Genomic DNA, 59,085 nt, shown 5'->3' with positions numbered 1-59,085 from the left:
TTTATTAAGATCGAAATTTGAGAAACTATCTCTGGTTTACCTAGCGAGTCACGTAAACTGAGTAAATAACACTTCCAGACGACATTCCGAAAGTGTACCAGTATCCGGATAATACATTTTGGATAAATGCATATCTTTTTATAGACTGTTACAGCACTTTTCTGTTAATGAAATATTGACGAAAGACATAATCAATACAACATATGTTTTGATGAATATTAGTTTACAGTAACCTAGCTAAAACAAACGTTTTATTATGTTGTAACACGATCTTGGCTTTAAGCCCAAACACATACAGTCCTCCATTATATTATATTCAAATGAATAAGTTGACATCCTTGTTGAATTGTTTTGAGAAAGGCTACAATGGTATGACCAAAAATATAAAGAAGTGTAAAAAAAACCTTTGTAAACTCTGTTACTGGGTTTTGGGAAAATATCTTTTACCACTTTATTCGCAATACTCATAAATGGAATGAATACATAACTATAAACATCTAGAAATCAGCTACTGCTACAGTAACTTTGCAGTTTAAAGCAGCACCCTGTCCCTTTCAGGCAGCGCTCTGCTCTTTTGTAGCTCTAGAAATAACACTATAATCACAGTATAAATTATAAACAATAACAAATGTTGAATATGAAGCAAATAATGCATAATTTGTATCAGTACAACACAATTTACAGAGGCATGTAAAGAAAAATACATTTATATATACATTTGAGACACACACTATGATAATAGTGCCATTGTGTCTTCAATAGCACTATCCCATAAAGCACACAAAGGAAATGACTACATCTAGCCGCGCAACCAGGACAGAATACCAACTAGTCAATCATGACCCACAGCAGTCTTTTCACAGCCTTACTCTGGCTGGACTGCGCACCGCCGCTAGACATAGAGAACAAGCATAGACAGGAGTTGGAAGTACCTTGACAAATGGATAGTTTTTAAGACAACTATTTTAAAATATTGGTATTTTTTGTACTCAAATTTGCATTTTAAACTACATTAGAACGTGCCAATGAGTCATTTAAACCAATGGCTAAAGGTCCGGTAATCAATATGAATACTGAGTATGGTATTTGATGATAGGAGATAATAATTCATCTATAAATAACAGGAGATGATTTAAAAAATGCTCTCGTTTTTTCGTGGTTCTAAATATATTGCAAATGAAAGGAAACAGAACTGATTATAATCCCGAGAAAAACACGATCGTGAATTCAATAAATTATTAAAAGTAATTAGCACTTTGTTTGTTGTAATGGGAGCTTTAATAATACATTAAATTCGTGTTTTTCTCGGGATTGAACAATCGAGATTATGTTTTTCTTCAATGCTCAAATGTTGTTAAATTCGTTTTTACTGCATGAATAAATAACGGTGACTAATGGACATTGCTGTTAAACTTTCACAAATATTATATACAGGAGTAAGCAATACATATTACATGTACTATGAATGGCTATATGCAACGGCTATATGCAATTAACTGTGCTCAAACTAATACCAATAAGTATTGCTACAGGCTATTTGGAAGCACAACTCTAGCAATCTGTACCGTCCACAGATAAATTCTGTACATTGTGTGGATTATCTGAATTAACAAGTTCAATAAGATGCCAGGCCGTCTCCAAATGTGGTATCAATCGTTTCCTTAAATCAATATATATGTTATATAGTATTACGAAATGATATTCATCCTCTAACAAGTTAAACATTACATATTTGTTCATTTATAGGTGTACTAACATGCTGGTTCCATCTACCAGTTTCGATATAAAGGCGATGAGATGATAAACGTCAAGACCATCTCTATACTACCTCCATGCTTTTCCCCAGCCATTATCGTACACCGGTTATACAATAGATCATTGTACATGTGTATTGATTACTTGACCTCTAGACTCCATGTCTTGAGGTCCGGTAACCAGACCCTAGCCACTTCCTTTAAACTAACAACTTGGTATTGCTACTGATATATTTATTTTCTATGAATACACCATAACCGTATTGAACGGGTAATATCCCTGCTGTCATCGGGAACCAATCACGCCGCAACGGTGTAACCTCGGTACCAGCGTATGTAAACACGTTCGATTTCCCGTTTCCTGTGTCGACAACTAAAACACCTGAAATATCAACAATGCCATACATAGTAGGAACACAAACACTTTTCCCACAAGCAGAAAATATAGATGCAATTGAGACAAGTAAATGGATAGAAGCAGCCGAAGGCGCTGTGAAAATTGTCCGTAAGTTTCACTAACTTTGGCATTCGGTGACACCATAAATTAACGACTGTGCAAAATATCCCACCACCCGTTTGCTGGGCATGATTCAAACAGAATCAGGATATCTTGATCAAGTGATGCGTAGAAAAGAAATGCTGATTAGATCACGATATTGTTCATGTCTGATGCAGGCATACCTGCACTACAGCTGAAAACTATGTTGTTGGATGGTTAAGGTGGATGGTAGTGGTTTCGTCAAACCACCGGTTCGTCATACTTAATTTATATAGTAAGTGAGAAGTGGTTTCGTCATACTTATTGTTATAGTGTAATAATGATTGTTTGTTGGTCGTTTTATTGTTGATGTACTTTGTGTGGCAAACAAGTTGTTAATTTTGAAAAGATAATTTCAAAGCCAATTATTTATACAGAAAATGAAAAGAAAAATAAATGATATAATTGCCGATCGATATTTAAGATATATAGAGATTTAGTCTTTGTTAAACTAATTCTTATGGACGAAACTTATGTATTTATTACTGGTTACAAATGTTAAGTTCGACGCAAGACAATTTATTTTTCAAAATGTTAAATTTGAATTAATAAAAAATTAAGAATTTCTATTGAGAATTAAAACATTTTAAATTTATTTTGAAAATATGAATTTGATAAGAAAAAAAAAACAAATACTATAAAAAGTAAAATTTAGATATACAAAATGTATATTAAACATACAAGCTAACGATGTTCATAAGCTAAAAACAACGTATAGTTTGCGTTAATTAAAGGCCGTAATTGAAGTTGTGTAAAATAAGTATTATGGCAAGCAAATACTTACTCTACAAATACAAAATTATAAGAGTAAATGTGAAGATAAACACAATTTATTTCCATTGGTACATTTATAACATTCATATTTTAGATATGTAAATATATCTGTTTGCCAACTTTTTAATGTAATTAAATACAAGTCCGATAATTCATATTACCAAAATTGTACATTTTTCTTACAGCATCCTTTAATTATCAACATCTTAATCGCAAGTATGTACCTGCATTCGCGACCAGTGCAGATCAAGATCAGCTTTATATTGTTCGCTAATCATTCATTTTTTTTTTTCATGAAACGAAGTATAGATCGAGCCGTCTATTTCAGAAACGTAATATTTATCAAGAACTCGTTTTTAATACACAATAATTTTTAATAACTCATTTGCAATTTGAGTAACATTATCGATTAAGTATGTGCGAATTACTTTAACGCAATCATCAAGATTAACTGCCATTAAATAGGTGCGATCATCTTCCATTGTATTGACCTATTATGCTATTAACTATATAAAGTCTTTATGACGAAACCAGTTCTCACTTACTATATAAATTAAGTATGACGAACCGGTGATTTGACGAAACCACTGTAATTCGTTAAGGTTCTTGTCTTGAAAACAGCCCTCGGGTGAATTTTTTTTTTAGTTTTTTATTTACGCCACATATACCTTGGTGTATCATATACAATATACCGGACTATTCATAATAAGTGGAAGAAACTTTCATGAAAGCTTATATTTTATTAAACAGCACATTCTGTCCTATATCACATGTACTTTGACTGTTCATATTCTATTTTGTAGAAGATATTAAGCTTCTTTTTCAAAAGTATGTCATTACTTTTATGAATACTGCATGTGTAACATATTTCTCAAGGTACTGCGGGAGTTGAAAGTGTTACAAACAATGTACATTTAAATACAATACAAAAGTTGCAAAATGAAAGTGGAAGTAGAGCTGTCGTCAAAATGACCAAAATCTGCAATATTTTAAAAATATATATTATCAGTTAATAAGTTTTCATTTCCCAGAGTACCTAGAGAAATATGATAGACACAAAATAGAAAAAAATAGAGAAAAAATATGTTTGAAAAAGAATTATGTTTGATATTTTCAACAAAATAGAATATGGACAACGTCACAAGTGAAGTACATGTGTTGTAAGACAAAATACATGTTACCGAACAAGGTGACCTTTTTAGAAAGTATTTTCTATCCCTTCTGAACAATTCTATGTATATATGTTATGAATATTACGGGTCTATCAGGTATGATCCGAGGGGCGGTCTCAAAGGTGTTTACATGATCCTTAATACCAGCCTGAAAGACAGGAGTCTGAAATTCTATCAATTAGACTCAGAAGTCTATGTTTTAAAAAATAAATCCCACTTTATATAAAATGAACACCAGGGATGGAATGTTAAAAACCCAGTGTCCCCTGAAAATACAAACGGAACACATGGGACATGGTGGTCACTAGTTCTGGCTACCATAACTTAACTGACGCTGTTTTTATTTCCTGACGGTTGCGTCTATTAAGTTATGGCGAAATCCCATTTGGTTAACTGACCAGTGTCAAACCGCAACATCTCACACATTCTCTCGTGAGAAACTGATGACATCATGCAACAGTTCAGATAACGTGGTTATTTTTGAAAATCATGATCAAAATTTTACCTATTTATGAATTTAATTTAATCATAAACGTAACCATTTTCGATAAAATTCATAAAAAACATACTGTTGAAGGTTTAAGTTCTCAGAAAAGGTCAATAAATAATGATTCTATATCACCTATTGGTTTTCAAAATGAAGAGTACCTTGATCAGGTGACAACTGCAATGGTGGAAAAAATATTGCAGACAGGGGTACCAATTTGTAACTTATGTGTGTAACTTGTGTTCAAGTTATGTTGCATGGATTACTTTATGCTAGATCAAAAGAAAAATGGATTAGAAATATTTTAAAGTAGAGCCCAATGCATTTCATTTGATGAAATTATAGCGTGACAGACTTCTGGCAAGATTCCTGGTTAGGTTTCAGTACGGGATTCATTTCAGCTCAGAGATCCATACAGCATATAATTTATTAAACATCTCTGAGCTGAAATTTTTTAGCTAGGTGGTCGCAATCTAACATTAGCAAGTGTGCTGAAGAAAGAGCACCAAAATTAAATACACCTTCCTCACTCGACAGTCTTCAAATCTGATAAATTTATGAGAGTAATCAGACATTTTTTGAGGTTTTCAGAGATTTTCATCCATTGCCAAAGCCATTCGCTGGCATCACAACAATAACAACATTTACCGTGCAGGATAGGTCATTTCCCGCCCCCCCCCTTTCTCTGTGACAATTTAAAATTGGTCATTTCAGTCCCCTGATCAATATTTAACTACTTTTGGAGAGTTTGCTAGACTATTAGATTTAGCTGGACTATTCAAAGAATAGATAGAGCTATTGGACTGACTCGTGCGTTGGCGTCCCGATTTGGTTAAGTTTTTGTATGTAAGTTGGTATCTCAGTAACCACTTATGGGACTGGATTGAAACTTCACACACTGTGATAAACTGACTTATATTACACAGGTTCCTTAACTCTTTTTTGCTTTTTTACAAAATTATGCCCCTTTTTCAACTTAGACATTTTTGGTTAAGGTTTTATTTGTGAGTTGGTATCTCAGTACCAACTGGCAATTGATGAAAATTCACACACTTGTTCACTGTAATGATCTGACAAGCAGTGCACATGTTACATAACTCAACTTGGCATTTTTACAAAATTAACCCTATTTGGTTAAGGTTTTATATGTAAGCTGGTATTTCAGTACCCCAGGAATGGATTGAAACTTCACACTCTAATTCACTGTCATGATCTGACATGCAATGTACAGGTTCCATAACTCTACTTTGCATTTTTACAAAATTATGCCCTTTTTTTTGACTTAGAAGTTTTTGGTTAAGTTTTTGTATGTAAGCTTGTATCTCAGTACCAGGCGCGTAGCTAGAGCATTTTTCATAGTACGCAGAAGTCACGTAAATGGGGTGTGTGTGTGGGGGGAAGTGGTCAGTGTATCCTCCCCTTGATTATTTATCAATGTGAGAACGGCAAATGATGCATTTTAGCGTGTGTTTGAAGCAAAAATATTGCTCAAAAACCTGATTCTTTGTTAATTGTTTATATAACATGTTTTATTTCACTAGGTATATATTTTCTACAACATTGGGACCATGGAATAATTGATAATTTCATACATTTAAGTACAGTTATAAGATATAGCTATGATATCTGAAAATAACGTAATAATTATTATGCGTGACAAATTACGTCTGCAGTGATATACAAATTGTCCTATTCAAAAGCTTTTAGCCTTGAAAATGTCTCTTTGTTGATTTCTCAACCAACAGTTTATCAATTTTTGACATTGTATTATAATTTTATTATAGAAATTTGACTCTTTAAACCATTAGCGTAAACGGCGTATGAATGTAATGTTTCACATGATCAGGATTATTACAAAATAAGCAATCAAATAGTAGGATAATGACTGTATATAAATTGTTATATAACTACAAAGACAATTATTGGTGAATTTCAATGCACATTAAATCAACCAATTATATAAACCAGTTTGCTATTACTTCAGTTTACTGTACTTTAAACAAAATTTGAAGTAAACAATGATTACGTATGAAGCAATCTCCATTGCATGATATAGACTTCTTGTTGCAACCAAATAAATTAGACAGTTTAATTGTGTATGCTTGCCAGATTTTCACTACGCAGCTGAGCAGCGTATCTGCGTAAAAGCAGCTACACGCCTGAGCACCCATTAATGGGAATGGATTGACACTTCACACAATTGTTCATTGTCATGAACTGATATTCATTGTACAGGTTTCATAACCCTGTTTTGCAGTTTTACAAAAGTATTCCCATTTTTCAACTTCTATATTCATTCAATTGACAAGGCTGTTGAATACTCTCGAGCATTGCTGTCCTCCGACAGCTCTTGTTAACTTAATTATGATTTTGTAAAATATGTCATTGTTTCTCACTAAAATGTGCCTATTTGGTGTTTTAAAGAAAAAATTTTAATCAGAAATTAATAATATTCTTTTATTGTAGATGCTGGTGTACCAAAACATGACCACAAAGTCATTTTTAGCTCGACTTTAGAAGAAAAAGTAGAGCTATTGCACTCGTGTCGGTGTCGGCTGTTGGTTAAAGTTTTTGATAAAGTAAGATATCTCTGTTACTATCAAAGCTATTGACTTGAAACTTAAAATAGTTTTTGACTATCAAAGTCTACACCAGGAAAAACAATCCCCATAACTCTGATTTGAACTTCGACATAGTTTTGCCCCTTTTTAACGTAGAATATTTTGGTTAAAGTTTTATTAAGTTTTCACTAGCAAAGCTCTAATTCAGAGTCAAGTACTGAGAAAAGTCTGGAGTGTTGTCTTATGGACAGCTCGTTTCTTATATGCAGTTTAAAATTTAACATCAAATGCAGTGGGTTTTTTCCCACAGATTTTGGAATGTGGCTAGGGCCTTTACAACTGGTACGTAAAATGTTTAAATTGGGAATTGTTAAAAAGGTAATATTTTTTATCAAAATGATATGTTTAAAAAAAAAATGGTCATAAATAAAATAAATTAGCATACTGCCATGTGTTTCAAATGTTTCAGGTTTCATAAGTACAGTAATTATTGAAAATAAAAAAAAAATTAAAAAAAATTGTTTAACAATGGGAATTTTAGCTTTTGAATCAAGAAAAAAACATACTCTTTGTCATTGGGATTGGGACCGAACTTCTATCATACTATTATAAACGCCAGCGGTCCAGGTTCGATTCTCGGTGGCTGATATCCCATCTAGTGTTTAGTGCTTGAAGATATGCTTAAATTGGTACTGATTTCAGCAGTGTCGGCCTAGACTGGATGTTGGGGAGGCAGATATTATGCCAGTCATGTGCTCTGCTGGAAAATAAGTTGTTCCATTCATTCCAGTTTCATTGACTACCCATGTTAAACAAGAAACTTTACCTTTACCTTCAGACCTTCACACAGTTCAGCTTTTGGTATGCAGTTTATTTTTAACCACAGTATTTAAATTTCAGATTGCATGGGTGGCCAGTTTTCAATGACGGAAACTGATATGCTAGGAAATATAAAGGTATGTGTCAGTGATGAAACTTTTGTTTAAAATATAATTCTATATTTTCACAGCATTAATTTTTAAAAGGTTGATCTCTCTGCCCTAATGAGTAAATCATTGCAAATTTTCTCCATGTTTTAGTGACATGAAGCTTGAAAACAAGTTATTTGCCTTTTAAATAGATAAATGCAAATGAATGAATTATTTTCTAAGCACACAAGACAGGTTTTAGTTTTAGGTATCATTCTCTGATTTCAAATTAAAAATAGCCCTTTATGACTTCAGGCATATATATTCCTTTGCAGAGCATTGTACTTCAGTCGATTCCATTTATCTGAATACAGTTGCTGGTTATTGGAATATTCCACTTATTTGAATACTGGTTATTGCAATGTTCCGCTTATTTGAATACTGGTTATTGCAATGTTCTGCTTATTTGGATACTGGTTATTGCAATATTCCGCTTATTTGGATACTGGTTATTGCAATATTCCGCTTATTTGAATACTGGTTTTTGCAATATTCCGCTTATTTGGATATACTTAGATTCTAACATTTCTAGTCAAAATTTCTACTTTGTTTACTGAAGACAATAAATAAAGTTTTTCTGTTGTGTTTTTAGAAATTAAGCAAAACTTTATTTTCAATATTATTTAAGGGTTTTATTCAGCATTATGCCAAAGTTTCTAAATTATACTTAAATCCATCAAAACTACTGGAATAATTTAATCTATATTGCTTGGTCACAAGTGTCTCTCCAGATGGTGTAGCCGCTGGTGAATGTAGGAAACCCCCACCCCCACCCCAATAAAATCCACCTAGCTGAGTTTGATCAGGTGGCAAAATCACTCCTTTGATTTTGTTGGAGAAAAACTTTAGAGGTAAATGAAGATGGACAGAAATGAAAAAAAAACAACACTTTAACCTTTAGCCTGCTGGCGGCGAGAGATTCTGCTTTTGCGAACAGTGCAGACCAAGATCAGCCTGCACATCCTTGCAGGCTGATCATGGTCTGCACTGTTCGCTATTCAGTCAGTAAATTATCAGTGAACACCCCTTCAAATAATAAATGGCACTGCCCAAATTTAATGATGGACCAGTCCATTTTAGAAATTTAGCAGGGTAAAGGTTAAAAATGACTATTATCTTCAGAATACTAAAAGGGAATAAAGTGAAAATTTGGATATAATAGGGGGAAAAAAGAAAGGGGAAATATTGTCCGCTAAGGTCAAAGTGAGTGGGGAGTGGGGGATTTTGTCTGTTCATTGTCACAGATACAATTAACACCAATCTGACTTAAGTACTTGATCTTCTAAACGAAGATCTGAGAACGACCCATTCACATACGTCTTCTGTATATTTTGGATTTCCAGTATTGCTATTTTTATTTTAACCAATCAGACGACTTGTTTGAATGCCAAAGAGTAAGAAAAATATGCAGTTATTCCAGGGCTCGAACCTGGGACCCCTCGCTTACAAAGCAAATGGCCTACCGACTGAGCTAACCGGCTATATGACACAATATGACATATGAATTGTAAATATCAAAAGTCAAGGCTACAGGTAGATTTGCAACATGTTGTAAGCTAAGCTCTGATTGGCTAGCGAAAGGGTCGTCATAACGAGGCCATGAATAGGTCGTTTTCAGATCCTATGCGTAGCGTAATAGGAGATGTACTTTAGTCAGATTGCAATTAACACTTGGTTACCTTGATTGAGCATTTTGAAAAATATTTTGTGATAATTTTGTCCACTGAAATTTTAGACAGACTTATAGAATCAAACAGTAACATAATATTATTTGTTATAATTTGAAATTATTTTGTCGTAATTTTACTAATTTAAGTTGTACATGTTTTGTACATGTAGTTCTTTTTAAAATATTCTGGAAAATATCGTATATACAATTTATATTTTAGAAAATTCGCACCAGGTATGAGACAGACACAGCAGCGTTTGAGAGTTTTAAAAATCTTTTACAATATGAGAAAGACAACAAGGAGGACAAAAAAGATAGTTCTGGCACTGTTGGAGGCCTCTGGCTTAAAAGGTTTGTTAAAAATTACTGGCAGATCCAAGTTAAGGCATAGACTGAAATTGGGGAAGGGTAGGAAGGCTGTCCAAAAACAGACAAAATGTTTTATGACCATATTACATTTGATGATCTAAAAAGATTTTGTCACAAGCTACATCATTATTAACTGTACAGTCTTCTGAAATTCTGTTGATTTGCAAGCAACGAAACATGATAAACTTTGAAGCATATTCACCGTCACCGTAATAAGACAGGGCAGCAGCAGCCTCTGCACCATAAAACAAACACTATAAACAGTGTCAAGCAAAGAAGCTGGAATTACTTATCAAAGTATTCATTGCCTAACCAAAAAATCACAATACTTCATTCTCCCTAAATAATACAGTGAACAAATGTGTTAACTGTCTCCAGGTGATAAAACTGATGTACTTAACCATTTGCGAATGATCTTACGAACTTGTTCTAATACTGACTATTTGGTTGTAGTAATAAATCTTAAAATGATGCTGGTCTGTCCTGTATTTTACGCTCCTCCAGTGGTTGTGTGTTAGAAAATATCTTGCCCCAATTGTAAGCAAGCATTGTAGGGACAATAAAGTGCTTTTTATGCCCCCGAAGGGAGGCATATAGTTTTTGAACCGTCTATCAGTCTGTTGGTCTGTCAGTCTGTCCGCAATTTTCATGTCTGGTCCATATCTTTGTCATCCATGGATGGATTTTCAAATAACTTGGCATGAATGTGTACAACAGTAAAACGACGTGTCGTGCGCAAGACCCAGGTCTGTAGCTCAAAGGTCAAGGTCACACTTAGACGTTAAAGGTCATTTTTCATGATAGTGCATTCGTGTCCTGTCCATATCTTTGTCATCCGTGGATGGATTTTCAAATAACTTGGCATGAATGTGTACTACAGTAAGACGACGTGTCGCGCGCAAGACCCAGGTCTGTAGCTCAAAGGTCAAGGTCACACTTAGACATTAAAGGTCATTTTTCATGATAGTGCATTCGTGTCCGGTCCATATCTTTGTCATCGATGGATGGATTTTCAAACAACTTGGCATGAATGTGTACCACAGTAAGACGAAGTGTCGCGTGCAAGACCCAGGTCCGTAGCTCAAAGGTCAAGGTCACACTTAGACGTTAAAGGTCATATTTCATGATAGCGCATTGATGGGCGTGTCCGGTCCATATCTTTGTCATTCATGCATGGATTTTAAAATTATTGGGCATGAATGTGTACCACAGTAAGACGACGTGTCGCGCGCAAGACCCAGGTCCGTAGGTCAAAGGTCCTAAACTCTAACATCGGCCATAACTATTCATTCAAAGTGCCATCGGGGGCATGTGTCATCCTGTGGAGACAGCTCTTGTTTAAGGATTGATTGATTGATTGTTTTGAGTTTAACGCCGTTTTTCAACAGTATTTCAGTCATGTAACGGCGGGCAGTTAACCTAACCAGTGTTCCTGGATTCTGTACCAGTACAAACCTGTTCTCCGCAAGTAACTGCCAACTTCCCCACATGAATTATCAGAGGTGGAGGACGAATGATTTCAGACACAATGTCTTTTATCAAATCGTCACGGAGAACATACGCCCCACCCGAGGATCGAACTCGCGACCCCGTGATCCGTAGACCAACGCTCTCCCTACTGAGCTTAGCGGGCATTACTTTATTTTTAAGGAGCAGTGTTTTCATAGTTTCCACACAGATTTTCGACCCAGTTTGCATATGTTTGGGCAGGGGTTCAGGATTCTCTTGGATAAATTTTGAGCAAGACAAAATGCTGCTTATTAAAGCCATTTCAAACAAAATATAGTAGCAAGTCGGATTGAAACATATTTACAATATATGTTTCAGATTTGTGAAATGGTGTGTTCACTTCTGAAATTTTGTGTGAACTTCAGAAATTTCGTGTATTTAGATAAAGTAACTTGTGTGTTTCAGAGGACTGGAGTATTTATGTGAAATATTCTGGGAACTTATCCAAGAACATGATGCATGTAAAAAGCCTGGAGGAAAAAGTGACAGTGGGGCTGTAAAAAGTGCTTGCAAGAAGGCTTACGAGAAAACTCTCACAAAATACCACAACATGGCTGTAAGAATGGTAGTTAAGGTAAGAACAGAGTGTTGATTTTATATGTTTTTCTCAAAATGGGGGAAGGGGGATATAGATTCTTTTCCTTCACTACAGGGCAATGATGCATGCACATCTTTCATTATGATCTCATCAGTAAGTGCAGAGTTATTATCCTTTTATTGTTTTAAAATTCTTTAAACAAATTTACCCATTGATGGGTCTTTATAAAACTTAATACAAATATAGATCACTTTTATCATGGTTTCTCCAGTAACTGAAAAGTTTAATAGTTTTACATGTTTGGATGGGGGATATTAGTTCACAGGCCCGTTGAATAATGCAAGCCCTTGTGATGTAACAAATAATTTGATTGTCTCTCACACCCCTTGTGAAAAGTACCTGAAGCAGGCAGAGCTTAAATTAGGCCATTATGTAAATAAGTTGTGAGCTTTTAAAATAAGCTGACACACTTGTAAACATACAACAGTCTGATTTTTTGACTTGATTTGCACTTGCATGATAGTTTTGAGCAAAGTTTTAAATAAGTTTCGCGATTTTAGTGATTAGGGTAATGATGCCCCAAAACTGCAACGGGAGAACTGTGTACTGTATTGAAATAACAGTGGGCATTTTATAACAATGCACATATTGGACATCAATAGTCTACCCAAACACTGTTCACCCTACCCAACTCCAACCACTATCCTGTGACAACACTAGTTCCTTATTGAACTTGTGGTAATTATATCTCCCACCACACAGTGGTGTGGGAGACATATTGATTTACTCCAGTCTCTGTGTGTGTGTGTGACTGTCTGTCACAAAGCTTGTCCGCACTCTAAGTCGAACATTTCTCATCTGATCTTCACCAAACTTGAACAAAACGTATTTGACCATAAGACCTCGGCCAAATTCGATAACTAGCCAAATCCGCCAAGACACTTTTGAATTATGGCCCTTGAATTACTGATTGGGTCCATTCATCAAAGCCATCAAGAGAAACTAGACATTTTTCAATGGGGTCCACTCATCAAAGCCATCGAGAGAAACTAGACATTTTTCAATGGGGCAGTTGTGGGAGACATGCGCTTTTCTCAAAAGCATCTCTAGTTTTAAATACATTTTATGAAATTGATAAGATTGATTTATTTATGAATTACAGGGAGGTATGATGGCGTCCCCTTACAAAGAGACCTTGATGGCCAATCTGGCAAATGGAGAGAAAGGGAAAGAAGATGAGGTAGATATTCCTAAAACTGGAGCGATTAACCCTTACCCTGCTAAATTTATATAATGAACTTGTCCATCTTGCAATTTAGACAGTACCATTAACTGTTCAAAGGGATGCTTACATAAAAGATACTGACTGAATGGCGAATAGTGCAGATCATGGTCAGACTGCACAGATGTGCAGGCTGATCATGATCTACATTGGTTGCAAAGGCAGAATCAAGTGTGTCCAGCCTGATAAGGGTTAATAAACTTAAGGTTTTTGTTGATTTATATCTTGCCTCATACAAGTTTCTGTTATTTCTATTGGACAAGAGACATCTCTAGCTTTCGAGTCAGATTGAATATAGGGCTAGTAAACATCATATAGTCAATCTTAGTTCGCTTGAACTTGACAGGACAGACAAGATTGGTTCGAGTTATCGGTAGTTGGAGCATTGGAACAATATACATTTTATAGGAATTTTGCCAGGACCTAACAAGTAGTTTAAGCTAAGGGAGATGTTTTAATTACTGTAAAGTCATTTAATTTCGTGGGCATGAAATTTTGTGGTTTTGGTCAAAACGACCATTTCGTGGGGATATTAATTCGTGGATTTCAACTTTTGAACATAAAATGAATGGGAATTTTACTTGTTCGTTGGGATTAAATTTTGTGGATTGACTCAAACGAAATCCACGAAAATTAGTCCCCCACAAATATTAATGATTTCACAGTATACGAGTTCAAGTGAACAAAGTTTGATTGTATATGGATTTGATTCCAACTAAGTTGTTACTGCATTCCTTGCATAATAAAATTGAGTCAGATTATTACTGAAAATCTGAAGGAAAGGGTAGTCGGCAAGATAAAATTGTTAGACACTTTCACTATTAGTATCACTTTCATTTTGCATTTTGATATAGGAACATTATTTTTGTTGTTAAAAATTCACACTTCCTGGTTGTTTACACTTCCGGAGTTAAAGAATCTAAATATTCAGGAGTGTTTTGAATTTGTGCCTCACTCAGTAAAACCATTGCGGATGTTATCCAGTCTCAAGTATTTACAGTAAACCTCGCTTGTAAGGAACAGCTTGGGACCTCTAAAAATTGTTCCTTATAACCGAGGTTCCTTATATCCATATAGCGAACTAGTTCCTTGTAACCGAGGTTTGTATAACGAACACTATTTGACTGACGTTTGAAAAGGGCTATGTGTTCACACTCCGGGCCGACCATGAATCTTTATGTGAGAAAGTTGCGAGTCTAGTACCGGTCCTTTCCTAGAGAGATGGTAAGGTAAACTGCCTGCATGTATGTGACTGAAATAGTGTTGAAACACGACGTTAAACCTAAACTAAGCCAAAATGTACGTCGGAAAGAATGACAGTAATTTGTGTTTATTTTTGTCGGTTATTTCTATCGTCTTTTTAGAGAGTGCTACATTATAAGATGTTGCAGTTACTCCCCTTACCTTGCTCGACTGCATGTTATGTAAATAGGCATCAATACTAATATAAAATAAATGTTCAAATTTTTATTACAGAAATGTTAAATTAGACTACCAATTAAAATTTAAAAGTAGGGTGTTTATGACATACAGTGTATTACGACTAGACAACAGCACCATACATACAGATTAAAGTGTAAATTATACCTATAGTTTTGCAATTGTCCATTTTAACACCTGCTATAATTTTTACAATTGGAAATTTGATAAACTGGACTGTTTGCCATCGTTAATGATGCGTTATTAGCACATTTATTTAGGACAGTATGACTGTGACCGTAACTGATTTTCGTTCACTATTGTCAACATGAAATACCTAATACATGTAAGTCTACTTTCGTCTTGTATTTTGTAATTTTTAGCTCACCTGTCACAAAGTGACAAGGTGAGCTTTTGTGATCGCGCGGTGTCCGTCGTCCGTCCGTGCGTCCGTCCGTCCGTGCGTCCGTAAACTTTTGCTTCTGACCACTCTAGAGGTCACATTTTTCATGGGATCTTTATGAAAGTTGGTCAGAATGTTCATCTTGATGATATCTAGGTCAAGTTCGAAACTGGGTCACGTGCCATCAAAAACTAGGTCAGTAGGTCTAAAAATAGAAAAACCTTGTGACCTCTCTAGAGGCCATATATTTCAAAAGATCTTCATGAAACTTGGTCAGAATGTTCACCTTGATGATATCTAGGTCAGGTTCGAAACTGGGTCACGTGCGGTCAAAAACTAGGTCAGTAGGTCTAAAAATAGAAAAACCTTGTGACCTCTCTAGAGGCCATATATTTCACAAGATCTTCATGAAAATTGGTCAAAACGTTCACCTTGATAATATCTAGGTCAAGTTCGAAACTGGGTTATATGCCATCAAAAACTAGGTCAGTAGGTCAAATAATAGAAAAAACTTGTGACCTCTCTAGAGGCCATATTTTTCATGGGATCTGTATGAAAGTTGGTCTGAATGTTCATCTTGATGATATCTAGGTCAAGATTGAAACTGGGTCATGTGCAGTCAAAAACTAGGTCAGTAGGTCTAAAAATAGAAAAACCTTGTGACCTCTCTAGAGGCCATATATTTCATGAGATCTTCATGAAAATTGGTCAGAATGTTCACCTTGATGATATCTCGGTCAAGTTCGAAAGTGGGTCACGTGCGGTCAAAAACTAGGTCAGTAGGTCAAATAATAGAAAAACCTTGTGACCTCTCTAGAGGCCATATTTTTCATGGGATCTGTATGAAAATTGGTCTGAATGTTCATCTTGATGATATCTAGATCAACTTTGAAAGTGGGTCATGTGCCGTCAAAAACTAGGTCAGTAGGTCAAATAATAGAAAAACCTTGTGACCTCTCTAAAGGCCATATTTTTCATGGGATCTGTATGAAAATTGGTCTGAATGTTCATCTTGATGATATCTAGGTCAAGTTCGAAACAGGGTCATGTGTGGTCAAAAACTAGGTCATTAGGTCTAAAAATAGAAAAATCTTGTGACCTCTCTAGAGACCATACTTGTGAATGGATCTCCATAAAAATTGGTCAGAATGTTCACCTTGATGATATCTAGGTCAAGTTTGAAACTGGGTCACGTGCCTTAAAAAACTAGGTCAGTAGGTCAAATAATAAAAAAACCTTGTGACCTCTCTAGAGGCCATACTTTTCATGGGATCTGTATGAAAGTTGGTCTGAATGTTCATCTTGATGATATCTAGGTCAAGTTTGAAACTAGGTCAACTGTGGTCAAAAACTAGGTCAGTAGGTCTAGAATTATTAAAATCTTTTGACCTCTCTAGAGACCATATTTTTCAATGGATCTTCATGAAAATTGGCCAGAATTTTTATCGTGATAATATCTAGGTCAAGTTCAAAACTGGGTTACATGAGCTCAAAAACTAGGTCACTATGTCAAATAATAGAAAAAACGACGTCATACTCAAAACTGGGTCATGTGGGAAGAGGTGAGCGATTCAGGACCATCTTGGTCCTCTTGTTAATGATATAATATATTTTCTTTTTATTGTATCCGTGAATATCATAGAAATTAAATAAGTTGTGTTTATTTATGTGCATGAAAGTGTGTGAAAGTGCCGACATTACTCTGACGTCATCAGCGATTCTCCAGTGTTTATTAATCTTTATGTCTGTTGGCTATAACCGAGGAGTTTTCCATTGAATTCAGTACTTTGGGACTGGAAAAAGTGTTCCTTATAAATGAGTGTTCCTTATAACCGAGTTCTCTATAACCGGGGATCTTTACATTAAATAAAGAAGGAATTAGATTGGGGAATTGAAAACTGTTCCTTACAACCGAGTGTTCCTTATATCCGAGTTCCTTATAAGTGAGGTTTACTGTATAGAGATTCATTTCTTTAGTTATAAAAATGTGATTGTTTTGTGTTACCTGTACTAGCGAGATGCTGGGTATATAACAACTGCTTGTGAGAGGAAGTTGTCTCTGGCTTCCATGCAATTGTAGACTACTAGGAAGTTGAATATGTTAACCTTTAGCCTACTAGCAGCAAGTGATTTTGCCTTTGCGACGAGTGCAGACCAAGGTCAACCTGCCCATCTGTGCAGGCTGATCATGGTCTGCACTGTTTGTTATTCAATCAGTAAATTTTCAGTAAACACCTCCTCGAATAATAAGTGATACTGCCAAAATTGAATGATGGACCAGTCCTTTGGCGAAAGGTTAAATGATATCGCACAGTTAAAAGGCTCATAATGCTTTTGTTCTGAATGTGGCACTGCCATATTTCTTTTTATGAACACAAAGTATCAGTTTCTTGTTAAATCCTGTTTCCAATAATTGTCTTCTCGAATATTTTTTAAAAGGTTTATTTAGTGATTAACACAGTAGAAAATTTTATAGAATCAGTTGTTTTTGATTACCTCCCTTTATGGCTTTATAACTGTATAAGTTCATGTACAATATTGAATTTGAAAGTAGTGCTTCTTTTCTGACCTTGCAGTGATGCATGACATCTATTTGAGCTGCGCCATGGGAAAACCAACATAGTGGCTTTGCAACCAGCATGGATCCAGACCAACCTGCGCATCTGTGCAGTCTGGTCAGGATCCATGCTGTTCGCTAACAGTTTCTCTAATTGCAATAGGATCTGAAAGTGAACAGCATGTATCCTGATCAGACTATGCGGATGCGCAGGCTGGTCTGGATCCATGCTGGTCGCAAAGCCATTATGTTGGTTTTCTCATGATGCGGCTCATTTGGATTCATCTGTTCTTAACATAAAACTTTTAAGGCATTAAGGAACTTTAAGCATTTGGATTAATCAGTATTGGTGGGTGGAGGAAAGAAATTAATAAACACGTCTCTCAGTATTTGTATGGCTTGTTTGGTTTCAGGTTGTTGAAGAGATGAAAGCGTACGAGGCATCATTGAGAGCATTCATGATTGTGGTAGGGCAGCTTTTCAACACCTTCGATTACAAAGATGATTGTTTAGAAAATGTTCATTCCTAATGAACAACAGTTAAAAAAGTGAAATCTCTCATAGGATATGTGTAATCACTGAAGAGTATATTTTCCTATACTGTTCTCATATCACATTCATAGACTTGTTTTCTATCATAATTGTTTTGTTTGTTGATGTTCACATTATATTCATAACAATATAATGAAATAATTATTTTTGTATTCTTATTTCGGTATATATTATGTACCTGTGTAATAAAATATTTTTGTTTATTTGAATGTAAGGTAGCTATTTAAATATTTTAAGTGATTGCTTTTATTATTAAAAGATTGTATAATTTTTTTTTTTTTTTTTTTTTTTACATATTTACTGTTTATATTCAACCCAGCATAAGTTATGAGCATTTTCCTGTAGTTGAAGGGCCTTTGGCTCTTGATTAGTTTGGCTTTTTTCCTTGGATAGTAAAGTAGAAATAAAAGAAAATTGTATGTTGATATATTTTGTTTAAGAATGTTTCTTTTAGTGCAGTCTTTATCATATCAGCTCGTAAACAGGACTGTCTGTGCCTGTGCATGTGTACAAAAGCAGCAAATTGTTATCGCCAGGTAGTGAACAATGCACGTTCCTTTTTATAACAGTGGACATATTTTGTTTTACTTTTATTTTCCGTTTTAGTGAGGGTTAGGCTTGTGGCATAAAGCATTTGAGAAATACAAGATCTGTTAAGGTAGTTCTGCACATTCGGATTAAAAAATATTCTGCAGTGTAGAATTTGATTTAACCTTGATTTTTGAAAATATCAGAATATAATTAGAAAATTCGGCAAGTAAAAAAGAAGGGGTTGTGTGCTTGATTTTTTGCTAGACTGATTTGAAAAAATCGAACCTCACACAAGTTTTCATAATGGGAGTCTGTGGGAAAATCACACTTCTGATAACATTTTCATGAGTAGAATTTTTATTACAATATAGATTTCAGTTTTAACTTTCATAGTCTTTAATATATATATTATAAATAACACAGTGAAATAAAATGTGTAGTTCCTTGTGCATGTTTTTGTGATACGAGGGTTGATCCAAAAGTAATGTCACTGTAGATGTAAAATCATGTATAATGAAAGGAAATAAACAAAAATGCATACCGAAGTACCTTTATCTATTTGCAATATTGTCTAAAATTATCGATATGCTATGTTGCATATTTGTAACGATATTGACGTATACGGAAGGCATACTTGAAGCGATCGCGGCACGCCACTGATGTTATTGACGTCCAAGACGACGTTTCTTACTGACTGTTATCAATATTAATTCCTTTTAAAAGGATCGTCCTGGATTTTCTATACAGCGCTCATGTCTGTTCACCCATTACGGAGAGCAGCGACATACCAGTCCTTTGAAAGATATGAAAATACATTTTTACAAAAAATTTCAAATGATCAAGGTTCTGGAAATGGACCCCTCGGAGTTTATTTTTCAGATGAGGAAAAAGCGCAATATCACACGGCGCCAAAATCACAGGTCTTCCGGTTCTCTAACAAACCTTTAGTGACTCTTCGCCGACCCTGAAACACTCATACCACCTGTATACTAGTCTCCTGTTCACTGTTTTTGGTCCATATGTGTAATTTATCATCTGCATGGCCTCTAACGGTGATATTTCTAATTTAAAACAAAAACGCAGAACAGCACGCTGCGATGTTTTAACAGAAATCGACATATTTGCTCTCAGCATAAACAAGCGTTAACACTGTATAGATATTTTCAATGAGCGATGACGCCATTAAAATTTCAACAGCAAATTGCGGAGATACGTGATGTCACGTTATAAAAGTTTCATATGATTCAGCGCGTTATTTTAATAAAGATCGGTGGCTGCATTTGACAGTTTTGTTAATGAACCAATAATATTTTTGCGTGCGGCGATATAGCGTCAGTGGTATTTTTTGAATTCTTGTGCATTTTACAGGAAAAAACGCCGGAAATAAATACTTTGCCATATTATCAGAATTGAATTTTTGTATACTCTGATATATTATCATTATTATAATCAGCTGAATAAGTGCACCATAGACGCAGTGACATTACTTCTGGATCAACCCTCGTATTTGTCTATAATTAGGGACCAGTACATTTCAAGACAGTTTTAAGACATTATTTAGAAATTTTTAACATGTAAAACATTTAAATATCAGTTTTTATTGTTAGAAAGACAGCAACGTTGCCATTTTGATAAAATTTACTCACGGGTTGCAACTAATGCATAGAATGATTTTCATTTCTGTTGCCGAGCCAAGGCTTTATTCTATGTTATCTGGATAATTTATGTTAAGCCATTACTTCCGGTTTATTAAGCATGCAGAACTACCTTAAGTCATTTTTCAGAATTTAAGAATTCAAACTATAAGTACTTACCACTAACACTTGTTTTAATTGCAATATTATGGAATTTCTTGTAGGAAGTAAAAGAGCCAATGTAGATTTTAAAAAGACATTCCATTCCATCTAGTCATTTTTAGCTAAGTCTTGCTGTAGTATCATTTACAGTTGGGGATTTTTTACAAACATTCTTTTAAGGTTCATATGAAATTTCAGCCCCAAACCTTGTGTAATAATCAGAAGCAATAATTCCTCAATGTTTTGTGTACTATTGTACATGTAAGAACATCATGTTATAGACATATCTGTTACATTGTACATGTATATCATGTTATAGACAGGTCTGTAATATTGTACATGCATATCATGTTATAGACATGCTTGTGATATTGTACATGCATATCATGTTATAGACATGCTTGTGATATTGTACATGCATATCATGTTATAGACATGCTTGTGATACTGTACATGCATATCATGTTATAGACATGCTTGTGATATTGCACATGTAATAATTGTACATGTATGCACATCATGTTATAGACAGGTCTGTATTATTGTACATGCATATCATGTTATAGACATGCTTGTGATATTGTACATGCATATCATGTCATAGACATGCTTGTGATATTGTACATGCATATCATGTTATAGACATGCTTGTGATATTGTACATGCATATCATGTTATAGACATGCATATCATGTTATAAACATGCTTGTGATATTGCACATGTAATAATTGTACATGTATGCACATCATGTTATAGACAGGTCTGTATTATTGTACATCATGTTATAAATGGGTCAGGTCTGTGGTGTTGTATATGCACATCATGTTACACATATATTGTACATTTATATCATGTTATGTGCAGATCTGTAATGCTGTGCATGCACATCATTTAATAGATATGTCTGTATTATGCACATCATGTTTTAGACTGGTCTGTAATGTTGTACATGCCACATCATGTTTTAGACAGATCTGTAATGTTATACATGCCACATGTTTTAGATAGATCTGTAATGTTGTACATGTCACATCATGTTTTAGAATGATCTGTAATGTTGTACATGCCACCTCCTGTTACAAACATGTCTGTAATGTTGTACATGTCACATCATGTTTTAGACAGATCTGTAATGTTGTACATGCCACATCATGTTTGAAACAGATCTGTAATGTTGTACATGCCACATGATGTTTTAAACAGATCTGTAATGTTGTACATGCCACATCGTGTTTTAGATAGATATGTTATGTTGTACATGCCACATGATGTTTTAGACAGATCTGTAATGTTGTACATGCCACATCATGTTACAAACATGTCTGTAATGTTGTACATGTCACATCATGTTTTAGACAGATCTGTAATGTTGTACATTCCATATGATGTTTTAGGCAGATCTGTAATGTTGCACATACCACAATCATGTTACAAACATGTCTGTAATGTTGTTCCTGCACATCATTTTATATACTTGTCAGAAATGTTGTTCATGCAAATCTTGTTTAAAACATGTTTTGAATTTTGTAAATGCACATCTTGTTATAAACATTCTAGTTCTAGTTTGTGAGCAGACAGTTTCATTTTGATGAAAAAATGATTGTCAGGGTATGTATTTTATCACGTATGTTATGATTTGGCTTAAATTGTCTATGCATTTAAAATTGCTGTCTGTCATTTATTATGTCTGCCAGTATTTAGGGAGATACGTTGAGTCTGTCTGTCTGTCGGTCCGTCTGCCACACTTTTTGTCCGGAGCATAACTCGAAAAGTATCGAAGGTACTATGTTATAACTTCACACAATGATAGAGCTCATTGAGAGGAAGTGCAATGATAAAGAATCTTAACTGTGGATGGTCCCATTTTTAGCCCACCATCATCAGATGGTGGGCTATTCAAATCACTCTGCGTCCGTGGTCCGTCAACAAATTCTCGTTATCGCATCTCCTTAGAAACTACTGAGGGGATTTTGACCAAACTTTGTCAGAATGATGTATTGGTACCCTAGTTGTGTCCCCCTGAAAATCAGACTGGTTCAGTAATTTTTGAGTGAGTTATGGCCCTTTGTTTATTTTTACAATTTACATAGATTTATATAGGGAAAAACTTTGAAACACTTCTTGTCCAAAACCACAGGGCCTAGGGCTTTGATATTTTGTATATGACATCATCTAGTGGTCCTCTCTTAAGATTTTTCAAATTATTCCCCTAGGGTCAAATATGATCCCACCCTGGGGGGTCACATGGTTTACATAGACTTACATAGGGAAAAACTTTGAAAATCTTCTTGTCCAAACCACAAAGCCTAGGGCTTTGATATTTGTAATGTAGCATCATCTAGTGGTTCTCTACCAAGTTTGTTCAAATTATCCCCCTAGGGTCAAATATGGCCCTACCCCGGGGGGATCACATGGTTCATATAGACTTATATAGGGAAAATCTTTTAAAAACCTACAACATTCTAATTTGGACCACATGTATAGTTTTGAGTGGCAAGTCTTGAACCTTGACATGAGATGACCTTGATCTTGACCTAGTGACCTACTTCCACATTTCTGTAGCTACAGCCTTCAAATTTGGACCACATGCATAAGTTTGTGTACCGAAACAAACTTTGACCTAGTGACCTACTTTCACATTTTTGAAGGTACAGGCTTCAAATTTGGACCACATGCATAGTTTTGTTTCCGAAATGAAATTTGACATTGAGATTGACCTAGTGACCTTCTTTCACATTTCTGAAGCTACATGCTTCAAATTTGGACCACTTGCATAGTTTTGTGTTCTAAATTGAAATTTGACCTTGATTTTTACCTAGAACCTACTTTCACATTTCTCAAGCTACAGCCTTCTAGTTTGAAGCACATGCATAGTTTTGTATACCAAAAAGAACTTTGGCCTTGAAATTGATCTAGTGACATACTTCCACATTTCTCAAGCTACAATTTTCAAATATGGACCTCATGCACAGTTTTGTGTACTGAAATGAACTTTGACCTTTAGCTAGTCTTGAAATTTGGAACATTCAAAAATGGCTCAATGGTGGGCGCCAAGATAACTCTGTGATCTCTTGTTGAATACTCTCCTCCCTTTTTGTCCAAAGCCTCAGTCCAAAACTATGAAAGAAATAAGCTCGGTACTGTACATATAGATAGAGGTCAGTTAGAGGATGTGCAGAGTCAAAGAACCATAACTCTAGCTGACCCCATTTTTGAAATATCTCCCCTTATGTGAAAAAAACCTTGTCCAGAGCATAACTTGAAAATTATATAAGGGATTAACTTAACACTATGAAATCAGTGAGAGGGAGCACAGTGTCAAAAAACAATAACTCTAGCTGGCCACATTTTAATTACCTCCCTTTGTATTACAAAATTTGTCCAGAGCATCCCACCTTAACTATTAGAGATAATTTCTTCAAATTTTAAATTCTTATAGACCACATTGAGGGGGAGTGGAGTGCATATGAACAATAACTGTAGACTACCCTATTTTTATTATCTCCCTAATGTATAAAAGATTGTTTGGAGAAAACTTGAAAACTATATCCATGTAAAGGATTGACTTTATACTTAACACATTTATTAAGGTCTTTGAGAAGTTGCAGTAAGTAAGAACCATAACTCTCTTGAATCCCCCGTTTGATATTTGCTTCGGGGCATATCCATCGGTGTTACTGATTGCCTTGTCTATATCAGTTTCACCCGTACAAATTCAGCCTTTTACAGACAGTACTTAATTTGTTTTACACTTCCCGGTCACGTTACCTGATACCCGTATCCTAGGATTTATTTACTTCATTTGATTGGAATGCTTCCCCTTTGACTGGGATATATAACCATGATATAAACTGACGTGTGGGTGTAGGTCATGTTTACAGTTTAAGACTTCGTACCTAGGAATCTCTTTCGTTCTGGACATACATGGATCAGCCCTTTGTTCCTAAAGATGGGTGTCTACCCAACCAATGAATACATGTGTGAAAAGGTATCCTAGTAAATCTGTTTTGTAAGTACAATGTCTTCTAAGCAAGGAAGGGCCTCGTACGGTGACCAAATCTGTTGTATATGGTAGGGAGTTAATACCGACTTCTGAGGTTGCTCAACCAATCGAACAGCCAGAGTTGCTCCAACGGTGCCACTGAAATAGAACAAGAGGACCATGATGGTCCTGAATCGCTCACCTCTTCCCACATGACCCAGTTTTGAGTATGATGTCGTTTTTTCTATTATTTGTCATAGTGGCCTAGTTTTTGAGCTCATGTGACCCAGTTTTGAACTTGACCTAGATATTATCAAGATAAAAATTCTGACCAATTTTCATGAAGATCCATTGAAAAATATGGTCTCTAGAGAGGTCACAAGGTTTTTCTATTATTTGACCTATTGACCTAGTTTTCGAAGGTACGTGACCCTGTTTTGAACTTTACCTAGATATCATCAAGGTGAACATTCTTACTAATTTTCATGAAGATCTCATGAAAAATATGGCCTCTAGAGAGGTCACAAGGTTTTTCTATTTTTATAACTACTGGCCTAGTTTTTGAACGCACTTGACCCAGTTTTGAAACTGACCTAGATATCATCAAGGTGAACATTCAGATCACTTTTCATGAAGATCCATTGAAAACTATGGCCTCTAGAGAGGTCAAAATATTTTTCTAATTTTAGACCTACTGACCTAGTTTTTGACCGCAGTTGACCCAGTTTCAAACCTGACCTAGATATCAAAATGAACATTCAGACCAATTTTCATACAGATCCCATGAAAAGTATGGCCTCTAGAGAGGTCACAAGGTTTTTTTTATTATTTGACCTACTGACCTAGTTTTAAGCTCACCTGTCACACAGTGACAAGGTGAGCTTTTGTGATCGCGCAGCGTTCGTCGTCCGTCCGTGCGTGCGTGCGTGCGTCAGTCCGTAAACTTTCATTTTTCATGGGATCTCTATGAAAGTTGGCCAGAATGTTCACCTTGATGATATCTAGGTCAAGTTCGAAACTGGGTCACGTGCCTTCAAAAACTACGTCAGTAGGTCTAAAAATAGAAAAACCTTGTGACCTCTCTAGAGGCCATATATTTCACAAGATCTTCATGAAAATTGGTCAAAATGTTCACCTTGATGATATCTAGGTCAAGTTCGAAACTGGGTCATGTGCCTTTAAAAACTAGGTCAGTAGGTCTAAAACTAGAAAAACCTTGTGACCTCTCTAGAGGCCATATATTTCACAAGATCTTCATGAAAATTTGTCAGAACGTTCACCTTGATGATATCTAGGTCAAGTTCGAAAGTGGGTCACGTGCCTTCAAAAACTAGGTCAGAAGGTCTAAAAATAGAAAAACCTTGTGACCTCTCTAGAGGCAGTACTTTTCAATGGATCTTCATAAAAGTTAGTCAAAATGTTCACCTTGATGATATCTAGGTCAAGTTTGAAACTGGGTCATGTGCCGTCAAAAACTAGGTCAGTAGGTCAAATAATAGAAAAACCTTGTGACCTCTCTAGAGGCCATATTTTTCATGGGATCTGTATGAAAGTTAGTCTGAATATTCATCTTGATGATATCTAGGTTAAGTTCAAAACTGGGTCAACTTCGGTCAAAAACTAGGTCAGTAGGTCTAAAAATAGAAAAACCTTGTGACCTCTCTAGAGGCTATACTTTTCAATGAATGTTCATGAAAATTGGTCAAAATGTTCACCTTGATGATATCTAGGTCAAGTTCGAAACTGGGTCATGTGCCTTCAAAAACTAGGTCAGTAGGTCAAATAATAGAAAAACCTTGTGACCTCTCTAGAGGCCATATTTTTCATGGGATCTGTATGAAAGTTGGTTTGAATGTTCATCTTGATGACATCTAGGTCAATTTCGAAACTGGGTCAACTGTGGTCAAAAACTAGGTCAGTAGGTCTAAAAATAGAAAAACCTTGTGACCTTTCTAGAGGCCGTTCTTTTCAATGGATCTTCATGAAAATTGGTCAGAATGTTCACCTTGATGATATCTAGATCAAGTTCAAAACTGGGTCACGTGCCATCAAAAACTAGGTCAGTAGGTCAAATAACAGAAAAACCTTGTGACCTCTCTAGAGGCCATATTTTTCATGGGATCTGTATGAAAGTTGGTCTGAATGTTCATCTTGATGATATCTAGATCAAGTTTGAAACTGGGTCAACTGCAGTCAACAACTAGGTCAGTAGGTCAAAAATTAGAAAAACCTTGTGACCTCTCTAGAGGCCATATTTTTCAATGGATCTTCATGAAAATTGGTCAGAATGTTCACCTTGATGATATCTAGGTCAAGTTCGAAACTGGGTCACGTGTAATCAAAAACTAGGTCAGTAGGTCAAATAATGAAAAAAACCTTGTGACCTCTCTAGAGGCCATATTTTTCATGGGATCTGTGTGAAAGATGGTCTGAATATTCATCTTGGTCATATCTAGGTCAAGTTCGAATCTGGGTCAACTGCGGTCAAAAACTTGGTCAGTAGGTCTAAAAATAGAAAAACCTTTTGACCACTTTAGAGGCCATATTTTTCAATGGATCTTCATGAAAATTTGTCTGAATGTTCTCTTTGATGATATCTAGATAAAATTTGAAACTGGGTCACGTGTGGTCAAAACTAGGTCAGTAGGTATAAAAATAGAAAAAGCCTTGTGACCTCTCTAGAGGCCATACTCTTCATGAGATCTTCATGAAAATTGGTGAGAATGTTCACCTTGATAATATCTAGGCCAAGTTCAAAACTGGGTCATGTGCCTTCAAAAACTAGGTCATTAGGTCAAATAATAGAAAAACCTTGTGACCTCTCTAGAAGCCATATTTTTCAATGGATCTTCATGAAAACTGGGTCATGTGGACAAGGTGAGCGATTCAGGACCATCATGGTCCTCTTGTTTAAGGCACGTTCGTTCGTTCGTTCGTTAGTCACAACGTTAACTTTTTGCATGAAGGCACTTTACTCGCGAACCACTGCACCCATGACCTTCAAACTTCACATGCTGATAGTACTTATTGAGTTCACCACCCCTACTGACTTTGGGGTCACCAGGTCAAAGGTCAAGGTCACAGGGGCCAACGTTAACTTTTTGCATGTAGGCACTTTACTCGCGAACCACTGCACGCAGGACCTTCAATCTTCACATGCCGATAGTACTTATTGAGTACACCACCCCTACTGACTTTGGGGTCACCAGGTCAAAGGTCAAGATCACATGGGCCAATGTTAACTTTCTGCATGAAGGCACTTTACTCGCGAACCACTGCACCCAGGACCTTCAAACTTCACATGCTGATAGTACTTATTGAGTACACCACCCCTACTGACTTTGGGGTCACCAGGTCAAAGGTCAAGATCACATGGGCCAATGTTAACTTTCTGCATGAAGGCACTTTACTCGCGAACCACTGCACCCAGGACCTTCAATCTTCACATGCTGATAGTACTTATTGAGTACACTACCCCTACTGACTTTGGGGTCACCAGGTCAAAGGTCAAGGTCACAGGGGCCAACGTTAACTTTTTGCATGAAGGCACTTTACTCGCGAACCACTGCACGCAGGACCTTCAAACTTCACATGCTGATAGTACTTATTGAGTACACCACCCCTACTGACTTAGAGTCACCAGGTCAAAGGTCAAAGTCACAGGGGTCAACGTTAACTTTTTGCATGAAGGCACTTTACTCGCGAACCACTTCACCCAGGACCTTCAAACTTAACATGCTGATAGTACTTATTGAGTACACCACCCCTACTGACTTTGGGGTCACCAGGTCAAAGGTCAAGGTGCTGCGGGTGCATTTGTCACTATTAGTGACAGCTCTTGTCCTATTTCAAGACCTACTGTCCTAGTTTTTGATCTCAGTCGACCCAGTTTCAAACTTGACCTATATATCATCAAGATAAACATTCAGACCAACTTTCATACAGATCCCATGAAAAATATGGCCTCTAGAGAGGTCACAACGTTTTTTCATTATTTGACCTACTGACCTACTTTTTGACGGCATGTGACCCACTTTCGAACTTGACCTAGATATCATCAAGATGAACTTTCTGACTAATTTTTATGGAGATCCATTCACATGTATGGCCTCTAGAGAGGTCACAAGGTTTTTCTATTTTAGACCTACTGACCTAGTTTTTGACCGCACATGACCCTGTTTCAAACTTGACCTAGATATCATCAAGATGAACATTCAGACCAACTTTCATACAGATCCCATGAAAAATATGGCCTTTAGAGAGGTCACAAGGTTTTTCTATTATTTGACCTACTGACCTAGTTTTTGATGGCACGTGACCAACTTTCATACAGATCCCATGAAAAAAATGGCTTCTAGAGAGGTCACAATGTTTTTCTATTATTTGACCTACTTACCTAGTTTTTGAAGGCACGTGAAACTTTCAAACTTGACCTAGATATCATCAAGGTGATCATTCAGACCAACTTTCATACAGATCCCGTAAAAATATGGCCTTTAGAGAGGTCACAAGGTTTTTCTATTATTCGACCTACTGACCTAGTTTTTGAAGGCACGTGACCCAGTTTCGAACTTGACCTAGATATCATCAAGGTGAACGTTCTGACCAATTTTCATGAAGATCTTTTGAAATATATGGCCTCTAGAGAGGTCACAATGTTTTTCTATATTTAGACCTACTGACCTAGTTTTTGATGGCATGTGACCCAGTTTCGAACTTGACCTAGATATCATCAAGGTGAACATTCTGACCAATTTTCATGAAGATCTATTGAAATATATGCCCTCTAGAGTGGTCACAAGGTTTTTCTATTTTTAGACCTACTGACCTAGTTTTTGAAGGCACGTGGCCCAGTTTCGAACTTGACCTAGATATCATCAAGGTGAACATTCTGACCAACTTTCATAAAGATCCCATGAAAAATCTGTCCTCTAGAGCGGTCACAAGCAAAAGTTTACGGACGACGGACACCGCGCGATCACAAAAGCTCACCTTGTCACTTTGTGACAGGTGAGCTAAAAAGTGTAAACTTTACAGGTCGCTCAACACGACGAAAATGAAAATATTGCAAGCTCATTTTGATCGAGTTTGCTTGTAGACGGTAGTGGAATTGCATGTCCTCTAGCCCCGGATTGAATTCAAGATTTACACATTGAAGTCTTTTCCAACAAGATATCTGTTACCAGATTATGAAGATATGACCTCAATGAAGCAGAACCATCACTACTCGGTCAAAGAATACGGCATGGTAAAAGATACATCTATAAGAATTTCAAGTACATGCATAAACGTCAGGTAAATCTCTAGTTCAAAAGGCTCATCAAATGAATGGATGAAAAGTCGCCGTCTTGCCGACGCATGTATTCTACCGTCGTACTGAAGAAATAAAATACTGAAAATGTTGCAAATTCAACCAATATGTTAATTATACAGGATATATGTAAAAATGTAGCAATTGACAGTTTGAGGTAACCACCGAACCGTTTCTGAAAAGCTGGTTTCTAGGTGAAAAAAATTGATCAATATAATATTTTATTGCCGCGGAATACATGATAATACATAACACATGCACATAATGGGTAATAATAGCAAATGGGTTGGTCTACAAGTTATAACACTTCCCCGAAAACGGTGTCAGTACAACAAGTACTTTTTTCTTGTTACTTGAAAGTGCATGTATTGTTTTAGCACAAAAAATGTATTGTAAATACTCAGGATTTCAGAATGCACTTTAATTACAAGTTACATTGGGTAAAAAAAGACATATAACGCATACGTATGTTTTCTTTCTTGCGACCGAATTATTTCGAGAAAGTCCCTACTGTATATAAGTCCGCAGTCCGGTGTCATGTCAACGTGAAATTATGCTTGGCATCTATAAAAAGATGTTTTACCTACACAAAGTATCGATGCATTGCTGATGTGAGATGTGTCGGACATATCTGGCAACCATAAGACCTATAACAAAAATGTCAAAATGAATTAGCAAACTGAGGCTAAGAATTTAATCTATAAAAGTCCGTTTTTATAGGGATATTGTTTTCAAGCTGATGGTTTTAGATTATTGTATTTGGTAAAGTTATAAAACGTGTTGTTGGAACAGGTTGTGATCCAACTATTTTCAAACACACCGCATGTTTAGTGTTCAAACCTGGCAAAGTTGAACGCTATACGCCTTCTTCTTCCTGTCTGATTGAAAAAGCAAAGGATTATAATTATGTAGGGTAGTTCTTAAATGACAATGGGACAAAGCAGTTTAGAAATCGCTCTTCTAGTCTGTTTTGTCGGGCACATAATAGTGTTTCCCTTGATGCTCTGTCTCCTGCAAAGATAGATGATCCCTATTGCAGCTAACCATCGGTATCTCTTTGCTCCTGTCCCCTATCGACTTCTTGCTTATTACTACTATGCATTGGGGAGACATTAGTTTTTCTACAAAAGCATCTTCTAGTTGAAAACTGACACCGTTTCGTTAGATACTCAGTTTCGTATCAGATGTAATCATATACACTAAGCAAAAAATATGTAGCTATAAAAAGTGAACAAAAATCAGAAATTAGAGCGTACATAAAATTACGTTGTTCTTTAGAAATAGCTGCAAGGCATATACTCAGTGAACTGCATAGTCTGCAGTATCAGAGAATACTGTATACAGGTGGGTACGTAAAATTAAAAATGGTGAAGTACTGCTTAAAGACAGGGATCGTTCTGGCAGGCGTAAAACACCACTGACGTCAAAGAACATTGCTGCTGAAAGACGTCTGATTGATGCATTCGTCAGGTAAACGGTGTCTCACCAAGCATTTAGGTCTAAGAGAGGTTTGTGCCCGATGGATACCTCACATATTTACAAAGGAGCAAAAGTCCAGTAGCGTCAAATGAAATGTGCTGAAGAACCGCTGAAAATGTTCTCAGATTTAGATGATTGCACAATGCCACAGCTTCTAACTGAAGATTAGACCTGGGTATACTTTTAAGTTTCTGAGAGATGGTAAAGTGGTACAAATAAATCATCCCGCTTAATCACCAGATATAAGTCCTTGTGGCTTTTTTTCTTCTTTCCGTAGTAGTGTTTTAAGTTACTGAAGACCATACCACTGGGAGACTACTCTTCGGCGTTCGCCTCTTGGGTTTCTCGACAGCGGAAGTGAGTGGAAGTCAAGAGCAAATACTTTGAATTTGAAGTTTGTACATAGACTGCGTACGGTATTCAGTATTTCTAGAATGGCCCTCGTACACCACACCAAGTTTTATATCATTCCTGACTCAAGTTATTGACCAGAAAACAACATGTTCTATTTTTAGTAATACTTACCTTGACTATATGCAATCCCAAACTCTGTCTCTACGCAAGCTACCAGTATATAAATCGATCATTCCTTACTCTAGTAATTTAGAGGAAACCGAATTTTGACGCCGCCTGTCTGCATGCCAGCCCAGCGAAAACTGCCAATATAATAACACAATGTCTTGAAGACTTGGTTAATGACAAAATCAAAATAAATGGATTGTGCATTTATTAGGAGAGGCTGTGGCATACGTACTTTAGAAATGTCATTTTCAGGGGGGTCAAAGGCCAAGTTTGGAGAAGATCCATTAGGTGTTCCTTGAGAAAAATTACTGAAAATTTATTTCTTCTAATATTAGCTGTTGTGACCACAAATGTAGTCAAACTGAACTTTCCAAATAAAGTCCAAGGATGCTACAGACAAAGTTTGGTCAAGGTCCATCCGGTGGTACGCAAAAAGAAATAAGCTGTTCAAAGGTTTCTCCTTCTATTTTAGCTCTTGCAGACATAATGCTTCCTTAGATTAGATATGCAAGCACATTGAGAATCCAGAACCAGAATGGCAGGTTAAAAAGTGGGATCAGGAAATACATTATAATTGAGCCGCACCATGAGAAAACCAACATAGTAGAAAACCAACATAGTGGCTTTGCGACCAGCATGGATCCAGACCAGACTGCGCACCCAAGCAGTCTGGTCAGGATCCATGCTGTCCGCTAACGGTTTCCATAATTGCAATAGGCTTTGTTAGCGAACAGCATGGATCTTGACCAGACTTCGCGGATGCGCAGGCTGGTCTGGATGCATGCTGGTCGCAAAGCCATTATGTTGGTTTTCTCATGGCGCGGCTCATATGAAATGAAGCTAAAGGTAAAACTTAAGCAACTGGATTACAGCAAAAGTACTAACCAAACAATTATCATGCAGTTTACAGAATGGCCATTGAAATGTTTGAAAAAAAAAAGAGCACAGACACAAGGTTTGAATGGACAGTTACCTCAGCTGTGAATGTGGCGGCACAGAATCTGTAAAGCATTACTTGTTGGACTGCCTAATTACCGAGAACCACAGAGAAATAATGAGAACAAGTTTGCCTCTCAGAACAGGTGTAAGAGATCCTGATTTGGAAATGTTGCCTACTTCAGGGGAAAATGACCCATGGAAAGTCATCCGACCAGTCATAATAGACGAACTTAGCCAGTACATTGACAGGTCAGAAAGGTTCTTTAAGTCAGTTCTGGCTGATCACACCTCCGGACTCCACATAAGTGCTTAAATGTGTAAGTTGAAAATTTCCAAACAACCTGAGAGACATTAAACTAAGGGAAACAAAAGTAAATTGTACAACAAGGATAAAACAACAAACATATTAGGTGAACTTTTTATTTAATTTATTTATAATAAGCATAACATGACACTCAGATTCGTGCAACACGTCATAGGTAAGCGCAAGACGAATTCAAATATTAGAATATTGTACGAAAATTCGTGTTAGAAGATTGGAGTAATATCAAAAAATTTAAGTGTCGAATGAAATAGTATCTATAAAGGTATGATTTGTGATGTTAAAATATATCTTAATAATACAAATTATATATATCCCTGTCACAGAATTGAAGCATATCCTCGCAGGTCACTTTTACCTCATATTAATAAGAGAAGCAAGCATAGAGGAACCTTTCCGGCTTCTTTAGTGTAGCCTTGTAAAGTCAAAGTAAAGTAATTGCTTAAGACTATTCACATATAAATAGAGCAAAAGAAAAACATCTTAAAACCACTTTGATTGCATCATTTGAGAGAACGAGCAAGTAGTTTGCTCCACAAAGTATTACATTTTTACTACCGTATACAGAAAAGAAACATTTGCCTTACTAATCGGATCAACTGATACTACTCACTGACCTTGGATTGATGTATAAATAAATAAACTTGAGCCGCGCCATGAGAAAACCAACATAGAGCATTTGTGACTAGCATGGGTCCAGACCAGCCTGCGCATCCGCGCAGTCTGGTCAGGGTCCATGCTGTTCACTTTCACAGCCTACTGCAATTAGAGAAACCATCAGCGAACAGCAGGCTGACCAGACTGCGCAGGCTGGTCTGGATCCATGCTGGTCGCAAATGCACTATGTTGGTTTTCTCATTGCGCGGCTCATTTGATATTTAAATCCAGATATATTTCAACTTAATATCTTTATTTGAAACAAACAAAAAAAAAAAAAAACAAAAAAAAAAAAAAAAAAAAGAGAGAGAAAAGAAAAGAAAAGAGTACATTCAACTAATTTTGCTGACACAGAAAAATAGATAGGTCCAAGGGGAATAACTCCGCTAGGCTTAGACAAAAGCTTACGGTGTGCCGATATAAAATGAAAGCCGCACAGATTTCCTCTAGTTTGATTACAAATATGTGGACAGACATGCAAAAGACCCACTGACATTATGTCTCCTCAAACTCTGTATGAGGGGCTGTAAGTGACATGTAATGTAATAGTATTGGGCAAATTTTAACTATTTTATTACTAGTATTTGATCATTAAATATTACCTATTCATATTTTTTGTACATATATCAGATTCCGATAAGCAATCTGTTCATAGCTTCGCTTGTTTTTAAAGAAATAAAGGAAAGAAAAATGCCAAGAGTTGCCGAGTGGATATTTGCTTTCCTGTGTATCTATTACCAAAAGGAAAAAAAAAGAGTGCTAGTTTCAGAAGGGTGGGTTAAAGATATGGTAAATCAAAATGTTCAATAAAGCACTTTCTAATTATCTAGCCACATTTATGATTACACTATACCTAGTTGTCCACAATCAGAGGTTTGTATAATTCTCATATTTTGTCAAATTTCTCTACAGAACATTTAGTTTCTCTGTGCTGATTAGAGTAGTAATTTTTTTAATGATTCTGCATTTGGGAGAAAAGATTTCATCCTTGACTGATACTGCCAACATTATGGCATTTAAAGCATTAATTCAAATAATATATCTTTCTCTGTCCAATCAAAGATATTGTTACGCACTAGGGTGATTTTTTTCTGGATGTAGCCTTCATTTAAGAACTAGACACCTTCAGGAGGACTTGGTCGATCGACATGATAAAACTCCTTCCAATGTATAAGGCCAAAGACTAGAAACTCTGTACTAACTGTTCATGAGGTTTAATTTGAGCCGCGCCATGAGAAAACCAACATAATGGGTTTGCGACCAGCATGGATCCAGACCAGCCTGCGCATCCGCGCAGTCTGGTCAGGATCCATGCTGTTCGCATTTAAAGTCTATTGTAATTAGAGAAATCCATGCTGGTCGCAAACCCATTATGTTGGTTTTCTCATGACACGGCTCATTTGTGCATTGTATAACAAGTTGCACAAACAGTTCATAGTCAAAGTATCAAAGAATAAATGTTACACTTATCCCGTTAAATTTCAAAGGAACTTTAGCAGTCCACAAGATACCATACAGTGTTTATCATATAACTCAGTATAAATGTAGAAGACAGTGTTAGCTTTCCATAACTTAACCAAATGCACTATTTGGGCATTAAACTCTGTTCATTACTTAATATATCTCAAAAGGCCTAAATAATTCACAGTTCAGCAGTGAGGACTTGTAAATCATCAATACAAGTATTTACATTAAGACCGCTTTCAATAACACAGGCTAATGTATTAAATTCACTTGAAAAGTTATGCCGCTCTATGCGCGGGTGCCCTGGGACGGATAATTCTATGCGATTCGTAAAGACATGACAGATACTTTTATTATCAGAGTTTTGAATTATTCCTTTAGATAACATGCACACATTTTTCAAAATTTTATTTATAAAAAGGAAAAATAAATAGTTTTGGTGTTTGATGGAAAATATTTGGTTAGTATACGGTAAAGGTAATTAATATTACAATGGACTTTAAAGCGTTGCGTCTTATTAAAATCATACAGTACCTTTTTGCCATTATGTTGGTATAAAACATTCTGAGTTTTCGTTTCCTGCATAAATTATAAAATCATAATGAAACTAAAGAATGCTGCTGACTACAGGCATATGTTTGATAGTAAAAATTCGTAATTAAAGACAGTGAGTGTATACTATATTCATTTATGTACTCAAAATTAATTTATGCTTTAAGCAATAGGTTTTAAATACTGAATAAAACATCTTGAATAAATATGAGCTATAAGCTCACAGGTTTTAGATACTAAATGAAATATCTTGAATAAATATGAGCTATAAACAGAATGTATATTTGTGCTTCTTGTAAGTAAGATTGCAATTTTCTAGTAAAAACAAACTCTAAGTTGAATTATTACACTCGTAACTTAAAAACGACAGTTTATGCAAATATGTGGAAAGTATGGAAGCCCTGGAGGGACAATTGATTTCCGTACTTCCCACTTCTGACTTCTAACTTTTGCACTTCTCACTTCCAACTTCTTGACTTCCCACTTCCTACTTCTAACATCCGCACTTCTGACTTCTAACTTCCACACTTCTGACTTCCAACTTCCTGACTTTCGACTTCTGATTTCCAACTTCCACACTTCTTACTTCCGACTTCTTACTTCCTTCTTCTAACTTCCGCACTTCTGACTTCTAACTTCCGCACTTCCGACTTCTAACTTCCAACTTCCTGACTTTCGATTTCCAGCTTCCACACTTCTTATTTCCGACTTCTTGACTTCTTACTTCCCTCTTCTAACTTCCGCACTTCTGACTTCCAACTTCCACACTTCTTACTTCCGACTTCTTACTTCCCTCTTCTAACTTCCTCACTTCTGACTTCTAACTTCCACACTTCTCACTTCCAACTTCTTGACTTCCTACTTCTAACTTCCGCACTTCTGAGTTCTAACTTCCACACTTCTGATTTCCAACTTCCTGACTTTCGACTTCTGATTTCCAACTTCCACACTTCTTACTTCCGACTTCTTGACTTCTAACTTCCGCACTTCTGACTTCTAACTTCCAACTTCCTGACTTTCGACTTCTGATTTCCAACTTCCATACTTCCGACTTTTTGACTTCTTACTTCCCTCTTCTAACTTCCGCACTTCTGAGTTCTAACTTCCTGACTTTCGACTTCTGATTTCCAACTTCCACACTTCTTACTTCCCTCTTCTAACTTCCGCACTTCTGACTTCCACACTTCCGACTTCCAACTTCCGCACTTCTGACTTCCAATTTTCCCTCTTTGGAAGTCGGAAGTAAGAAGTGTGGAAGTTGGAAGTAAGAAGTCAGGAAGTTGGAAGTCAGAAGTGCGGAAGTTAGAAGTCAGAAGTGCAGAAGTAAGAAGAAGGAAGTAAGAAGTCAAGACGTCGGAAGTAAGAAGTGTGGAAGTTGGAAATCAGAAGTAGAAAGTCAGGAAGTTGGAAGTCAGAAGTGTGGAAGTTAGAAGTGCAGAAGTTAGAAGTAGGAAGTCAAGAAGTTGGAAGTGAGAAGCGCAAAAGTTAGAAGTCAGAAGTGGGAAGTACGGAAATAAACTGTCCCTCTAGGGCTTCCCTAGGAAAGGTATAAAAGTAGAAAACAAGTAACCTTGAATGGAAACACTAGTGATATATAAAACGAAAAATATCCAGAAAGAATCATTGTCAGAACCTGTTACTGTACAATGTAGTTTCAGCGATGTCTACATCTGTTTGGCCAAGAGCATTAACAACAGTTAATGTGTAGGAGCATTCCATCTAAAGTTTCCTCCTCAGTCGGTAGTTTTATGGTGACGTCATCACAAGCGTCAGTCACTTTCTGTAAGAAGAATGCCACTCAAGCTATACCATTGCATGAGTACAGAAAAGTGATATTTTACTTACGTTGTGAATATCATCATTATAATCGAACGCATGTGAAAGTGAACATATTTCAACTAGTTTTGTATAACGATTATGTGTAAAGAGTTTCAAATATAAAGAAATATGAGCCGTGCCATGGGAAAACCAACATAGTGGGTTAACGACCAGCATGGATCCAGACCAGCTTGCGCATCCGCGCAGTCTGGTCAGGATCCATGCTGTTCACTGTCAAAGCCTATTGCAATTAGAGAAACTGTTAGCGAACAGCATGGATCCTGACCAGACTGCGCGGATGCGCAGGCTGGTCTGGATCCGTGCTGGTCGCAAAGCCACTATGTTGGTTTTCTCATGGCACGGCTCATATCGCTTTCAAGCTGCATGTTTTCAGTAGAGACACAATTATGTAATTAACATTTGACTGCTATTAGTTACTTGTGATGCACGTAAGTTTAAATATTCCGTTTGCAAAGTTAAAGCAGCATGCCTCCAGATCGTTCGACAACAAAAAATGTATTTATTTAGATATCTTGAAATAAATGCTATATTTCTTAAGAATGCTTTAAAATTTAATAACTGACAAACTTTATGTTACGGAAACACATGAGAATTTGTTGTTTTTACTACTTTTTACGATAAAAATCGAAAAGCGTTTGCCACGCTTTTACTCCAGGTAAACTGTCTCGATTGTAAATATCTATATTTTGAAGTCATTATTCACTACTTCAGCTATAGCGCTATTGGTTACGACGATGGGAAAATGTCTTTATTGCCGCGGCGTTCCGGGGTTCGATTCCCGACGCGGTCATCTTTTTTTCTTGATTTGGAATTTTTAAAATATTTTAGAAACAAAAATTCGTATTCTAATGTTCATAATATGACCAAAACTTCAATTTGAAAGAAAAATTATTTTTAGCCAAATATGGAGGCATGCTGCTTAAATAGTTGACGAGATATAGTATACGTAAGTAGTAATATACATATAATTGTTGATTTATTTTGTTGATTTTTTAAGTTTATTTACTGGTATGCTTGAACAGATGTAAATACACAGAGCATCTTTACAAAAGGAACAGGGAATAAGATGAGCCGCGCCATGAGAAAACCAACACAGTGGCTTTGCGACCAGCATGGATCCAGACCAGCCTGCGCATCCGCGCAGTCTGGTCAGGACCCATGCTGTTCGCTTTCATAGTCTATTGCAATTAGAGAAACCATAAGCGAACAGCATGGATCCTGACCAGACTGCACGGATGTGCAGGCTGGTCTGGATCCATGCTGGTCGCAAAGCCACTATGTTGGTTTTCTCATGGCATGGCTCAGATATTGAACCAGTCATGATATTCTAGACTTTTTACATTAATAACCCTGTCGTCTTTATCAGTTTGGCTGAGTTCGCCATACACGGTTAGATTTAACGTGTAATGGCCAACTCGGAGTCCAGATGCCGTGACATCAATACTGACATGTACAAAAGGCATCAAGCAAAACAAATTTGATATTAATGGATTTTCCATGCAGTTCATAACTTTATGTTAATGAAGCTACCATTGTTCCAGTTATGGAAATAATTAAATTTTACAACAAAAGTAACCTCCTTATGATGTTGCATACTAGTATACATTTTAATGCTCAAACAGATATATGAGCCGCACCATGAGAAAATCAACATAGTGATCACGCAGTCTGGGCAGGATCCATGCTGTTCGCTTTCAAAGCCTATTGCAATTAGAGAAACCGTTAGCGAACAACATGGATCTTGACCAGACTGCGCGGATGCGCAGGCTGATCTGGATACATGCTGGTCGCAAAGCCACTATGTTGGTTTTCTCATGGCGCGGCTCAATTATACTATTTTGACCGACATCTGATAGGCAATTACCAACCACCGTACAGTTTAACATATGTATCAGTTTAATTAATATCTGAACTGATTTAGATAGAATATGTTAACATTTTATAGAAAAGCAAGAAGCCTGCACCATCAAGAAGATAAAAATTACTGCCACCCATAACCAAAATCAGGTCTGAATGATTGGTTAAAGCTTAGTCATGTTATATTGACTGAATAGAGAGAATGACGCTCTACCACTGAATTGCTGCACCTCAGTTATGTATCCTAAATCAAATAATGACCTTTTACGTTGATATTAACTTCATCCTCATCATATTGATCTAGTTCATCAAAGACAGTGAGTATAAGCGTGTATGTTCCAGCGTTAAGGCCCATTGCTGTAGGAGTGACAGATTCTTCATCGGCGAGCTGTATGGAATCTCCGGAGACAACTTCCCATGGATAAGCAACAATTTGTATGTCATCACTGGACTTATTACGATTTAATGTAACCTTATCTATCGGTAGCATGATCTCTACATCATCGCCAGAATTTGCAACCGGTGGAAAATCTCGGTCTGTGAAAAAAATGCACATTGCGTACATACAACAGCTATTCATTGTGCTTGTGTATAAGAAACATGCTACAAAAGTGACGGCCGCAATAAGCATTGATAAATGTACGATACATTTAAAAAGGTTAAATGATTTTCGGCTTGAAAACTGTGTATGCTTTTGTAACCTTAAATTTTCTTATTTCTTCTTTACAAATGTTATTTTATTTTTTTTCGAAAGAGCCTTATGAATGACACATGCGTCAAGATTACAAAACTGGCTCTTAATCTATACTTGTTATCCGCAATATCTCAAAGATTTTGAATGTTGCAAAGACGGCCTTTATGATCTAAACCTTGTAAAGTACTGCTAAACTATAGCTACATTTCATATCAAACAAATTATATTTGCTGACTGTGTGCAAACAGGTTATCGTGCAAAGTGCAATAACTGAAGCAGTGCAATACAGTATGATGTGATCACGTACTAACATGAGCCATGCCATGAGAAAACCAACATAGTGGGTTTGCGACCGGCATGGATACAGACCAACCTGTTCGCTTTCAAAGCCTATTGGAATTAGAGAAACTGTCAGCGAACAGCATGGATCCTGACCAGACTGCGCGGATGCGCAGGCTGGTCTGGATCCATGCTGGTCGCAAACCCACTATGTTGGTTTTCTCATGGCACGGCTCACATAAAGACTAGACATGAAGGAAACAGATGGAAAGTCGCGATACAAACGTAACTTGGCTTATGGAAAATGTTCCTATAACTTAAAAATTTCTAATCAAGTAAAAGTAATCATAGAAGATTTATATTAAATAAAGTTGATAGATGAAGTAAAGGTTAGACTCATCTAAATCTTTAATGATGTAAGATAAGCTGTTTTTTTGTACTGATATACTGACATGTATACATGTATTCTAAAAACAACTGATATACTTCAATCAAGACCTTCTAGTAAAATAACTAAATCTGTCCAGTCTATTGTCCAGATATAACATTAAGAATGCGACTTCAGTTCCATTCTCCATATCGAAATTATAGGATAAATTCCGTTTTCCGGTATTAGCCGCCAATAAATACCCGTTTCTGTTTTTACGGTGCCATTGCTTGGACTTTAGTTTCAACATTTATTGTTAAACAATAGTGTTTAGCCAATCATAATTCTTCTTTGACAAAGGTAGTTATCAAACATTACGCAGTTAGTTCAACAGCTTTTCAACAGTCATCTCCTGTAACACATCCAAACAACTACTATATAACCCGTGTCGCCTTGTTCTTTACACTTATTCTATCCTATTGATATTGCCAAGTACTTTAATTTTATATACTTGAATATAAATATATTACCACACTCTTCGTCGCCACCAAATATAGTTTCAGTCAAATTAGCCAATTCATCAAATGTCTTAACAGGAAATACATAATCTGTTTTATTTTCGTATGCCATGTCTTCCAACTCTGTAGTATACTTCAAACCGATACCTTTTCAAATAAAGTAGAAATAATATTGCAAAATGGAGCACATAAAGAAATCTATATATTATATACTTTCTTATAGTTCAACCATCTTTTTTAACCAATGGCAAGCCAAGGATTTTCAAAAAAGTAACCAACTTATTTTCATATTAGTTCATAACGGGAAAAAATGAACCACTTAATCACGAAGTGGTTCAAAATTAATGGAGATTCATAGACACGCCTACGTTTTATCAACAACATTCGAGACTGCCAATAAAATTATGTTTTTGTGTAATAAAAGATTAAGTTCGACAAAAAATAAGATATAAACAACAAGTAGAACGTGATTTTACCCTTTTAATGCTTGCAATTACTACATTCAAAGCTCAAGCTTTACCTACTTTGTGCCTTTTACTATTTCTACAGTTTTTATGTCCTCCGGCACAACAATTTTAAGAATTCCACTGTCATTTGATTTTATGTTGTTATTTATGTCCAAGTTTTCCTTATTTGCTTCACTATCATGTTTAATGACTTTCACATCTTGTTGCGGAGGTTCGCGTTCTTCATAAGTCCCTTTTCCAGAAATATTTGATTTGTTTTCTGGCAATACTGGCTCGAGAGTTTTTGAAATTTTGTTCAATAGTTCTAAGTCCTCCCTTTGGTAAGTTCGCACCGCGTTTGAACAGTGCTTAGATCTGCTCATCACCGATTTGTCACTGAACTGATTATTGTACAACGTTGAGCAAAGTGTAACCCTTCCAGAATGGTTTGAAATGTTTCTATTATCCATGGAAATTCCGGCCTCATTGAAAAAACGTTTCATCATACCTTTCAAATCCCGCTGCGAAATGTTACCTGCGCTGAACCTTAATCCTTCCAGTGGCTTTTTGTAAAATGGCCCGCTACGTGGTATCAAATTTAAGTAAGTTTCGTAAATTTTATAAATAGAACACTCGGACCCAGGCTGGTCAAAATGAATAATTGGCGTCATCAAAGCTTTCACAGTTTTTGATTGTTTTAATCCTCCTTGCGCATTTTTCCTTATCCGTGGAATAAACTTGATGAAACGGCGTTTATTTTCCTCATTATAACCTAGTTCAAATTGTTCTGCCATTACCCCTATATGTTCCATCCCGCCCCTGAATCCAAACACTTTTCCATTATAAAAGAATACCGCATTTGATAATCCTCTAGCACTGTTCATTGAGAAAACACCAGAAGTCCAAAACTGTTTTTCGTCCTGTGAAGAAATAGGATCGGAACTTTTCTTTTCTATACCCACACCCTGGTTAGTCAACTCCCTCATTCTAGTGTCCAAAGCACGGCGAAATCCAGCAAAAGTAGGGTCTTCCTTTGCGAAAAAATTGACATTAATTTGTTTTTCGTTCCGAAGATACCGCTGAAGTCCGGCGGAAATTTGACACAACGTATCTGGTGGATAAGGTTTACTATCCTTCCTACGAGTCTCATGAACGAACCTTTGTAACCAGTAATCCATTATTTCAAAACTTTGAAAACTTCCAATATCCTCGGGAATAGGATACCCCGGCTCATTAAATGACTGTGGCTGTAAATTTCGAAATACAGCCCAATCCTTCCACACGGCTACACAGGCACCAGGATCGGACCTGGGACAAAGAATATGGCCCTGTTTTTCATCCTAAATGAGTTCAAAATGAAAATTAATATGTAATGAAATATGACCCCCCTACAAATGATACATATGTCTACTGAAGGCCAGAATCTCGAGAATCGAGCCTGCGAGCAATGGGTTCACTTCCCGGGCCGTTGTGAAATAAATTCTTTAGACAATTAAACAAACTACCTATCACTTTTTCCTGTATACATTTAGCTACAAAATGAAACCGACTCCAAGTCTCTAGCCCTTCCCGTTCATGAAATATCTATCAGGAAACGAGTGATTTCTTGCTGAAAGTCCCTGGTAGATAAAAATGCGGCACAAAGAATCGGTACGTAAACATAGACTAAAGTATGGTTGTCCGCCGAGTACGGCTCAAATTCAATAAAAAATACTAAATAGTATAAATAAATACATAAACTTGGGCCACTCACAATCGTCAGTTGCATCTCAAACACGCGATATTGGCGTTTCAAATTTTTCCACGGTCTTTCAATTGAATGCTACGCCATTGAACAGAATTCATTAGGTATTTTTAAACGCAATTTCTGATTGGCCAATAGCGACACACCTCCGACAGAATCGCAACGTTTCGTGCAAAATTACTCGGATATTATCGTATCGGTTTCAATGGTGGTGAATACAATTGAAAGACCGACGGAAAAATAAAAAAGTAAATATCACGTATAGTAGATGCTACTGACGGTGGTGAGTGGCCATGATTTACATATTTAGTAATACTTGTTAATGACAAATGAATTTGACCCTTGCTAGGCTGACAAACATCTTTTAGTCCGTGATTTCGTACCGTTTCTTTGTGCCACATTTCTATCTACCTGGACCTTGCAGCAGAAAGTCACTCGTTTTCTGATAGATATTTCATGAACGGGGAGGGCTAGAGACTTGGGGTCGGTTTCATTTTGTAGCTTAATGTACATGTGAAATAGTGATAGGTAGTTTGTTCAAATGTCTAGAGAATTTATTTCACAACGGCCCGGGAAGTGAACCCATTGCTCGCAGGCTCGATTCTCGAGATTCTGGCCTTCAGTAGACATATGTATCATTTGTAATGGGGTCATATTTCATTACATATTTTTCATTTTGAACTCATTTAGGATGAAAAACAAGGTCATATTCTTTGTCCCAGGTCCGATACTGGTGCCTGTGCACGGCTATAGTCCAATTGTTCGAAGATTGAGTAGTGCTTGGCGTAGTTTTACGCTTTTTAGCCTCGAGTTCTTCTGGCGCAAGAGGCGCATCATAACGTCCGGATCCTGTCGCCAATGGCTTCGAATCTTGACCGGCGGGTTTAGGTGGCACAGATACTGGTACCGTCGGCACTGAAGTGGATACCAGAATCTCAGGAGCAGTAATCTTTTCTGAAAAGATAAATTTACATTTATAAGATATATTTCTTAATTCAAACCGATCATTTCTAAATTTCAGAATGACAAACACGTAAAGTCCGGAAAAAAATTCAATTCAATGATTGAAGTTACAAACCTTCTGTGTTTTCGTTGTTTGTCATTATCAACTGCTGGGTATCAATAGTCAATAGCTGCGTCAAGGTTGAGTCCTCAGCCTCATCATAATAGAAATTATCATTCACTAAATTAAAGTCTTCTAGTACTGCATCAAAGTTCGCCATTTTGCTAAACGTTCGGCACTGAAATGACCTTGTATCAGCTGTAATAAACATGTACTTCTCCATCATTAGTGAAGATAAGACTAGCCAATGAATTAACAGAAGGCGTGGTTAGTTTACCTCCCGAGAGCTTTTTGCGGTTTTGACCTGTCAGTTAAATGAAACGGGGCGTTAAACTATAAGACGGTTATAGATCACTTATTGAACTTCTAAATGCATTAAGTTTTGCCTTCACTACGCTACGCTCCGTTTCGGCAAACTTAATTGCATTAGAAGTTCAATAAATGATCTATAACCTATACATACAATTATACAAAGTAGGGATTGAAAACAACAGAAAATGTGTAAACTTAAATTGAAGTTGCTCGAATATTATTTGCTTCGTACGACAATTATCCTTACAAAACGAAATGGCAATGTTTTAAAGCTTTTCTCTAAATCACGAATTATATTTGATTATAATAAAGGCAAGTTTTCTGTCCTAATAAAATTATTTGTCTGAATTAGGGTTCGACTATCTGATATTCTTGAGGATGTGGGCTAGGATTTTAATGAACAAACATTTGACTCTGGATTTGCTATAAAAATATCCCTGCTTGAAAATATGTAAAATTCTAACACGACTTTATTCATTTTTCTATTGAACAAAGAAGGCTGAAAGTTGTGTGTTATTTCACACAATTCACTGTTCTGACGTCACAACTATTACATCATAGAGTAAAACGGCATAGCGGCGCGTTGAAAAAGAAACCAAAAAAAAAAAAAAAAAAACAACAACAAAACAAAAACAAAAAACAAACAAAAAACAGGCAAATATTTGACGGACGTCGTCAAGGATGTACTTAAAAATCCTTGGTAACGTGTTAGAATCGAAATATTATAACTCATTCAGTGACTTGCTCTTGAATAAAATCATTGTTTGTCGTTCAGATGCGTATTATTATATCACTCGAGGTGCGCCCTCGTGATATAATTCCTTCACATCTGAACTCCAAACAATGATTTATTCAACGACAAATCACTGGATGAGATATATTATTTCTTAAATAATTTCTTGCTTATATGTCATTATAATAACACACTCTTCGTTCATTATTAAGGAAGTACATCATTTTTATCAATGTTTCAATATCAAACACTGACGAAAAATGTGCACGATTGCTTTCAATTTACTAAAACTGATGACAACATATGTATTTATTCTAGGTTGGTATATAGCCGAGTTGAATAGTCAGTTAAGTCATTCGAGGTTGTCTGCATTGCTTAACACAACACACACTACTTACATGTATACAAACTGGATCCCATCCCGCCCACCCATTGGAAGCTTTTTTGAATTTCAATAAGATATTGAAGTCTTGAAAAGATATAAAAGTTATAACAAATAATAATGATAATAATGAAAATAATAAATTGGTCGATATACATGTTGTGCATTTTGTACAAGGTTGGAGTGGAATTTATTTCAATGTTTAAAACGAAATTATACAATAGCCATGCATAAAGGGAGGCAATCAGAACTAGAAAATTCTAGTTTCAATTGAATTTGTATATCAGCTAATCATCAAACTCCTGACAAATTTTCAAATATTGGAGAAAACAATTATCAAAAGAAAGAAATTAGGAACTAAAAATAAATTATGTTTATGTTCATAAAAGTGTGACAGCCACGCCATAAACAAATGTAATACGAGTTTTAACGTTATTTCGAATATTAACAGTACATAGCACTGCATGGAAGTTTCCCTCATGTATTTTATGATATGTTTGGTTAACTTGCTCGTTTTAATTGTAAGAGCTGATTTAAGTATAATCAGTACAGTTTTCAACATGATGTTGATAATAATACAGTTTCTATTTTACAGATTATTTCAAGAGTTGAGTTCTTCTGGATACATTGTCGCCTAGATTTCTCGGGATGGATATGTGTTTTATATTGATGCATATAGAGAACTGTTCTACAATGGACTGACGTACCACGAATGATATATTTGACTCGTTTAAAGATCCTTTAAAAATAGAAAGTTACTTTTTCTTGTAAGATAGAAAGATAGAGACAGTATTTTACCAAAAGTGCAAAATCAATTTTATCATAGTCTCATTAAGATATAAATACATTGTAAGAATTCAAATGAATTTATATGTACTCGTATATTATAAGTTTAATGAAATGATATGTTCGGAAGACATACATTGGATGAATGTACATGCTTTTGGCTAGCAATTGAACTTCTATGGACTACATTATCTTCACTGAGGATAATATTTTTCGGCAATAAATTGTGGGGGTTGTCAGATCGCCAGAAGATGGTAGCTGGTCTTGAGACTTGGTATCTTTCTACTTCCCCCTCCCACGACGGAGTTAGGGTTGAGTAGCCGCCTGCGGCAGCACACTGACTGGGAAAGTATATTCATATATGTAAGTTTTCCGTGTAGGAATTAAAGGAAATTGATATTTTATATGATTGAAGTTCAAATGAACAGGATATAATTCTAAAGAAGGTTTTTGCAGTTTTTTTTTATATATTATGTATATAAATATGTGCAGTTTTCGCTCAGTTAAAAACAAACTAGTGTAAAAGTTTATGCATGATGTGTTGTGTTAAAGCTAGAAATGTGTTAACAATGTGGATACATGACAATGCAGACAACAAACCTAAAATGCATTTATGTATTTGTTCTCCTTTCTTCCCTCGATTTACTTTGATTATGGGATAAATAATTTATTTACGTTTGAGCATAGCGAATTAAGAAATAATATATTTTATTATCAGTTTTATACATATAATAATTTCTATTGGTCTTATCAAAGTCAGAGGTTTCTTTCTTTCACAATTCGCCAAGAATACAGGATTAAGCGTTTGAAATCTGAAAATGTTCCCTCCCTCACCCTAGTCCCAAAATTTTGAGGAAACCCCACCCCCCGCTCTTATGCCTATATAATACGACTTATATGGGGATGTATCATCAGGACTAGACAGACTTATGCAGTTTATGTCGTTTGTTTTACCTAGTACAATTATCAAAAAAATAGAGGTGAATGTGTATGAAACATTTTTGCTTGACTTTGCGTATATGTAGCCAATATGTGTATATGGTTGCCAATAGTATAGACAAAATCTCATCAGGTTTGAGGTTCCATTTTATGATTTTATACATTTACATGTACCTTGAAAGCATTTTTCTTATTGTGTATGGAAGTGGTCGAAATTAAAAACTGTAATTTGGGTCAAATTATTTCTAACTTGAAAATTTGATCAAAGAAATTAGACAAACTAGGCAGTAGAGGAAATATGAGCCGTGCCAGGAAAAAACCAACGTAGTGGGTTTGCGACCAGCATGGATCCAGACCAGCCTGTGCATCCGCGCAGTCTGGTCAGGATCCATGCTGTTCGCTTTTAAAGCCTATTGGAATTGGAGAAACCGTTAGCGAACGGCATGGATCCTGACCAGACTGCGCGGATGCGCAGGCTGGTCTGGATCCATGCTGGTCGCAAAGCCACTATGTTGATTTTCTCATGACACGGCTCATATATCTTTGACCTGCTTATTACTTTTTGAAAAACAAAAACTTAACAAGTAAATATTTTCAAAAAGATAAAAATGTCATTGGTTTACTCTACAAAATACCTAGCTTTAGGTCATTAAAATTTTCATAATAAGGCTAAAAAATATTGACCTCCGACAAGAATTTCAAATGGTCGGACACAAACTGGTAAAATATAGTTATATTATCTGCCATACCGATTGCATAAACCTTTATTCCTTTTGCCCTCACTTTCCTGGCCTCGGGAATAGTTCTTCTGTTAGCGTTTGATGTACCATCTGTTACGATGAAGGCTACATTATCTACACCCCTCCTGTCACCTCGTTGTTGATCAAACAGTTTCTCACGCATCTCTTTAAGGGCACCAGCAGTGTTTGTACTTCCATAGATGTAAGGAAATTTATCAATTGCTGCTTTAATGTCGTCTTTTGTGGCATAATCGTCGAGATAGAACTGGGTTTGTACCACCGTACTATATACCAAAGCCCCTATTCGTACGCTTCCGCTATCTACATCCGCTTTATCGACGATATCTTTAGCAAACTGTCGCATTTTCTTAAAGTTTTTGTAAGTTACACTAGTGGAAGCGTCAAGAATGATCGCTACGTCGGCGTTTGTCAAGCCGCAAGCTGTTTACAAAATAAAATGTAATATGACACATATATTCTTATTATATCTACTATTTGTAGCCATTTGGAAAATATAATTGAGCCGTGCCATGGGAAAACCAACATAGTGGGTGTGCGACCAGCATGGATCCAGACAAGCCTGCGCATCCGCGCAGTCTGGTCAGGATCCATACTGTTCGCTAACAGTTTCTCCAATTCCAATAGGCTTTAAAAGCGAACAGCATGGAGCCTGACCAGACTGCGCGGATGCGCAGGCTGGTCTGGATCCATGCTGGTCGCACACCCACTATGTTGGTTTTCCCATGGCACGGCTCAATTTTAAAGTTACAGTTGCAAATAAGTGCAAAGAGAAATAAAAAAAGAGAATAACAGCGTCGTCTGCGAATGCCAACGCTTGTCTGCGCTTAACATAAAGCAATATGCAAGGAAAGAGTTACGGTTCTTGATCTCCTTACTCATCTATTGATGGTTAGAAAAATAAATAGTTTCAAGAATATAGTATTTCAGAAAATATATCTTAAACTGCAGCAGCAGCAACAACAGCAACAACAACAACAAAACCAAGTCAAAAAGGACCATAATCATGAAAAGAAAACGCAAGCGGGAGGGTTATGGTTCTTGGTCTTCGTATTCATCTAAAGATGATAAACAAATGTGCAATGCTTCAAAGCTTAGGCAGTTATCGTTTTTAGAAAAAAGGACCTATAAATCTTAACCAACTCCGACGCCGAAGATCTAGTGGTGACATTATCTCGTAGATGTTTCTTTTTTTTCAAATTTCTAAAAGGGAACGAGCTAATAATAAAAATTAATTTTATCAAATGTTTTATGTCTTGTTTAAATGAAATGATATACTCACTTGTCTTTGGAGCTAAGGTGGCTGAAATTAAAAAGAGAAAAAAAAGAATGCTCTTTATTTACGTTTACTTAAAAAAAAAAAAAAAAAAAAAGTATATCGTTGTTTTTTCCTATTTCTGTTTTTTTATATACATAAGTATAGGAAATTTTGTATAAACACTATCCGACAATTTACTCGGTATGTTTGTTAAATCCGTTTAAAGGAACGTTATTTTTAATTTATTTAACATTGTAAATAATGTAGATCTAAACTTTGTATACATTTTACCGCCTTTTTACGCGACGTTGTTTAACGACGTCACGTCCGTTGTTTTTATTGTTATTCTTCCCTGAGGAAGGCTTAACGCCGAAACGTTGGAAGTTAATAATTATCTATGAACAAACGCTACACGTGTTGTTGTTGATTTTTCTTATTTGTTAATTACGTTTACTTACAAATTCTGATATCAACATATGAGCCGCACCGTGAGAAAACCAACATAGTGCATATGCGACCAGCATAGATCCAGACCAGCCTGCGCATCCATGTTGTTCGCTTTCAAAGCCTATTGCAATTAGAGAAACGGTTAGCGAACAGCATGTATCCAGACCAGACTGCGCAAATGCACTATGTTGGTTTTCTCATGGTGCGGCTCATATATAAAGAAGTAAAGACAAAATTTTGGTTTTAAGGTAGTGGGCTCCTAATGGACTAGTCTCCAGATCCTCTGTATCATAACATTTTTATAATATATGTGAAAATACAGGCCTGTGAAATATTAGGAACTTTCACCACCAGTTACAGCGATTTCATATGCCCACCCCCTGTTTCAGAAAATTCGTTAAATTGTAATAGGGGTATATTTGCAAAAATGACTATTATTTACTGAATGTTCACCCTTTTTATTTATGATATGACTTCACTTTACTCAGAATTCATACTTTAAATGAAAAAGTGCACATTAAAAGAACAAACTATAGTAGATAGATATTTTATGGATAAAGGGTGCGCGGTTACCTAAGAAAAATCGCACAAAGATTCACAATTAATCGTAAAGATCCACAATTAATCGAAAATACATGTTTTTCATGTAGAACAAAAAAAACAAACAAACAACGAAACAGCCATTTTAATGCAAGTCAGCTAAGGTAATCTCTTCTGTTTTTAGCTATATATTGTGTGAAATAAAATATACAAAGAAAAAATTGATTTACCATCTTAAGTTGAGAAATATAATTTTGTATATGGCCATCCGACAAACAAGATTTTCACAAAAAAGACAAAATACACAATATCTCAATTATCATCAAACGAGCCGTGCCATGAGAAAATCAACATAGTGGCTTTGCGACCAACATGGGTCCAGACCAGCCTGCACATCCGCGCAGTCTGGTCAGGATCCATGCTGTTCGCTTTCAAAGTCTATTGCCATTAGAGAAACTGTTAGCGAACAGCATGGATCCTGACCAGACTGCGCGGATGTGCAGGCTGGTCTGGACCCATGCTGGTCGCAAAGCCACTGTGTTGATTTTCTCATGCCACGGCTCATAACTATGTTTAAGGAAAGAAACATGATCTACATGCAACAATAAAAGAAAATTGTTTAAGTTATAAAAAGACAGTTCAGATATCAAAATATTTAAATATCTTCTTTTTCTGTTGAAAAAATGATATTGCTGCATTTCACATTTTTAGGACTGAATTGAACATTATATCTTGTAAATTACATGTTTAAGATGAAATAGAGAAAGTCCTGACTGAAATAACAAAATCTGAAATATTTTTGCCAGAGCTGGAAAATACTGAGCCAATTTCAGACAAGGATATCTCCTGAATTTTGCCCTCTTCTAAAGGCAGAAAAACCCCTGATTTTAATACATGCATAATATTATAAGATTCTTTCACTTACTGTCGGTGCAGATGGGAATTTCCTGCCTAAAGGGTAACTGTTTACCCTTACGGAAATATTATAGTTTGCCGCGAACACTTGTTAATGTGTTAATATTATTGCTACAATTTGAAGAAAACCACCCTCACAGCTCAGTATATAACTTGTGAACAAACTACTGGTATAATTATAGATCTATAGATCTGTTAATTATTGATTTATTTTACAGTAACTATGACCTTATTGTTAAGCTATGTTTATTGTAAATATGTATATATGTATGACGAGAAACTGTGTACAGTTTAAGTCAATAAAATATTCTTCTTCTTCTTCTTGTTGCAATCATGCCGCGAATATCAGGCGAACATGCCGCGAACACTTTTGATACAATTGATATAATGTTCGCGGGATGTTCGTTTGGTGTTCACTTTTCACATGCAAATTAGTTTAGCCGCGAACTTACCGCGAACAAGTAGCTGTGAGCTTCCCGCGAACAAGTTGCTGCGATCATCCCGCAAACTAGATGCTGCGAACATCCCGCGAACTAGCTGCTACAAACATGCCGCGAACTAGCTGAAAACCATGACTACTAAGCAAAACCTGGCCAGAAATTGTGCACAGAAAAAGTGCAACAACAAATAATTAATAAAAATCAGTGATATAAATTTATTGAATTAACTTGAGCACCGAGGCTGTAACAAATTCAAATTGTCAATATCTGAGCTTTTTCATATCCTTTTTGATGCATTTTGAACTTTAATGAAATATACTTGAATTTTAACTGTTAACTGTTAATTGTATTTATTCAAAAACAACTAGTGTCTCAGTGAATGTATTCATTTCATTCCAATGTTTTTTTTTTCTTCACACTGCTTATAAGTTATATGTATGACTACAAATCTGTCATAGTTTTACATGTTAATTATCAAACTTATGAAGCTTAGAAATTGTCATAATTAGTTTTATATTTATTATTAGATAATCTGTTTCAGCTCTGTAAAAGTTTAAGCATTTATTTCATTTTCAAAATTCCTCATGTTTATTCAGTTATATGAGTATAATTAAACATAAATTTTCTGACTAACCACAAACAGGAAGGTCTAATACGGGGAGTAGAAACTCCGTATAAATCAATACATTTATCTGTATGATGCTGTCGTCCATACCTGTAAATATCGACCAGTCGTTAGCGATCGATATTTTGTTTTCGCCACTATCGATTAGCGTGTAATTAGCATATTACCTCATGTTAATCATGGAGCTATAACACTTATTGTTCAAAGGGTTTACCAGTCACATGTTAAGTGGCGATAATTAGATGATCAGAGATTGATCTAAAGGGATTCTGAAGCAAAAACAGCATGCGACTGCATGTGGTAATATGCTTAATTATTATAAAATTAACTCGAGCTCACTTCCCTGAAGAAATATTTTACCACGTAACTTCAAACCTTTATCAAAGGGCCGATTTTTGTTGGATTTGAATAAAAAAAATGGAAAATAACAGAAAGCCGACACTTTTCTTCATCTTTTAGAGCCATAATTATAATTATTGTTTATAATGTCAGATTTCTACATACAGAAACAAACATTCTTCTTGAACGTAGGGAATGTTTCAAACGAAATTGTTGTTTAAACTCCAAAAATAAGTTTAATAAATTTAATCTTAAAACTGATGTGTGAAAAATACAATGCATTTAAATTAAAATAACATTTTTTTTAAAAAAAAGGCCGACAACGAAGTTACATTTAGTATTCCGAACTTTTAGATAAAACTGCAGAAAATCATCTAGGTTTAACACGCATTTAAATGGTGAAGAACAGAGCAATATAATAAACAAATATTTTCAGGCAACAGTTTTCAGTTTTGACTTGCTATTTCCATTAAAATATGTCCTCATTTTTTTGTTCTAAATACTCTGAATCAACAAGGCCAATATCATGTAAAAAACGACATCTTTCTCTCTGGGTAAGACAAGTCTAGATTTAGCCATTTTCACAGGGCGAAAAGTAACATTAATGTAGATATTTTCCATTTAAAAACAGATGCAGGCAATAATTTCATGGCAGAACTTTTGTTTTCAGCAAAAAATTCAACAAATGCTTTCCCAGATTTTCACTGAAAGGACGAGTTAAACTGTAAGGCGTAAGTGTTTGAGTAATAGCAGAATAACTTACGGCATACGCTTCGATTGGACGACAGCATAAGATAAGATAAATGCCGGTTTCCAGTCCCCGTATCAGTTGTTCCAGCCACAAATAAGAATATATTCCTATCATCCTATAAGAATGATCACCATTTACTAATAATTGAAAAAGGTCTGTAATGCATACAGATTTCCCTCTAAACATGTCCAAAGTATCTGGTTGTAATTTACTTTTGTTTTTTAATATATATTTCTAAAGGTTTTTATTTATAAAAACGTACAATATACAAGGAGACTAATTCATTTAATTTTGTCGAGCTACATATTACATTGTATATGTTTTCAGAATACTTCTGTAAATAAATCTATAATTACAAACATCCCATTATAAGCATTTCACCTATATGTTTTCTCTATGTCTAGCCAGCTCACTGTATTAAGTAAATGCATAATCTCACACATCAAATTTAAACAGAACAGACACAAAACAGAAACTTTATTGACAACTTGACTTGAACATAGAATATTCTGTACATACATGCGTGTATATGAGATAGTATATCAATATAAAATTATAAATACATATAAAATAAACTTAACTAGATACATGCTGAAATATTTCAAACTACACTTCTTAATTTTCAACCTACAAATTTAGTACCGATTGATTTATTAACTTTTGACTTTATTAATAAATTTAGCAAAGTGTTTAACGATGGTAGAATGACACTTTATACATGTCAGTGAATGAGTACAAATTTCACATAAAACTAACAATATAATCAATTTCTTATGTTTAGGCGTATCAAAGTCAAGAACAGTTTTCTTCAGTATGTATTGGTTTATGTTTTTTTTCAAGCTTATGGATTCATATACATAACTAGAGCAATTAAAACAATTAAACCATATTTTCTCCTGTATGCATTGTCATATGTCTTTTCAAATGATCACTACGATTACTTGCATAATCACAAACATCACATTTAAAGCGTTTCTCTCCTGTATGTATTGTCATATGTCTTTTCAGATTACCACTATCATTAAATGCAAAATCACAAACATCACATCTAAAGCGTTTTTCTCCTGTATGTATTGCCTTATGTTTTTTCAAATGACTACTATGATTACATGCATAATCACAAACATCACATTTAAAGCATTTCTCTCCTGTATGTATTGTCATATGTCTTTTCAGATTACCACTTTGATTACATGCAAAATCACAAACATCACATTTAAAGCGTTTTTCTTCTGCATGTATTGTCATATGTTCTTTCAGACTACCACTATAATTGCAAGCAAACTCACAAACATCACATCTAAAGCGTTTTTCTCCTGTATGTATTGTCATATGTGTTTTCAAATTATCACTACGATTATTTGCATAATCACAAACATCATATTTAAAGCATTTCTCTCCTGTCTGTATTGTCATATGTCTTTTCAGATGACCACTTTCATTACATGCATAATCGCAAACATCACATTTAAAGCATTTCTCTCCTGTATGTATTGTCATATGTCTTTTCAGATTACCACTATCATTACATGCAAAATCACAAACATCACATTTAAAGCGTTTTTCTTCTGCATGTATTGTCATATGTTCTTTCAGACTACCACTATAATTACATGCAAACTCACAAACATCACATTTAAAGCGTTTTTCTCCTGTATGTATTGTCATATGTGTTTTCAAGTGACCACTAAGATTAGATGCATAATCACAAACATCACATTTAAAGCGTTTTTCTCCTGTATGTATTGTCATATGTCTTTTCAGATGACCACTCTCATTACATGCATAATCACAAACATCACATTTAAAGCATTTCTCTCCTGTATGTATTGTCATATGTCTTTTCAGATTACCACTTTGATTACATGCAAAATCACAAACATCACATTTAAAGCGTTTTTCTCCTGTATGTATTGTCATATGTGTTTTCAAATGACCACTAAGATTAGATGCATAATCACAAACATCACATTTAAAGCGTTTTTCTCCTGTATGTATTGTCATATGTGTTTTCAAATGACTACTAAGATTAGATGCATAATCACAAACATCACATTTAAAGCGTTTTTCTCCTGTATGTATTGTCATATGTGTTTTTATACTACTGCTTTTATTAGATGCATAATCACAAAAATCACATGTAAAGCGTTTCTCTCCTGAATGCATTGTCATATGTGTTGTCAGACTACTACTAGTATTAAATGCATAATCACAAATGACATTCAAACATTCCTTTCCTGTTTGTATTCCCTTAATCGTTTAAGAAGAACTTTCACTAAAAGCAGTTACAAGCATAACCACGTTGATAGCGTTTCCCTCCTGTATCTTAAGATTCCAGGTCCTTCTTCACAAGACCACTTCAGTTACATACAAAATTACAATGCATTTTCCTCTTGTATCTTAGCATTCTAATGTTTCCTCAGATGACTGCTGTGGCAATATTCTCAAAATTCTTTTTGCAATGTTACATGTCACTTCAAATAAGTGTTTCAAATGCATCCACTATCAAAAAACATAATACTGAGAGCAGTTCCCTCCTGGGTATATTCGCATGAGTCTCATATATGCCTCATTTTGCGTTTTACGAATATCTGTGTTGGAAATGGTTCCATATGGAATATCGATCATGTGCAGATTCTCTTCTGTAGTCTATAGTAATGTCCCGGCTCTGTGTATTTGTACGGATTTGTGTATTTACTTCACTTTGCTCTGCTAAGTTGGTGTCACAATAAGAAGTAGTTTAATGATCTGCAAATATCTATGAAATAGAAAATAAGTAAACGTAATTCATAACTAGATGCCCATTGGCAACATGAAGTTCCACTAAATTCAAACCGGCGGTTGCTGAGAAATACTCAGAACAAGAATTGTACAAAAGGGCAGTAACTTGGTGAAAAAAATCATCTGACCGGAATACGAAGCCCAAATTAATATCTCCTCTTGATAGTAAACCAGTGGTTGCTGAGAAAACTCCTGACAAGGTTTGTCCTGTTGAATAAGTGTGATATAATGGCCAAAGAATCCATATACCAAACAGTTTTAAGCTTTATTCATTCATACAGGTTTTCGGTCACTTTCTTGCCTAGTTTCTAATTCTTTTGACAAGCTTACTAAATAGAAATCGTGACATGTTTATTACTATTGTGGCAGCGCTGCGTGTCCCAAGAGTTTACTCATTTTATGGGCAGTTTTCCTTAAATACCGCTAATTGTGAGATAGAACTTCAAATTAAATACGTGATCTAAATTGTGTCATATAATTCGTATGTGCATATCTAACTTAGAATTTGTAATGAATTTTCAATTAACTCACTATGTTTACAATGAATAAAATGAGCCGCGCCATGAGAAAACGAACATAGTGCGTTTGCGACCAGCATGGATCCAGACCAGCCTGCGCATCCGCGCAGTCTGGTCAGGATCCATATTGTTCGCTAATGGTTTCTCTAATAACACTAGGCTTTGAAAAGTTCTTTACTTACAAATCAAATCATTTCAACTTGCTTGTTGTTCTTCTTTAAACGTGTTTTCAAATAATGTTTAGAATAAATTTTCATGCCTATTTATTGAAACTTTTTGTAATTAATTTCCTGACACAACTGACTAATTCAGCAATTAAAATTTTAATAGAATGAAAATGCATTTCCGCTGATTATATTTAATTACCATACCTAAATCATTGCACAAAATTTTAATATGTTGTTAAACTGTTGTTCTTTTTCATCAATACTGAAGGCAAAACCCCTGTGGGCAAGGGAGTAAAAAGTGCATTCTAGCTCTGGATTTTTGTTAAAATATTCGCTAGTTATGTACTCTTTGTAATTGCATAGGTAGTATTGGTGATGAATACCACTATATGTTAGAATGCAAAGAATTATCTGTATTGAGAAAAAGACATTTAGAACGTCAATATCATAAACGTCCAAATGCAATTATGTTTAAGTCTATAATGAATATTGATTCGAAACAATGTGATAAATACCGACACTTCTGTATATTTATTAAAGAAATTATCAAGAAATTTGTCAACCCGTAATTGAAATTGAAATTATTTGATTATAAATTGCAAATATTGTGTTCATTAATTGTTGCTTTCAAGCTTTATATGTGATGAAATGTATGTAAAATGTTAGTATTATGTATAACGTCTCTCACTTACATATTATATGTAAGATGATTTGTTTGCCTCTTGTATGTCTAATGTATATATGTGTTTGCCTCATGTATTTCTAATGTATATTACGTTATAGCTCATATTGTCATGGTTGTAATTAACTTATCAGACTCATACTGTGACCTCACAGATAATGTTACAAATTAATTGATCTACAGTTACCTGCTCTTATCAAAGCCCTTCATTAACAGTTTACCAAAAGGTTATAATCTTGTAAGTTCTTCTCGCGAACATGCCGCGATGATTGGTCTTCCTGCGAATATCCCGCGAACTAGTATCAAATCAATCGCGGCATGATCGCGGGTAGCAGCGGATATCCCGCGAATACTTCCTGCGAATAGGTATGTTCGCGGCATGTTCGCAGCGTTTTGGCCATTCCGTAAGGGTATGTGGCTACACGAGAGCCGGACCTGACATATTTTCTAACTCTGAGAATTATGTTTTACAGATCATATCTGGATATGACATTAAGTACTTCTAACACTGAGAACGGTGGTTCAGGATCTGTCATTACTTCTAATTCTGAGACTGGTGAAAATTATCTTTTTCCCATAAACTGCCGTTATGGAAACTTGCTCCGGGTCTAATTTGTTTTTATCTCAATCCAGCAAAACAAAAAAAACCTATCTATTTATTTGCTGTATTTTCTATGTACATGTATGTTATTCAATTCTGAAAATGCATGGTTCTGAAAATGCATGGCTTAATCAAATTCTGCTTTGTAGAACAAATTTGATCCCATCGAGCAGAACTACCTTATTTGTAAGGCATT

The 59,085-nt window shown here is 35.7% G+C and overlaps 2 protein-coding genes across 2 annotated transcripts; one reads left to right on the top strand and one right to left on the bottom strand.

The window, feature by feature from the left end:
* The first annotated feature begins 2,064 nt into the window (after positions 1–2,064).
* LOC123533830 (glycolipid transfer protein-like) lies at positions 2,065–22,544 on the top strand. The gene is made up of 6 exons (XM_045315740.2): positions 2,065–2,259; positions 8,187–8,242; positions 10,144–10,274; positions 12,207–12,375; positions 13,502–13,579; positions 18,414–22,544. Exons 1-6 carry the CDS (start codon positions 2,151–2,153, stop codon positions 18,528–18,530), a joined length of 660 nt encoding a protein of 219 aa, XP_045171675.1. The 5' UTR covers positions 2,065–2,150; the 3' UTR covers positions 18,531–22,544.
* A 15,251-nt stretch (positions 22,545–37,795) lies between these two features.
* On the bottom strand, positions 37,796–49,241 carry LOC128547512 (dyslexia-associated protein KIAA0319-like protein). The gene is made up of 4 exons (XM_053520476.1): positions 48,817–49,241; positions 41,675–41,809; positions 40,073–40,341; positions 37,796–37,888 (listed from the first exon to the last, which is right to left on the bottom strand). Exons 1-4 carry the CDS (start codon positions 49,169–49,171, stop codon positions 37,796–37,798), a joined length of 852 nt encoding a protein of 283 aa, XP_053376451.1. The 5' UTR covers positions 49,172–49,241.
* Between the last annotated feature and the right edge of the window lie 9,844 nt (positions 49,242–59,085).

This window comes from Mercenaria mercenaria, chromosome 12 (genome assembly GCF_021730395.1).
Source record: "Mercenaria mercenaria strain notata chromosome 12, MADL_Memer_1, whole genome shotgun sequence".
Classification (NCBI taxonomy): Eukaryota; Metazoa; Mollusca; class Bivalvia; order Venerida; family Veneridae; genus Mercenaria; species Mercenaria mercenaria.
This window is presented reverse-complemented; position numbering and strand designations above follow the sequence as displayed.

Excerpts from the sequence above, each read along its gene's own strand:
- LOC123533830 (XM_045315740.2), top strand. The coding sequence starts at position 2,151 with ATGCCATACATAGTAGGAACACAAACACTTTTCCCACAAGCAGAAAAT. Across the intron at positions 2,260-8,186 it reads AGGCGCTGTGAAAATTGTCC|ATTGCATGGGTGGCCAGTTT; the intron begins GTAAGTTTCACT and ends TTTAAATTTCAG. Across the intron at positions 8,243-10,143 it reads ATATGCTAGGAAATATAAAG|AAAATTCGCACCAGGTATGA; the intron begins GTATGTGTCAGT and ends TTTATATTTTAG.
- LOC128547512 (XM_053520476.1), bottom strand. The coding sequence starts at position 49,171 with ATGCGACAGTTTGCTAAAGATATCGTCGATAAAGCGGATGTAGATAGC. Across the intron at positions 40,342-41,674 it reads TGGTGGCGACGAAGAGTGTG|ACCGAGATTTTCCACCGGTT; the intron begins GTAATATATTTA and ends TTTTTTTCACAG. Across the intron at positions 37,889-40,072 it reads AGGATGAAGTTAATATCAAC|AAAGTGACTGACGCTTGTGA; the intron begins GTAAAAGGTCAT and ends TTCTTCTTACAG.